The 66,029-nt window shown below is 47.0% G+C and overlaps 2 protein-coding genes across 4 annotated transcripts in view; both read right to left on the reverse strand.

Annotated features, from left to right (window-relative positions):
* Positions 1-2,217, reverse strand: part of LOC133078557 (uncharacterized) — an 11,986-nt gene extending 9,769 nt beyond the window's left edge. Inside the window, exon 1 of the mRNA XM_061173643.1 lies at positions 1,935-2,217. The gene's annotated coding sequence lies outside the window, so the exon portion shown is untranslated. The remainder of the gene's footprint in view (positions 1-1,934) is intronic.
* Positions 2,218-6,662: 4,445 nt separating this feature from the next.
* LOC133078476 (uncharacterized) lies at positions 6,663-52,907 on the reverse strand. 3 transcript variants are annotated; one of them, XM_061173534.1, is made up of 14 exons: positions 52,883-52,907; positions 48,004-48,093; positions 47,280-47,371; positions 34,204-34,317; positions 31,150-31,254; positions 29,069-29,141; positions 28,517-28,606; positions 27,671-27,762; positions 17,431-17,520; positions 16,697-16,788; positions 13,594-13,699; positions 11,098-11,187; positions 9,021-9,112; positions 6,663-6,921 (listed from the first exon to the last, which is right to left on the reverse strand). In XM_061173534.1, the coding sequence occupies exons 9-14, from the start codon at positions 17,498-17,500 to the stop codon at positions 6,739-6,741; spliced, it is 633 nt and encodes a 210-aa protein (XP_061029517.1). In that variant the 5' UTR covers positions 17,501-17,520; positions 27,671-27,762; positions 28,517-28,606; positions 29,069-29,141; positions 31,150-31,254; positions 34,204-34,317; positions 47,280-47,371; positions 48,004-48,093; positions 52,883-52,907; the 3' UTR covers positions 6,663-6,738. The 3 variants fall into 3 exon arrangements, with proteins under 3 accessions (XP_061029517.1, XP_061029519.1, XP_061029518.1); XM_061173536.1 differs by lacking the exon at positions 29,069-29,141; XM_061173535.1 differs by lacking the exons at positions 34,204-34,317; positions 47,280-47,371; positions 48,004-48,093; positions 52,883-52,907 and adding an exon at positions 33,041-33,193.
* Positions 52,908-66,029: the final 13,122 nt, after the last annotated feature.

Below are 66,029 nucleotides of genomic sequence, written 5' to 3' on the forward strand. Positions count from 1 at the left end.
GGTCCTAAGGCTACACTGCAGCTTGACCAAATGGTTCAGACCAGGACCTCTCTTCCCTGTCCTCGGGGGGCTTCTTCTGGTACAGGATACTCAAGTGACTGCCTCTCAGGACTGCTGTGAAGACGAGGGGGCCGGTCCACAGACACCTCACCACAGCCCCTGGGGAGGGGCCAGCACTGCAGCGAGGGTGCCTAGCAGCAGGCTCAGCTGTGGGGTCCTGGGGCCCCGCCTCCACCCCAGCTTTACCCTGGGCAGGACTTGGGCCAGTGTGTCTGGAGGGTGCACTGAGGGGGTTCCAGCCTGCCGGTCACTAGCTGAGAGATCTCAAGGATCAAGCTCGCCAGATTTAACAACAACAAGATTACAAGAAATACACAGCAAACTGAGGTTTGAATTTCAGATACACAAAACATTTTTTAGTATAAGTATGTTCAAACACTGCATGGGTTATGTCTACATAAAAATCATTTTTTATTTAGTTTTCTAAATTATGTTTACGTATAGGCAAGTCCCATGAAATATTTGGGACATGCTTATACCCAAAGGTAATTCATTATTTGTCTAAAGTTCAAATTTAAGAAACCATCCTGTATTTTACCTAACAAGCCCCGATTCAGGGGTTATTTAACCTCTTGTGCTGTCAGTTTTCCCCTCCATGAAAATGAAGACTATAAATGATTAAACATGAGGATTAAATATGATTAAATACGCACACATACTCAGAACATATTATCTGGTAACTTAGAGTCAACACCTCTCCCTCTAAGCCTTTTTAAGAAGCATGAGACCCATCACAGACCCTCACACATAATCGTGCAAATACAAGGTGCGTCAAAGAGCAGGAACACCTGGCCAGACAAACACACACACAATTGTTGGAAACACACATTTTCAGATGAACACTGGGGAAACCAGGGCATGACCACGCAAGCACACCTGCAGACAGGCTCCAGGGAAACTCAGAGACCCCCGCCTCCCCCGTGGGCAGGCGTGCTTGTCAGTACTGAATGCCCGAAGTCACAGGTAGTCCTGGACATGCACACACACACACACACACACCCCACACACACTCAGGGCACACACAACTGCAGACGCAGAAGCTGAAAATACACATCACCCTCTCCAACACAGTTTCCCTCTGGCTGGCACCCAGGGCCCATCCCCCCGAGGCTGCCCCTCAAAGATGCGCGCCCCAGACAGGCTCCCTGCCCCCACCCGCAGCACGCAGGCGCACAGAAGCGCTGGAGGCTCAAAAGCTGTTTTCCAAAGGCCCTTCTCATCTGCAAACCTCTTATGCGTCTCAGCGAACCCCCAAACACAACCGGAGGGGCTCCCCCCCGCTCCTCATCCCTCAAACTACCCTCTGGACTCCCTGCAGTATCATTTTCCGATTCTCTACTTGGCCGGTTCGCTACCTGACCCCCTGATACCCGACCGGCCTCTCTGGTGTGCAGAGCAAACCTGTTCCGCCCGCCTCCTCCATCCAACTACAAAGTCCCCCGTCCGCCCCTCCTGCCCCCTAAACCTCAGGACCAGGACCCGGGCGCCTCCTCCACCTGTCCTGGACGGAGTCCCCGCCACCCCTACTACTGACACCCCAGCCTCCTCTGTCCCCTCCACTCTTCCCTCCTCCCAGTGGCCAGAGAAATCCTTGGACCTGGAGTCGCCCCGCGGCTCACGAGGACCTGAGCGTCCCGACTGCCCTCAGGGGAGACGCGGGTTCCTCAAGGGGCCCCACCGCGCGCACCATCGGGTCTCAGGAGCTCCTAGGCAGCAGCTCCTGCGCCCCACTCCCCAGAATTCACCCGCGCATCCTCCCTGGGCGCGCCGCCCTCCCCGCGGAGACCCCGCAGCCCCGTTCCGCCGCCCCCCGCCCCGCGCTGCGCCCCCGCCGCATGGCGCACACCCTTCAGAGCTGCGGCCGCGGGACTGACCTCCGGACCCGGGTTCTGGCTGGGCCGCTGGGCAGGAGCGGGCGGGCTTGCTCAGTGCTTGTCCTTGGCGCCCGGGTAGCGCTGGCTCCGGAGATGCCCGGGGACGCGGTGGACAAACTCGCGCGAATGAACAGGGCTGAGCTGCTCGGCGACACGCACACCCCCCAACCCCCGCCCGCAAACACAAGTCAGGTGGTTAAAACTGTCTCTGACACCAGCACAGGCGTCAGAGTGTTCGCTGCGATTCCGTTGTTAGTGGGGAGGGTCGGGGGCCTCTTGGTCCTCGTTCGTTAGGGAAAGCAATTTAGGAGGTCGCCCTGGGCAGGTTTTCAGTGGTTGAGAATTACTTGTGCAGGTAATAAGAGTACGTAGTATTTCTAAACTTGTTCTTCCAATATGAGCAAACACACGGCACACACGGAGGAACACATGTATGTAGCATGTGCCCTGGACTCAAACACAAAATAGCTTTTACACTGTGCATCACAGTTGCAATAGTTCACGATTTTCCCTCCTTTTTCTAACCATTCTTACACCTTCACCCGTATTGATTTCAGTTTGGCATCTATTCGAAGCAAAGTCAGTCACCTTTCTTGTCAAGGATGTCATGGCAAATACTTTAGAATTCTGGGCCATCGGGTCTGTGTAGCAGCTACTCCGCTTTGCATGAAAGCAGCCCAGACGTTAGGTAAGGAATGGGTGTACTTGTGGCAACGAGCCCTTATTTACACAACAGGCTGTGGGCTGGATGACCAGAGTCTGCCCATCCCTGACATAGAAAATTTTCTGTACCACACCCTGGAGTAGATAAAGCCAAGAAGTTCCTGTAAAAAGTGTTGTTTGGAAAGAAATGCGAACATATATACTTTAAAAAAAAAAGAAATATTTTATGAAAATTTGAATCCTGTGAATTGAAAGAGTGTAATATAAAAATAAGAATAGATTCTTGATATATGTGCAAAATTTGAAATAACAACCTTTAAAAACACCTCTCATAAGCCTCGGGTTTCTCTCCTACAAATTGGGGATCATATTAGTTCCTATTTCATAGGACTCTGGTGAAGGTTATATAAGATCTTCTATGCTCAGCACCATACCTGACAGGTGGAAAGTGCCCAGGAAATGTTAGCATTTATCTAACATTATCAGTAACCGACTGGTTAATCTGCCCCAGGCAGAGGGGGATGTGCTGCGGGCAGGGCATTGGCCACCCTGAGGCTCAAACTGCCCAGAGGACCGTGCATGGAGACAAGAGTCTCCAAGAGCCATTGATAAGATGTTCCATCTAGCTGCGCTTCTTCAGTGTCTCACAGCACCAAGCCCACATCCTCACTTTCTGGGGGCTATGCTCTGAGATAATTCTGATAACCTAAGAGATCTAACCCAGTCCTGAGACAGACCCTTCTGTCTGTCAGACCATGGAAATATTCTGTATCTGCACTGTCCAGTGCGGTAGGCACTGGCCACATCTGGCCACTTAAACCTGCCCTGAGCGGCTGAGAAACCGTGTTTTGAATTTTTTTTAAGATTGATTCATTTACATTGAAGTAGCCTCAGGCAGTTAGTTAGTGATTACTGTGTTGGAGAGCAAGAAAATTTTACCTGAATTCCTTCTCAAATGCAATTCTCTGTAATGATGCTATTGACATTGACATTTGGGGCCGGAACATTCTCTGTGCAGGGGGTTTCCTGGTGCATTACACCATGTTTAGAGGACCCTTGGTCTCTATCGATTACAACCTAGTAGCAACACCAATTTTGGACAACCAGAAATATCCCCAAACTTGCAGGGAAATTCCAGGAGGGGGCGGTGGAGTATCACCCCAAATGAGAACGTCTGGTCTACCAGAAAACTTCTGAGGAGAAATGAAGGAAAACTCCACCCACATAGGTTCCCTCATTTTACCTGCACTGGGGGTTGTGCGTGCATTCCAGCTAAAGGTTTTTTCACACCGGGAGAGTTTACAGTCTTTTCCACCATGAATTTTCTGGTGGTGCGTCAGGGAGGAGACCTGCCCGAAGGACCCCACCTTTGGTGCATGCACACGGCTTCCCTGCAGTGTGGAATTTCCCGTGATTATTAAGAGTCGGGTCTTCGGTGAAAGCTTTCCCACACTCAGGACACCTGTAGGGTTTCTATCTGGGAAGCATGCTCTGATGACTCTGAACACTTGACTTACACAGGAAGTCTTTCCTCATCCCTCACACTGATAACATATCCTCCCAGAGACTTTTCTGACTCTTGAGAAGGGCCACCTGGCAGGTGGAGGCTCTCCCACATTCCTGGCTTCCCTCCCAGGTGCCTGGCTGGTGAATCCTCTTGTGTTCTGACAGGTGGGAGCAATGCATGTTGGGGATGTGATCACAATCCTGCCTTGTGGTAGGTTGCAAACATGGTCCCAGTTTTCCACCCTCCCCCATGTCCAAACCTGTTGCTCCCTAAGTGTGCAGTGCCCTCTTCTTCTGAATTTGCACTAGGCCATGGAATTGCTTTGGCCAAAGGGATGCTGGCAAAATGTGATTCAAGCAGAAGCTTGAAAAGTATTTGTGAAACTGGTATTTGTTTCTCTCTTGTGCCTCTACCACTGCCATGAAGATGAACATGCCCAGGCAAGCCTGCTGGAGGACGAAAGATACCTGGAGTAGGGCCAGGTCTCCCCAGTGCCCCAAAAGAAGCCAGCCTAGGTGAGCTGAGGACCAGCATCCACCAGGCATCTGGAGGAGCCCAGAAACCTCAGCAGAGCCACCTCCACGACCCCTTGTGGCTGTTGCTCCTGAAGTTTGCCAACTAAAGGATGCTGCCCACCATTCCGTACCACCTACAGTTCACCCTGAAAGGAATTCAGGGTGAAGATCTGGGTGAGGCACTCTAAGTGGCAGAAACGTCCCTCTGAATGCAGCTTTTTTGGCCCTTTCCTGTTTGTCCATTTCTGTTCCCCTCTAACCTTAAAAGAACCTAATTATAGGAATGAGATCACTAAGCAATTGAAACCAACTCCTGACTTATGCTCTCCTGAATGCACATCATGCCTTGTCTAACCTGTCGATTCTTTTCCTAGATAAAAAGAAGTATGACTAGCTCTCTACCCCCAATAGCGCCCCTAAGCAATCCTGCAGGCAGATCACGTGGGCAAGATAACATCTGAAGAGAGACTCAGCCAGTTCTGCATGCAATGGAGAATGATGCAGAACCCAACCTCCTGCCTCGATGATTCACTGAGATTCCTCCATGTTTTCCTTTTAAAACTGTCAAGGCTGAGCAGAATCTTTGGAGTTGGTCCCTGGACATGAGTTCACCATCTCCCCAGATTGTCGGCTTTCCTGATTGAAGCACCTTTCCTTTCTATTGACACTTGCCTCTTTAATTATTAGCTTATGAGCAGCAAGTGGCCAAACCTGGGTTTGGTTACACCTCAGACATTAGATATGTTCAGGATAAAATAATATGACCCAAGATTCTTTGATTCTCCCATACTTAGAAAAGCACTAAACACATTAACTGATATGTCCGTTTGTCCCAACCAACAGCAGCCGTGTAATGAGGTGTGTACTTGACTGCAAGGACTCCTTCTCCAAAATCACACAGAAACTGACCTCCTGCCTACCGTTTGGAGCAGTTCCTCAGAGCTCTCTGAGAGGCTGCTTCCTGGGCTATAGTCCTCAGTAAGTCCCCAAATAAACTGAAACTCACAGCTCTCACATTGTGCATTTTTACTTCAATTGACAATTTCTGTGGATTTTGTTGTTGTTGTAGTTAAGTGGCATTACTGTGTCTAAACATAAGTGCTACATGCATATCCCAAGTATTTATGCAATATCTGAAGAGGTAGGTGAATGGATGCTATGAATCTTGGAAGGTATGAATGTTGGAAGATGCTCTTCCACTCACAGTTGTGTGACCATCTGGGAAAGTCCCAGTGCCCACATGTGTGAGGTTATTACCATGATGGTTAAGGGCATAGACTCTGGAGCCAGCCTGCCTGGGTTTGAATCTTGGCTTGGCTACTTATGATCTGTGTGACCTGAAGCAAGTGACATGAACTCTCTGTGCCTCTGTTCTCTTATCTTGGAAAGATGGAAAATAACAGAACCAGCCATATGGTTGTGAGAATTAAGTGGATCAAAATGTGTAAAGACATTAGCTCAGTGCTTACCACATGGTCAGTGTTCAAGAAATGTTCATCATTCTAAATATTTGTGTAAAAATGGAGGAGATCCTAGTCAATGGGAGAGAGATACAGAATTGAAGAATACATTTATTCACTCATGTATTCATCACAGCCTGGTGCTGGGGCTAAATTAACATAACAGACCTGGTCAGTGGTGGACACAATATCCATTCTCCTTTGCTGTAATAATAGAAGCTATTAGATGAGCACAGGACTACACTTTCCAGCATCTCTTGCAGCTAGATATGGTCATGTGACTATGTTCTGACCAATGAGGTTTAAGGAAAAGCGATCTGGGCATCTTGTAGGAGTTGCCTTTTGAAGGACTAAAGTGTGTTTTCCCCTTCCCTCATCCTCCTCCCCTTCCCCTGAGCCACAATGTGGACGGGATGTGGGGGTGAGCCCTCTCCAGCCACGTGGCACAGAGCACCAAGGTCAAAGGACCTTGGCTGCCCAACTCCACGGGAATGCAACACCCCGGCCGGGGGAGTTTTACACACAGACCACAGCTATGAGAGAGACATCAAGTTTGGTTTATTTAAGCAGCTGTATTTGGGGATTTTACATCACAGTAGCTCAGCATGCATGATTCCAGGGTGCTGAGTCAAGAGTAGGAAGCAGAGGGAGCTCAGGTATTAGGAAGCAGTGACAAAGCTGAGACAGCACAGGGGACATTCACACACCTTGATTTCACGAAACTCTAACACAGGCAGAGGAACAAAGGTGCAATTTGGGTCAGGTTTCGAAGGTTCAGGAGGAAATTGGGAATCAGAGTCAGAGTCATCCGGTTCCAAGTAATAGGTGAAGCAAACACTTGGCTGGAAGGAAAGAGAACAGAGAAGAAAGAAGAGAACGTTAGTGTCACACTAGTGACATTTTGGGGTCAGATCATTCTTTGTAGTCAGGGGGGCATCCTGTACATTGCAGGATGTTAAGCATCATCTCTGGCCTCTACCCACCAGGTGCCAGCAGCACCATCCCTTTAGCTGTGACAAAGAAAAATTTTCCAGACACTGAAGGTGTCCCCTGGGGGATAAACTGCCTGTGGTTGAGAATAGCTGCCTCACTCCATACTTCTGTTCTTGTGGTTGGGGAAAGGTAGGGAACTTCTACCGCCCATGGGCATGTGGCCCAGGTTGAGAGATTTAGGGTTCTCATCTCCTAAGCTGATGATTGGTTCATTGGTGAGCACAGGACCCGAAATGAACCAATCAGAATGCTCTCTGTTTCTAGATTATTTGGTTCATCTACAGTGTCTCCCCACTGATATCTCATTAGTTAGTTGCATGGGGAAAACAAAAATCAGAAAGTATTCAGTGGAGAAAAGGAACAAGCATCTCAGCTGAGTGGATCAAAATTCGTATCACCAACAATGGCAGACAGACCTAGGGTGCATCTAGATGTGATGTCCTGAGAAGGACAGGGCATCACTTAGGTGATATTCCAGAGATCATAGCTTATCCTGAATGTCATTAGGGGGACAGCGTAAAAAACAAACAAGCAAAGAAAGGAAACCAAACAGAACCAAAAAAGCAATCAACATTGTACGAGGTGTGACTCTGATCTTCAGACTCATCAGTGTCATAAGAGGCAAAGAAAGACTGAGGGGATTTTCCAGCCTAAAGAGACTAAAGATACATTACTAAGCACTATACCTGTCCTTACACAGGACCTTGTGTAGGAGGAAAAAGAACAGCAAGCAGACAGTAGGTAGTAAATTAACAAACCTGGAATATGGACAGCAGATGTGACGAAAGTGTGTATCAGGGTTAAAAGCCCAGAGGTGAAAACATGCCAACAGTAGGATAAGAGAATATTCTATTTCTAAGGTGATACACAGGGAAGAATAGTTTTATATATATATATTACTATAGGAATATATATGAATATATATAATATGAGAAAACATGAAAATAGAAAACATGATAACAATCGGTGAATTTGGATGATCTTTGTACTGTTTTTTTTTTTTAAATCTTTGATTGTCATATTATTTTCTAATAAGAAGATTTTTTAAAGAGTCCTCCCTGGCACTGTTGCAGGCTCTAATAGGAAAGGCGTTCTTGCGAGCATCCTGACCCTGTGCCTCCCCTGACCTCTCTCCGTGGCCCCGCTGGTTCCCCATCAGGGCCACTCCAAGCTCCGCTCCTGCCTGTTAAGAATCCCAGAGACAGAGCACATGCCTTATTGGCCAAGGTTGAGTCAACGTGCCCAGCCGGGAACCAATCATGGGGAACCTTGGCATTGCCGGCTCTGATTGGTCAGAGGCATACCTGGAGCTGGTCTGAGGATGGGATCAAATCCATCCAAGATGCATAGAGACAGGCGGTCCCTCAAGAAAAATCAAGGGTGTTAGCAGGAGAAGGAGGAATGGTATCCAGGTGGACAAATCCACAGCTGCCTGCCTCAGCAGGGACCGTTCCCTAATTCATTCCTCCATTTAATCAGCCCACCTGTGTACAGTGCCTACCGCTGGTTACATCTGTTCTACGCACAGGGATATGTCATTGAACAACAGAGCAGGTTCCTGCCCCCGCCCCCCCCCACAGAACTACTCTAGTAGGGAAGACAGATGATGAACACACAGATAGAAGGTATGCTCTCAGGTAGCAATAATTACTCTGAAAAAAATTCAGCAAGGCAGGGGGTTAGATCCAGATGGGGAGGAAGTGTCCAAGGGAGGCTTCATGGAGGAGGTGACATTGGAGCAGAGGCAGGGATTAGGAAAGAGAAGGAGGCAGGAAAGAGGGCAGCATCCTCAAGGAAAACCATCCCCCAGAGGATGGGGCCACATCCTTGGGGGAACAGGGGCACCCAGCCACCCAAGCGTCTCTGCTGGGCAGAGAGGCTGGCAGATGTGCCTGAGCTCTCAGAATCCAGGGGCTTCTGGTTGAAGGGAAGAAACAGGAAGGCTTACCATGGGACAGATCGGCAGGACTCTGAATGACAGTCTTCCCTTCATTCCAGTGGACTTCTTTCGTGGCTCATCAGGGTTCTCAGAAAGCAGGGCTGAGAGAGGAGGAAAGACTCATGAGGCCATTTTGCCCTCTGAGGCTTGAGAAACTCAATAATAATATCTTCATCATAAAATCATTGACAAGAACTAACATGTGTTAAGTACTTGCTATGTGTCAGGCATTCTTTTAAGTATTTTACACATCACAGCTTAATTGATTGTTCATAATAACTCTCTGAGATGGCTACTATCATCCCACTTTAGAGATGAGGAAACCAAGGCACAGAGGTTAGGACACTTGCTGGAGGTTGCACACAGAGCCTGCAGACATGCATTAAATTGCATCCCAAAGGCCCACAGGGAACAGAGAGGGAATTTCAGTGAGTGAAGGGGCTGGGGAAAGACAACAGGGGGCTCTGGAGATGGTGGCACCCTGGGAAGCCCGTGTCCAGGAGGAAGGGACAGCTGATATGCAGCTGCCTGTGGGGATGCCTCTCCAGAAAATTGTCTAGTTTCCCCACAGAAGACAGATGTCTTGATTTAGAGTGAAATCTCCTGATATTTCAAACCTACTAACAAATCCAGATGTTTTCTTAGAAACTCCTACACTCCTGCTGGGAATGGAAATCTGCCTCTCTATGGAGGACCATTCAGTCAAACTCACCAAATTACAAATGCACATCCTCCTTTGATGCAGCCATTCCCCCTTTTAGACGTATTTTCCTGGATATACTCCCCTGTGTGCAATATGACCCAACTATAATCGTATTTCTACTTGCATTTATTGTTTTCCTCAAAGACTGGGAATAACCAGAACGGCCACCTGCAGGAACCAGGTTAAATAAACTACAGTACAGTACAGACAGACCATGGAATGCCAGGCAGCTGGAACACAAACTTGTCATCTTGTGGGGAAGAGTCCCCAAGATGGACAGGAGACACAGCGCTTAAGGGCAAAGACCCCGAGGCCAGATGCTTCAAATCCCAGCATGAGCTAATCATTCATCCTTGTCACCCCTCAGATTTCCCATCTGCAAAATGGGGTAACCACTGTCCTTACCTCACAGAGTTGTGAAGCACGAGTGATTGGGTGCTTGGAAAGCATTGGGACGGTGACTGGAAGATACTAAGTGCCAGGTCAGAATTAAATGAAACAAGACAAAATGGGAACTGGCAGTGGCATATACAGTACACACAGTACATCAGACATAAATACATAGTAACAGATACATACACATCCTTGTCTGTATGCGTGAGCATAGAACATTCTGGAAGATTGGACAAGAAGCTGGAAAGTAGCTACCTCTGGTAAGGGAGTAGGTAGCTAAAACAGTGGCCTGTATCTTGTTTTGTATGATGGTTACACACAGCTATAGATGTGATGAAATACAAGTAAAAACACACATGGATTGTGCCAATATCCATGGGCTAGTTTTGATGTTGTACTATCATCATATAAAATAAAAATACTTGGGGAAGTGGGATGCAGTGTCCATGGAACTTCTATGTACTATTATGGCAACTTCTTGTGAATATAAAATTATTGCAAAGTAAGATGTTTCAGAAAGGAAACATGACAACAGACCCAGCATCCCTCACTCAGGAGGCCAAGCCACCAGCAGGCTCCACAACCTACCCCACTCCTGCCCATCCCCTCAGCTAAATCCTTGGGTCAGGCCTCCATCATATCCCAAACAAATGACCTCGTAGCCCCTAGACCTGGCAACTGGATGCAGGGCCAGTCCAGGCAGGTGACCAGATCACAGAGAGGAGCCCAGATTGATTCCAGCTCCCAGGAGACCCAGGAGACACCCCTGCAGGCTCTGAGCAGGGGAGAGACAGGACCCACTGACTTGAGGGGATGTCAGGGATGTTCCATCCTGGGTGCCGCTCAGGGCCCTCCCTCCCCAGGAAGAGCCAGTGGGAGATATTTGGGGTTGGGATCAGTCTTCAGGGTCAAGCTTTCCTCATCAGGTCTCCCCGGGGGGCCCTCCCCACTCCCACCTGCCCACAGTTTTCCACCCCATGTGTGTCTCACCTCCTTTCTCGGGCGGCTTGGTCTGCACCTCCTCCGTTTCCTGGCCCTCGATGGTGCTGAGAGGTAGCATCGTGACACCACAGGTGCTCCCTATGGACAGGAGACCAGAGCAGTCAGTGCCTGGGCTGGGGACCCAGATGGCCCGGGTGTGAACCCCAGCACTGCTCTCAGATGTCAGGTGGACTCAGGCAGCTCCATCCCCTCCCCAAGTCTCCAGGCCCCCAACATCCAAGGGGAAGTGCTGGCAATGCCTCCCTCTAGTGTTCTTCCAAGGCCCAGTGCGTGATCTGGGGAGAGCATTTGGCATGGCACCTGGCAAGGGCAAGGGCAGGGATCATGGGTCTGGTGTTTATGCCCCCTTAAGAAAAAGAAGAAATATCTTGACACAAAAAAGCTGGGACCCTGAAGGTGAATAACAGTTAACTGGATATCAAAAGGGCCTGTGGTGTCTGGCATATGGCAGGCACTAAACAAGTGCACTCATGGCCAGCATTCCCAGTGCTGTATTTCAGGGCTGTCCTAAGGCTACATTGCAGCTTGACCAAATGGTTCAGACCAGGACCTCACTTCCCTGGCCTTGGGACCCATTCTGGTACAGGATGCTCAAGTGATTGCCTCTCAGGGCTGCTGTGAAGCTGAGGGGACCGGTCCACAGACACCTCACCACAGCCCCTGGGGAGGGGCCAGCACTGCAGCGAGGGTGCCTAGCAGTAGGCTCAGCTGTGGGGTCCTGGGACCCCGCCTCCACTCCAGCTTTACCCTGGGCAGGGCTTGGACCAGTGTGTCTGGAAGGGGTGGGCTGGGGGGGGCGGGTTCCAGGCCGCCAGTCACTAGTCAAGAGATTTCAAGGATTAAGTTTGCCAGATTTAACAAAGCGACATTACAACAAACACACAGCAAACTGAGATTTGAATTTCAGATACACAAATCATTTTTTAGTATAAGCATATCCGAACACTGCCTGGGGCATGTCTACATAAAAAGTCATTTTTTATTTAGTTTTCTAAATTATGTTTAAGTATAGGCAAGTCCCATGAAATATTTGGAACATACTTATACTAAAAGGTAATTCATTATTTGTTTTAAATTCAAATTGAAGTAAGCATCCTGTATTTTACCTGGCAAGCCCCGATTCAGGGGTTTTTTAACCTCTTGTGCTGTCAGCTTTCCCGTCCATGAAAATGAGGAAAATAAATGATTAAACATGAGGATTAAATATGATTAAATACACACACACACACACTCAGGACACACTATCTGGTAACTTAGAGTCAAACCTCTTCTTCGAAGCCTTTTTAAGATGCTTAAGAACCATCACAGACTGTCACCCATAATGGTGCAAATATAAGGTGCATCATATAGTGGGACCAGCCGGCCAGGTACACACACACAGAAACGCACATTTTCAGATGAACACTGAGGAAACCAGGGCATAACGACACACCGACATCTGCAGACACATCCAGGGAAATCTGAGACCCCCACTACTCAAGCAGGCAGACCTGCTTGTCAGTACTGAACGCCCCATTCACAGGCAATCCTGCACACACACACACACACACACACACACACACGCACACACTCGGGAGACACAAAACTGCAGATGCACCAGCTGAAATTACACATCACCCTCCCACACAATTTCCCTGTGGCTGACACCCAGGGCCCATCCCCCCGAGGCTGCCCCTCAAAGATGCGCGCCCCAAAGAGGCTTCCTGCCCCCACCCGCAGCACGCAGGCGCACAGAGGCGCTGGAGGCTCAAAAGCTGTTTTCCAAGCGCCCTTCTCATCTGCAAACCTTCTTATTCGTTCTTAGTGAACCCCCAAACCTTTCCGGAGGGACTCCCCGCTCCTCCTCACCCCTAAAAGGCATGCTCTATGGACTCCCCCCAAAGTCATGTTCCTATGTTTTTATTCGGCCAGTGAGATAACCGAACCCCTGACACCTAACTGGCCTCTCAGGTGTGCAGACCAACCCCCATACCTCCCTCCTCCTCCATCCAACTACAAAGTCCCCCGTCCGCCCCTCCTACTTCCTAAAATCTCGGGACCAGGACCCGGGCTCCTCCTCCACCTGTCCTGGACGGAGTCCCCGCCATCCTCTACTACTGACACCCCAGCCTCCTCTGTCCCCTCCACTCTTCCCTCCTCCCAGTGGCCAGAGAAATCCTCGGACCTGGAGTCGCCCCGCGGCTCACGAGGATCTGAGCGTCCCGACCGTCCTCAGGGGAGACGTGGGTTCCTCAAGGGGCCCCACCGCGCGCACCATCGGGTCTCAGGAGCTCCTAGGCAGCAGCTCCTGCGCCCCATTGCCGCGAACGCACCCGCACATCCTGGCCAGGCGGTCCCGCCCTGCCCCCAGGGACCCCGCAGCGCCATCAGACAGGGGGCCCCCTCCCCCCTCCCCCCTCCCCCTCCCCCCTCCCCCACCCCGCCCCGCGCTGCGCCCCCGCCCGGATGGCGCAAACCCTTCAGAGCTGCGGCCTCGGGACTGACCTCCGGACCCGGGTTCTGGCTGGGCCGCTGGGCAGGAGCGGGCGGGCTTGCTCAGTGCTTGTCCTTGGCGCCCGGGTAGCGCTGGCTCCGAAGATGTCCAGGGAATCTGTGGACAAACTCGCAGGAATGAACAGAGCTGAGTCGCTCAGCGTCACGCAAAGCATCCCCCCGCCCCATCCCCGGCCCCAAACACAAGTCAGGTGGTTAAAACAGTCTCTGACACCACCACAGGTATGTGAGTGTTGGCTGCAATTTTATTTTTAGGGGGGAGGGTCGGGGGCCTCATTCGTTAGAGGAACCAATTCAGGAGGTCGCCATGGGCAGGTTTTAACAGAATGAGAATCAGTTATGCAGGTAATAAGGGTAAGTACTGTTTCTAAACTTCTTATTTGAATATAAGGAAATATATGCCTCACGCACCTAGAAAGACATGTATGTAGCATGTACACTGGACCCAAACACAAAATATCTTTTATATACTGTATCACACTCACAGTAGTTCAAAAGTTTCCCTCCTTTTTCTAAACATTCTCACACTTGCACCCCTATTGATTTCAGTCTGGCATCTATTCAAAGCAAGATCAGTCACCTTTGTTGTCAAGGATGTCATGGCGAATAGTTTACCCTATCTGGACCATACAGGCTGTGTCACAGCTACTGGACTTTGCAGGAAAGCAGCCCAGACTCTACCTAAGGATGGACGTGGCTGTGCTAATGAGCCCTTATTTACACTGCAGGCTGTGGGCTGCATGGCCGGAGTCTGCCCACTCCTGACCTAGAGAATTTTCTGTGCCAGCTCCTGCAGTAGATGAAGCCAAGCTGCTCTCTGGCAAAAGGGCAGTTTGGGCAGAAATGTGAACAGATACACTTCGCTGTTTTTCTTTTAAAAAAGAAATACTTTATGAAGATATGGATCCTGAGAGTCGAAAGAGTGTCATATAAAAATAGCCATTGAGTCTTGATTATGTACAAAATTTGAAATATCAACCTTAAAAAAGCTCTCATGAGCCTTGGGTTTCTCTCCTATACATTGGGGATCATATTAGTTCCTATTTCTTGGACTCTGGTGAAGGTTACACGAGATCATCTATATGAAGTGTTCAGCTCCATACCTGACAGGTGGAAAGTGCCCAGGAAATGTTAGCATTTATCTACATTATCAGTAACCGACTGGTTAATCTGCCCCAGGCAGAGGGGTTGTCCTGCGGGCAGGGCACTGGCCACGCTGAGACTCAAACTGCCCAGAGGACCGTGCATGGAGCCAAGAGTCTCCAAGAGCCATTGATAAGATGCTCTGTCTGGCTGCGCTTCTTCAGTGTCTCACAGCACCAAGCCCACAACCTCACTTTCTGGGGGCTATGCTCTGAGATAATTCTGATAACCTAAGAGATCTAACCCAGTCCTGAGACAGACCCTTCTGTGACCATGGAAATATTCTGTATCTGCACTGTCCAGTGCGGTAGGCACTGGCCACATCTGGCCACTTAAACCTGCCCTGAGTGGCTGAGAAACCGTGTTTTGAATTTTTTTTTAAGATTGATTCATTTACATTGAAGTAGCCTCATGCAGTTAGTTAGTGATTACTGTGTTGCAGAGCAAGAAAATTATACCTGAATTCCTTCTCACATGCAAAACCTCATGTGCATCTAGATGTGATGTCCTGAGAAGGACAGGGCATCACTTAGGTGGTATTGAAGACATCATAGCTTACCCTGAATCTCATTAGGGGGAAAGGGTCAAAACAACAACAGAAACAACAAAGTAAAAAGCCATCAATATGGGGCAGGGTGTGACTCTGGTCTTCAAAATCGTCAGTGTTATAAGAGGCAAAGAAGGGCTGAGGGGATTTTCCAGCTTAAAGAGACTAAAGATACATTACTAAGAAACCTAGATGGGACCTTGTGTAAGAGGAAAAAGAACGTCAAAAAGACATTAGGTATTAAACTAACAAACCAGGAATATGGACATTAGATTAGATGAAAGTGCATGTAAGAGTTAAAAGCCCAAAGGTTACAACAGTCTCACACTTACCAAAGAGAATATTCTATTTCTAAGGCCATACACACTGAGGAATACATATGTATATTATATATATATGAGAAAACATGCAAATAGAAAAAGTGTTAACAATTGGTGAATTTGGATGATCTTTGTACTGCTTTGCAAAATCTGTGACTCTTACATTTTTTTTCTAATAACATTTCTAGAGAGTCCTCCCTGGGACTGTTGCAGGCACTAATAGGAAAGGTGTTCTTGCGAGCATCCTGACCCTGTGCCTCCCCTGACCTCTCCCCGGGGCCCCCCTTGTTCCCCATCAGGGCTGCTCCAAACTCCCCTCCCACCTGTTAAGAATCCCAGAGACAGAGCAGATGCCTCATTGGCTAAGGTTGAGTCACCTGCCCAGCCTGGAACCCATCATAGGGAACCTTGGCATTGCTGGCTCTGATTGGTCAGGGGCATACCTGGAGCTGGTCTGAGGATGGGATCAGATCCATCCGAAGGGCATGGAGACAGGTGGTCCCCCAAGAAAAATCAAGGGTGTTAGTAAGAGAAGGAGGAATGGTATCCAGGTGGACAAAGCCACAGCTGCCTGCCTTAGCAGGGACCGTTCCCTAATTCATTCCTCCATTTAATCAGCCCATGTGTATACAGTGCTTACCGCTGGTTACATCTGTTCTACACACAGGGGTATGTCATTGAAGAACAGAGGCGGTTCCTGCCCCCAAGAACTACTCTAGTAGGGAAGACAGATGATGAACACACAGATACAGGCACGCTCTCAGGTAGCAATAGTTACTCTGGAAAAACTTCAGCAAGGCAAGGGGGTTGGAGAGAAATGGAGAAAAAGTGAGCAAGGGAAGCTTCATGGAGGAGGTGACATTGGAGCAGAGGCAGGAATTAGGAAAGAAAAGAAGGCAGGAAAGAGGGCAGCATCTTCAAGGAAAACTCTCCCCCACAAGATGGGGCCACATCCGGGATGAGAGATGGACAAAGGGGCACCCAGCCACCCAAGGGTCTCTGCTGGGCAGAGATGGTGGTGGATGTACCTGACTTCTCAGAACCGAGGGGCCTCTGGCCAAAGGGAGGAAACAAGCAGACTTACCACAGGACAGAACGGCAGGACTCTGAATAACATTGTTCCCTTCATTCTGATGGGCTTCTTTGGTGGATCATCAGGGTTCTCTGAAAGCAGGACTGAGGGAGGAGGAAAGAGTCATGAGGCCATCTTGCCCTCTGAGGCTTGAGAAACTCAATAATAATAAAATCTTCATCATGAAACCACTGACAAGAGCTAATATATGTGGAGTACTTGCTTTGTGCCAGGCATGCATTTAAGTATTTTACACGTATTATCTTTCTTGGTTCTTCATAATAACTCTCTGAACTGGCTACTCTCATCATCCCACTTTAGAGATGAGGAAACCAAGGCACAGAGAGGTTAGAACACTTGCTGGAGGTTGCACAGCAGCACCTGCAGACATGCCTTAAATTGCATCCTGAAGACCCACAGGGAACACACTGGGAATGTCAGTGAGTGAAGGGGCTGGGGTAAGACAACAGGGGTGTCCAGGCCACAAAAAGGAGTCCAAATTCATTCAGCTCTCAGGAGATCTCTGAAGGGTCTGAGCAGGGCAATGACAGGACCTACTGACATGAGGTGATGTCTGGGGGTTCCATCCTGGGAGCCCCTCAGGGCACTCCCTTCCCAGGAAGAGCCAGTGGGAGATACTTGGGGTTGGGATCAGTCTTCAGGGTCAACCCTTCCCCATTAGCCTTACCCTGGAGACCCTCCCCACTCCCAACTGCCCACGGTTTTCCACCCCATGTGTGTCTTACCTCCTTTCTCCGGCGGCTTGGTCTGCACCTCCTCCGTTTCCTGGCCCTCGATGGTGCTGAGAGGTAGCATCGTGACACCACAGGTGCTCCCTATGGACAGGAGACCAGAGCAGTCAGTGCCTGGGCTGGGGACCCAGATGGCCCGGGAGTGAACCCCAGCACCGCTCTCAGATGTCAGGTGGACTCAGGCAGCTCCATCCCCTCCCCAAGTCTCCAGGCCCCCAACATCCAAGGGGAAGTGCTGGCAATGCCTCCCTCTAGTGTTCTTCCAAGGCCCAGTGTGTGATTTGGGGAGAGCGATTGCCATGGCACCTGGCAAGGGCAAGGGCAGGGGTCATGGGTCTGAGGTTTATGACCATTTAAACAATGAAGAAATATTACCTTTTTAAAAAAACTTTTTATTTTATATTGGAGTATAGCCGATTAACAATGTGATAGTTTCAGGTACACAGCAAAGCGACTCAGCCATACACATACATGTATCCATTCTCCCCCAAACTCCCCTCCCATCCAGGCTGCCATGTAACATTGAGCAGAGTTCCCTGTGCTACACAGTAGGTCCTTGTTGGTTATCCATTTTAAATATGGCAGTGTGTACATGTCAATTCCAAACCCACCAACTATCCCTTCCCCACTGGTAACCATAAGTTCGTTCTCTAAGTCTGTGAGTCTGTTTCTGTTTTGTAAATAAGTAAAAATGAAGAAATATTATGCCACAAAAAGCTGGGACCCTGAAGGTGAATGTCAGTTAACTGAGTATCAAAAGGGCCTCTGGTGTCTGGCATACAGCAGACACTCAATAGGTGCACCTCATGGCCATCATTCCTAGTGCGATATTTCAGCCCTGTCCTAAGGCTACAAGGCAGCTTGACCAAATGGTTCAGACCAGGACCTTGCTTCCCTGGCCTCAGGGGCCCCATTCTGGTACAGGATGCTTAAGTCTTAAGTCTTAAGACTGACTCTCAGGACTGCTGTGAAGACGAGGGGGCCGGTCCACAGACCCCTCACCACAGCCCCTGGGGAGAGGCCAGCACTGCAGTGAGGGTGCCTAGCAGCAGGCTCAGCTGTGGGGTCCTGGGGCCCCGCCTCTACCCTGGCCTTACTTTGGGCAGGACTTTGGCCAGTGTGCCTGGAGGGTGCAGTGGGGGGGTTCCAGCCTGCCGGTCACTAGCCGAGAGATCTCAAGGATCAAATTTGCCAGATTTAACAACAACAAGATTACAAGAAATACACAGCAAACTGAGATTTGAATTTCAGATACACAAAACATTTTTTAGTATAAGTAGCTCCCAAACACTGCATGGGACATGTCTACATAAAAATCATTTTTTATTTATTTTGCTAAATTATGTTTAAGTATAGGTAAGTCCCATGAAATATTCAGGACATACTTATACTAAAAGGTAATTCATTATTTATCTGAAATTCAAATTTAAGCAGGTGTCCTGTATTTTACCTGCAATCCCTGATTCAGGGGTTATTTAACCTCTTGCGCTGTCAGCTTTCCCCTCATGAAAATGAGGATTATAAATATTAAACCTGAGGATTAAATATCATTAAATACACAGCCACACTCAGGACACACTGTCTGGTAACTTAGAGTCAAACCTCTCCCTCTAAGCCTTTTTGAAGAATAAGACCCATCACAGACCCTCACACATAATCGTGCAAATACAAGGTGCGTCAAAGGGCGGGAACACCCGGCCACATAGACACACACACAATTGTTAGAGACACACATTTTCAGATGAATACTGGGGAAACCAGGGCATAATGACACAAACACATCTGCAGACACACTCCAGGGAAACTCAGAGACCCCCGCCTCCCCCGTGGGCAGGCGTGCTTGTCAGTACTGAATGCCCTCCTCACAGGCAGTCCTGGACATACACACACACACACACACACACACACACTCGGGGCACACACAACTGCAGACGCAGAAGCTGAAAATACACATCACCCTCTCCAACACAATTTCCCTCTGGCTGACACCCAGGGCCCACCCCCAGTTTCACCCAGGGCCCATCCCCCCGAGGCTGCCCCTCAAAGATGCGCGCCCCAAACAGGCTCCCTGCCCCCACCCGCAGCACGCAGGCGCACAGAAGCGCTGGAGGCTCAAAAGCTGTTTTCCAAAGGCCCTTCTCATCTGCAAACGTCTTATGCGTCTCAGCGAACCCCCAAACACAACCGGAGGGGCTCCCCCCGCTCCTCATCCCTCAAACTACCCTCTGGACTCCCTGCAGTATCATTTTCCGATTCTCTACTTGGCCAGTTCGCTACCTGATCCCCTGATACCCGACCGGCCTCTCTGGTGTGCAGAGCAAACCTGTTCCGCCCGCCTCCTCCATCCAACTACAAAGTCCCCCGTCCGCCCCTCCTGCCCCCTAAACCTCAGGACCAGGACCCGGGCGCCTCCTCCACCTGTCCTGGACGGAGTCCCCGCCACCCCTACTACTGACACCCCAGTCTCCTCTGTCCCCTCCACTCTTCCCTCCTCCCAGTGGCCAGAGAAATCCTTGGACCTGGAGTCGCCCCGCGGCTCACGAGGACCTGAGCGTCCCGACCGCCCTCAGGGGAGACGCGGGTTCCTCAAGGGGCCCCACCGCGCGCACCATCGGGTCTCAGGGGCTCCTAGGCAGCAGCTCCTGCGCCCCACTCCCCAGAATTCACCCGCGCATCCTCCCTGGGCGCGCCGCCCTCCCCGCGGAGACCCCGCAGCCCCGTTCCGCCGCCCCCCGCCCCGCGCTGCGCCCCCGCCGCATGGCGCACAGCCTTCAGAGCTGCGGCCGCGGGACTGACCTCCGGAGCCGGGTTCTGGCTGGGCCGCTGGGCAGGAGCGGGCGGGCTTGCTCAGTGCTTGTCCTTGGCCGCCCGCGCAGCGCTGGCTCCGGAGATGCCCGGGGACGCGGTGGACAAACTCGCGCGAATGAACAGGGCTGAGCTGCTCGGCGACACGCACACCCCCCAACCCCCGCCCGCAAACACAAGTCAGGTGGTAAAACTGTCTCTGACACCAGCACAGGCGTCAGAGTGTTCGCTGCGATTCCGTTGTTAGTGGGGAGGGTCGGGGGCCTCTTGGTCCTCGTTCGTTAGGGAAAGCAATTTAGGAGGTCGCCCTGGGCAGGTTTTCAGTGGTTGAGAATTACTTGTGCAGGTAATAAGAGTACGTAGTATTTCTAAACTTGTTCTTCCAATATGAGCAAACACACGGCACACACGGAGGAACACATGTATGTAGCATGTGCCCTGGACTCAAACACAAAATAGCTTTTACACTGTGCATCACAGTTGCAATAGTTCACGATTTTCCCTCCTTTTTCTAACCATTCTCACACCTTCACCCGTATTGATTTCAGTTTGGCATCTATTCGAAGCAAGGTCAGTCACCTTTCTTGTCAAGGATGTCATGGCAAATACTTTAGAATTCTGGGCCATCGGGTCTGTGTAGCAGCTACTCCGCTTTGCATGAAAGCAGCCCAGACGTTAGGTAAGGAATGGGTGTACTTGTGGCAACGAGCCCTTATTTACACAACAGGCTGTGGGCTGGATGACCAGAGTCTGCCCATCCCTGACATAGAGAATCTTCTGTACCAGACCCTGGAGTAGATAAAGCCAAGCTGCTCTCTGGCAAAAGGGCAGTTTGAGCAGAAAACTGAACGGGCATGTCTTTAAAAAAAAGAAATGTTTTATGAAAATAATATTGAAAAAATATTGTAATATTGAATCCTGTGACTTGAAAGAGCATAGTATACAAATAGGCACATAGTCTTGAATTTGGTAGAAAATTTTAAACGATAGTGTTTTGAAAAAGCTCATGAGAGCCTCGCTTTTATCTCCTATAAAATGGGGATCATATTAGTTGCTATTTCCTAGGACTCTGGTGAAGAGTAAATGAGATCATCTAATGTAAAGTGCTCAGCTCCATACCTGACAGGTGGAAAGTGCCCAGGAAATGTTAGCATTTATCTACATTATCAGTAACCAACTGGTTAATCTGCCCCAGGCAGAGGGGTTGTCCTGCGGGCAGGGCACTGGCCACCCTGAGACTCAAACTGCCCAGAGGACCGTGCATGGAGCCAAGAGTCTCCAAGAGCCATTGATAAGATGTTCCATCTGGCTATGCTTCTTCAGTGTCTCACAGCACCAAGCCCACAACCTCACTTTCTGGGGGCTACACTTTGTGCTAATTCTGATAGCCTACGAGATCTAAAGTAGTCCTGAGACAGACCCTTCTGTGCCCATGGAAATGTTCTGCATCTGCAGTATCCAGTATGGTAGCTCCTGGCCACATTTGGCCACTGAAACTTGCCTGGAGCAGCTGAGAAGCTCTGTTCTGAATTTTATTTATGTTTGACTCCTTTACGTTGAAGTAGCCATATGAAGTTCATGGTTACTTTGCTGGGGGCAAGAAAAATTAAACTGAATTCCTTCTCAAATGCAGTTTCCCATAGTATCGCTATTGACATTTGGGGCCAGAACATTCCTTGTGCAGGGGGTGTGCCTGTGCATTGGAGGAGGTGTAGAGGATCCTTGGCCCCTGCCCATTAGAGCCTAGTAGCACCACCAAGTTGGACCAACCATAATATCCCTACTTTGTGGAGAAGTTCCAGGAGGGGCGGTGGAGTATCACCCCAAATGAGAATGTCTGGTCTACCAGAAAACTTCTGAGGAGAAGTGAAGGAAATCTCCACCCACATAGGTTCCCTCATTTTACCTGCACTGGGGGTTGTGCGTGCATTCCAGCTAAAGGCCCTTTCACACTGGGAGAGTTTACAGTCTTTTCCAACATGAATTTTCTGGTGGTGCGTCAGGGAGGAGACCTGCCCGAAGGACCCCACCTTTGGTGCATGCACACGGCTTCCCTGCAGTGTGGAATTTCCCGTGATTATTAAGAGTCGGGTCTTCGGTGAAAGCTTTCCCACACTCAGGACACCTGTAGGGTTTCTATCTGGGAAGCATGCTCTGATGACTCTGAACACTTGACTTACACAGGAAGTCTTTCCTCATCCCTCACACTGATAACATATCCTCCCAGAGACTTTTCTGACTCTTGAGAAGGGCCACCTGGCAGGTGGAGGCTCTCCCACATTCCTGGCTTCCCTCCCAGGTGCCTGGCTGGTGAATCCTCTTGTGTTCTAACAGGTGGGAGTTGATGCATGTCGGGGATATGATCACAATCCTGCCTTGTGTTAGGTTGCAAACATGGCCCCAGTTTTCCACCCTCCCCCATGTCCATACCCTTAGTCCTAAGTGTGCAGTGCCCTCTTCTTCTGAATCTGTACTTGGCCACGGAACTTGCTTTGGCCAAAGGGATGCTGGTAAAATGTGATTTAAGCAAAAGCTTGAAAAGTGCTTATGAAACTGGCATTTGTTTCTCTCCTTACCCCTGCCATGCGTCTTTACCCCTGCCATGAGGATGAACATGACCAGGCAAGCCTGCTGGAGGATGAAAGATACTTGGAGTAGGGCCAGGTCTCCCCAGTGCCCCAAAAGAAGCCAGCCTAGGTGAGCTGAGGACCAGTGTCCACCAGGCATCTGGAGGAGCCCAGAAACCTCAGCAGAGCCACCTCCACGACCCCTTGTGGCTGTTGCTCTTGAAGTTTGCCAAGTAAAGGATGCTGCCTACCATTCCGTACCACCTACAGTTCACCCTGAAAGGAATTCAGGGTTAAGACCCGGGTGAGGCACTCTATGCTCTGGGGAAAGTGGCAGAAATGGCCCTCAGATAATTAGATATTTTCAGAAAAAAAAATACTATGAACCAAGATTCTTGCATCTTCCCATACTTAGAAAAGCACTGAAATCATTGACTGAGACATCTGTTCTTCATGACCAACAGTAGCCGTGTAATGAGGTGTGTACTTGACTGCATGGACCCCTTCTCCAAAATCACACAGAAACTGACCTCCTGCCTACCGTTTGGAGCAGTTCCTCAGAGCTCTCTGAGAGGCTCTCTCCTGGGCTATAGTCCTTAGTAAGTCCCCAAATACTGAAACTCACAGCTCTCACATTGTGCATTTTTACTTCAGTCGACAATTTCTGTGGATTTTGTTGTTGTTGTAGTTAAGTGGCATTATTGTGTCTAAAGATAAGTGTTACATGCATGTTCCAAGTATTTACACAATATCTGAAGAGGTAAGTGAATGGATGCTATGAATCTTGGAAGGTATGAATGTTGGAAGATGCTCTTCCACTCACAGTTGTGTGACCATCTGGGAAAGTCCCAGTGCCCACATGTGTGAGGTTATTACCATGATGGTTAAGGGCATAGACTCTGGAGCCAGCCTGCCTGGGTTTGAATCTTGGCTTGGCTACTTATGATCTGTGTGACCTGAAGCAAGTGACATGAACTCTCTGTGCCTCTGTTCTCTTATCTTGGAAAGATGGAAAATAACAGAACCAGCCATATGGTTGTGAGAATTAAGTGGATCAAAATGTGTAACGACATTAGCTCAGTGCTTACCACATGGTCAGTGCTCAAGAAATGTTCATCATTCTAAATATTTGTGTAAAAATGGAGGAGATCCTAGTCAATGGGAGAGAGATACAGAATTGAAGAATACATTTATTCACTCATGTATTCATTACAGCCTGATTCTGGGGCTGAATTAACATAACAGACCTGGTCAGTGGGGACACAATAGCCATTCCCCCTTGCTATAATAACAGAAGCTATTAGGTGAGCACAGGATTGCCCAGCTAAGGACTGCACTTCCCAGCATCTCTTGCAGCTAGATGTGGTCATGTGACTACGCTCTGGCCAATGAGGTTTGAGGAAGAGTGATCTGGGCATCTTGTAGGAGTTGCCCTTTGAAGGACTAAAGTGTGTCTTCCCCTTCCCTCCTCCCCTCCCCCTTCCCCTGAGCCAGAATGTGGACTGGGTGTGGGGGGTGAGCCTTCTCCAGCCAGGTTGCACAGAGCACCAAAGTCTAAGGACCCTGGCTGCCCAAATCCACCAGTTTGTAACACTTCCCCCCTGGAAGTTTACACACGATCACCAACAGAGAGAAATCAACTTTGGCGTATTTAAGCAGCTGTATTTTGGAGTTTTACACCAGAGTAGCCCAGGAAGTGTGTTTTGGGAGCACGGGGTCTAGGGCGGGAAGCAGAGGGACCTCAGGTATTAGGAAAGGTAGAGAATGCTGAGGCAGCACAGGGGACATTCCCACGCCTGGATCTCCTGATACTTTGCACGAGGCTTCGAAGGGGAGGTGCACTTTGAGCCAGGTTTCGAAGTTTCAGGAGAAGATTGGGATTCAAAGTCAGAGTCATTCGAGTCCATGTAAAAGGTGAAGCAAACACTTGGCTGGAAGGACAGAGAACAGAGACGAAGGAAGAGAATGTTAGTGCCTAGGTAGTGTCCAGTCACCTTTAGTTTGGGGGCTAAGCACGTGCACTCAGGGGCAGCCCACCTGGGGTTGAATTCCTACTTGGCCACGTACAGCTGGGGATCCTGGGGCAAGCATCCTGACCTTCCCTGGCCTCAGTTTACATTTCTGTATAATGGAATATAAATAACTGCTCTCTCATAGGGGAGTGTGAGGACTGAACAAGGTAATCCTAGAAAAGGATCTTTAAATTTAACAATGTTTGCCACTTACTGAGAGCTGGAAACCCGTTAGCTGTGACAACGTTTGCTTTGCTGCTTTCTTAAAACCATCTGCTTTCCTAAAAAAATTAAACACTTCCTTTCAATATAAAGCATCTCCCACGGTGCTGGCAGTATGTAGCTGCAGTAATTTCTGAGAGGACTATTATTTCTACCCAGTGGTTATTGAGTATTTACTCTGCTGCATGAATGACATGTCAGGTCCCATTTAATCCTCATGAGGTGGCCTCTGTTCTTATTTCTCCATCCTACAGATGAGGTAACGGAGGTGGGGAGGGACCAGTAAGTTTTCTCACTCTTTATGATCAGACATAGAGGTGGGGGATATGAGGCAGTCAGGATTAGAAGTGAGTATATAACCTCCTCAGGGGACAGAAATCTCCCATCATTTATGTGACAGATACTTATATCCCAGGCACTGTTGTACGCACAGCACAAATGTGAACTCACTTAATCCTCGTAGTAACCCTGTGAGGGGGGTGTTCCTACTGCCCTATTTCACAGATGAGGAAACCGAGGCTCAGAGAAGTTCAGGAACTGGTCCCGGGTCCCAGAGCTGGTAGTGGCTGAGGCCGGATTTGAACCCAGCACTGAGACTCTGGAGTCTGGGCTCTCAGCTTCACCAGGCTGGCATTCCCAGCTGGGAGGCTTCGGGTGCACAGGAAGGCTTTCCCTCCACTCAGTGTCCTCACCTGTGCAGAATCGTCCTTCCCCCTATTTCCAGGTTACCTACCCTCCATACTGGTGACGCTGTGGGTCCAGATCCTTCTTGCAGGGGTCGGGGGGGGGGGCGGGACGTCCTGGACATTGCAGGATATTGAGCAGTATCCCTGGTCTCTACCCACTAGATGCCATCAGCATCACCCCTTCAATTGTGACAAACAAAAATGTTTCCAGACACTGAAGGTGTCCCCTGGGGAGCACATTGCCTCTGGTTGAGAATCACTGCTGCATCCCATACTTCTGTTCTCGGGGTTGGCGAAAGGTAGGGACCTTCTACCCCTCACACTCCCATGGGCATGTGACCCAGGCTGGGGCAATTGGGGTCCTGCATCTCCTCAGCTGATGCTTGGTTCAGTGGTGAGCACAGGACCCGAAAGGACCAATCAGAATGGTCTCTGCTTCTAGGTTATTTGGTTCATCTACAAGTGTCTCTCCAATGATTTCTTATTAGTTAGTTACATGGAGAAATAAGAAAATCAGAAATTATTCAGTGGAGAAATGGGACAAGCATCTTGGCTGAATGGATCAAAATTCATATCACCAGTGATGGCAGACAGACCTAGGGTGCATCTAGATGTGATGTCATGAGAATGATGCGGCATCACTTAGGTGGTATTCCAGAGATCATAGCTACCCTGAATCTCATTCATGGGGAAATGGTAAAAAATAAACCCAATAAACCATGAATATGGAGCGGGGTGTGACTCTGGACTTCAAAATCTTCAGTGTCATAAGAGGCAAAGAAAGGCTGAGGAGATTTTCTAGCTTAAAGAGAAGTAAAGATACATTACTAAGCATAATACCTGGCCCTAGACCAGACCTTGTGTAGGAGGAAAAAGAACACCAAGCAGACAGCATGTAGCAAATTATCAAAACTGGAATATGCACAGGGATAAGATGAAAGTGTGTATCAGGGTTGAATGCGCGAAAATAGAAAAAGTGTTAACAATTGGTGAATTTGGATGATCTTTGTACTACTTTGCAAAATCTGTGACTCTTACATTCTTTTCTAATAACATTTCTAGAGAGTCCTCCCTGGGACTGCTGCAGGCACTAATAGGAAAGGTGTTCATGCGAGCATCCTGACCCTGTGCCTCCCCTGACCTCTCCCCGGGGCCCCCCTGATTCCCCATCAGGGCCGCTCCAAGCTCCGCTCCTGCCTGTTAAGAATCCCAGAGACAGAGCAGACGCCTCATTGGCCAAGGTTGAGTCACGTGCCCAGCCCGGAACCCATCACGGGGAACCTTGGCATTGCCGGCTCCGATTGGTCAGGGGCATACCTGGAGCTGGTCTGAGGATGGGATCAGATCCATCCGAAGGGCATGGAGACAGGTGGTCCCCCAAGAAAAACCAAGGGTGTTAGTAGGAGAAGGAGGAATGGTATCCAGATGGACAAAGCCACAGCTGCCTACACAGGAGGGACCCTTATGTAATTCATTCCCTCACTTAATCAGCCCATGTGTATACAGTGCCTAAGGCTGGTTACATCTGTTCTAGGCAGGGGGATATGCCATTGAAAACAGAGGAGGTTCCTGCCCCCAAGAACCGCTCTAGTAGGGAACACAGATGATGAACACACAGATACAGGTACGCTCTCAGGTAGCAATAATAACGCTGAAGACATTGAGCAAAGCAAGGGGTTAGAGAGAAATGAGGCAAAAGTGAGCAAGGGAGGCTTCATGGAGGAGGTGACATTGGCGCAGAGGCAGGAATTAGGAAAGAAAAGAAGGCAGGAAAGAGGGCAGCATCTCCAAGAAAACCATCCCCCAGAGCTGGGGCTACACTCTCAAGGGTACAAGGGGCACCCAGCCATCCAAGGGTCTCTGCTGGGCAGAGAGGGTGGCAGATGTGCCTGAGCTCAGACCCAAGGGCCTCTGGTCAAAGGGAGGAAACAAGCAGGCTTACCATGGGACAGATCGGCACCCGTCTGGCTGACACTCTTGCATTCTTTCTGGGGGGCTTCCTTGGCACCTCACCAGGGTTCTCAGAAGGCAGGGCTGAGGGAGGAGGAACCACTCATGAGGCCATCTTGCCCTCTGTGGCTTGAGAAACTCAGTAATAATAAGATCTTCATCATGAAACCATTGACAAGAGCTAATATGTGTGGCGTACTCGCTATGTGTGAAGCATGCTTTTAAGTATTTTACACGGATTATCTTACTTGGTTCTTCATAATAAATCTCTGAGATGGGTACTATATTAATCCAACATTAGAGAGGAAACGAAGGCACAGAGAGGTTAGGACACTTGCTGGAGGTTGCACAGCAGTGCCTGCAGACATGCATTAAATTGCATCCTGAAGGCCCACAGGGAACAGAGAGGGCATGTCAGCAAGTGAAGGGGCTGGAGTAAGACAACAGGGGGCTCTGGAGATAGTGGCCCTGGGGAGCCCGTGTCCAGGAGGAAGGGACAGCTGATATGCAGCTGCCTGTGGGGATGCCTCTCCAGAAAATAGTCAGGTATTTTCTGTCTCCTGTATGATTGTTACAGGCCACTACACAGGTGATAAAATACATGGAAAAATACACATGGATTGTGCCAATATCCATGGGCTAGTTTTGATGTTGTACTATCATCATGTAAGATAGAACTACTGGGGGCAGTTCAGGGCCCTCCCTCCCCAGCAGGAGCCAGTGGGAGATATTTGGGGTTGAGATCAGTCTTCAGGGTCAACACTTCCTCATCAGCCGTGCCCTGGAGACCCTCCCCACTGCCACCTGCGCACAGGTTTCCACCCCATGTGTGTCTCACCTCCTTTCTCCGGCGGCTTGGTCTGCACCTCCTCCGTTTCCTGGCCCTCGATGGTGCTGAGAGGTAGCATCGTGACACCACAGGTGCTCCCTATGGACAGGAGACCAGAGCAGTCAGTGCCTGGGCTGGGGACCCAGATGGCCCGGGTGTGAACCCCAGCACCGCTCTCAGATGTCAGGTGGACTCAGACAGCTCCATCCCCTCCCCAAGTCTCCAGGCCCCCAACATCCAAGGGGAAGTGTTGGCAATGCCTCCCTCCTAGAGTGGCTTCCAAGGCCCAGTGTGTGATGTGAGGAGAGTGATTGCCATGGCACCTGGCAAGGGCAAGGGCAGGGATCATGGGTGTGGGGTTTATGCCCCTTTAAGAATAGAAAAATTATGACACAAAGCGCTGGGACCCTGGAGGTGAATGTCAGTTAGCTGAGTATCAAAAGGCCTCTGGAGTCTGGCATACAGTAGGCACTAAATAAGTGCATTCATGGTCAGCATTCTCAGTGCCATATTTCAGCCCTGTCCTAAGGCTACAAGATAGCTTGACTAAGTAGTACATACCAGGACCTCTCTTCCCTGTCCTCGGGGGGCTTCTTCTGGTACAGGATGCTCAAGTGATTGCCTCTCAGGACTGCTGTGAAGACGAGGGGGCCGGTCCACAGACACCTCACCACAGCCCCTGGGGAGGGGCCAGCACTGCAGCGAGGGTGCCTAGCAGCAGGCTCAGGTGTGGGGTCCTGGGGCCCCGCCTCCACCCCAGCTTTACCCTGGGCAGGACTTGGGCCAGTGTGTCTAGAGGGTGCACTGAGGGGTTCCAGCCTACCCATCACTAGCCGAGAGATCTCAAGGATCAAGCTCGCCAGATTTAACAACAACAAGATTACAAGAAATACACAGCAAACTGAGATTTGATATTTCAGATACACAAATCATTTTTTAGTATAAGTAGCTCCCAAACACTGCATGGGACGTGTCTACATAAAAAATCACCCTTTATTTATTTTGCCAAGTTATGTTTAAGTATAGGCAAGAAATATCTGGGACATAGTTACACTGAAAGGTAATTCTTTGTCTGAAATTCAAATTTAAGTATGCATCCTGTATTTTACCTAACAAGCCCCGATTCAGTGGGTATTTAACCTCTTGTGCTGTCAGGTTTCCCCTCCGTAAAAACAAGGACAATGAATGATTAAACATGAGGGTTGAATATGATTAAACACATGTCAGGTATTGAGAACACAGCTTGACACAGAGTCAGGCAGTTTATGTGTTGGATCCAACTCTCTTGTTATTGGTGGGGGGGAGGGCGGTTAGGAGGCCTCTTCCTCTGCCTCCTCTGCCACCCCCACCTTCCCTGCCTCACTGTCCCTGCTGCCAGGACCTTCCAACCTGGCCTCTGACCTCTGATCTCCCGCAGCGCCCCTCCCCCACCCGTCCAGGCCCTGGTTCTGGGCCAGGTCTTCCAGGGAAGACAGAACCTTATGGAAGAAGATCCCCAGGTCACAGAGCTTCATGCCTCAGAGCAGCTGAGGCACAAGGGCCTGGCTGCCAGTTCAAGTGTGGCTGGGGAGTTAGGGCTGGCCCGGCAGGACCATCAGACACACGATGACCCCCCAGGAACTTGGTGATCCCCCATCAGGGACTCACACGCACACTCCAACACCCCATGATGTTCTTTGAAAACCTCTGAGACACCCTTTGAGCCCACAGACCTATTTTTAAAAATTGAGACCCACCAGTAGATACACACACACACAAACACACACACACTTGGGACACACACAACGGCAGATGCACAAACTGAAAATACAAGTCACCCTCTCCAACACAATTCCCCTCTGGCTGACACCCTGGGCCCACGCTACTCTCACGCAGATGCCCCTCTAAGCCACCAGGACGCTCCCAGCCCCCACCTGCAGCCAGACATGAGCCCCCAGAATCACTGGAGGCTCAAAAACCCTTTTGCAATCACCTTATTCATCAGCGAATCATCATATGTGTCCTCAGCGGACTCCTAAACGCCTCCAAAATGCTCCCTGCCCCAAGTTGTCCCCAAAACTCCCCTCTGGATTCCCCCCAGATAATTTTCCTATGTTCTCTTCGGCCAATTCTGTACCTGGCCCCCTGACCCCCCCGACCTTTCCAGTGTCCTTACAGCACCCCCATACCCCCCGCCTCCTCCATCCAACTGCAAAGTCTCCCGTCTGCCCCTCCTGCCTCCTAAAACCTCAGGACCAGGACCCGGGCTCCTCCTCCACCTGTCCTGGACAGAGTCCCCGCCACCCCTACTACTGACACCCCAGCCTCCTCTGTCCCCTCCAGTCTCCTCTCCAGCTAGTGGCCAGAGAAATCATAGGACCCTGACTTCCCCCGAGGCTCAAAGCGGGTGAGGACTCGGGTTGCCCTCAGGGGAGACGCGGGTTCCTGAAGGGGCCCCACCGTGGGCACCATCGGGCCTCAGGGGCTCCTAGAAAGCAGCGCCTGCGCCCCATTGCCCTGAACGCATCCTGGCCTGGTGCCCCGCCCTCCCCGCGGAGACCCCGCAGCGCCATCCGGCCGCCACCCCCCGCCTGCACCCCGCCCCTCGCTGCGCCCCCTCCCTGATGGCGCCGACCCTTCAGAGCTGTGGCCGTGGGACTGACCTCCGGACCCGGGTCTATCTGCGCCCCTTGGCAGGAGCGGGCGGGCTTGCTCAGTGCTTGTCCTTGGCGCCCGAGCAGGGCTGGCTCCGGAGATGCCCGGGGAATCTGTGGACAAACTCACGTGAATGAACGGGGCCGAGTTGCTCAGCAACACACACAAACCCCCAGCCCCCGCCCCCAAGCACAAGTCAGGTGGTTAAAACAGTCTCCGACACCAGCACAGGCGTCAGAGTGTTGGCTGCAATTGTATTTTTACGGGGGAGGGTCAGGGGGCCTCTCCCTCCACGAAGGCCCCCCAGCCTGCCAGCATCACTATCCTTGTTACTGAGGGGTTCCTCCTGGGCCTCAGCATCCGTCCCCTCCCCCAGCGCTCCTCCCCCACTGCCCAGGCCAGGCCTTCCTAGGAAAGGCACAGAGGCTCATGCTTCAGAGGCACTGGGGCCTGGGGACCCCTTGGGGGTGGTTGGGGGACGGGGTGGGTCCTGCAGGATCATCAGGTACACAATGAATCCCTCCCACGAGGTGACCTCCTGCCCAGGACTCACACTCCTGCTCACAGTGGGATACTTTCAGAATCTCAGAGACACCACTTTGGCCTCAGTGTCCTACTTGTGCAATCTAAGACCCACTTGTAGATCCTCAAATACACACAAATGGGCAGTAACACATCCTGAGGTTCAGTAACACTCAGGCATGTGCACACACACACACACACACAAATGTGCAGATACACACAGCTTCAAATACTGGGCACACCAGGCACACACACACGCAGGACACCCACGTCGGCACACTTAAAACTCAAAGGGCACCCTATGGGACACTCATACCACCTCTGCCTGACACCCCAGGGTCCACCCTCAGTCTCACCTGGGGACCCATCCCCCCAGAGGCCTCCCCCTCTCAGATGCCCCCTATCACTCTGCTCTCACCTGGGGACCCATCCCCCCAGAGGTCTCCCCCTCTCAGATGCCCCCTATCACTCTGCTTTGGACGCCCCCCAGCTCCTACTCATAATGGCTCACATTAAACCTCAGAATCACTCCTTCAGCCTTGTAAGCTTGAAAACATTGAGACCTACTAGCAGATCAGACAGACAAATATGCGGAAATCCATCCAAAAGCTCAGCAACACCCAGTCGTGCACACACACAGACACACACACACTGCAGACACACACCCACACTGCAGTCACAGACATTCCTAGAAAATCAGAGACACCCCCTCAGCTTGCAGGCCTTTTAGAAACAATACGACCCACTCACAGATCCACACACACAAACGTGCGGATTCAGATTCACAGAGCTCGAAACAGCAGACACCCCAGGCAGACATAGACATACAGACACACAGACACACAGACACACACACACACAAACACACACTAACTTGTAGAAACACATATTTTCAAACAAATACTTTGGAAAGCAGGGCATAAAGACACAAACACATCTGCAGACACATCTCAAAACTCAAAATCACCCTCCAGATACATGATCCCCTCTGGCTGACACCCAGGACCGACCCTAGGTCTCACCCAGGGCCCATACTCCAGAGGCTGCCCCTCCAAGATGCACGCCCCCGGCAAGCTCCCAGCCACCACCCTCAGGCAGGCACGGGCGCACAAAATCGCTGGAGGCTCGAAAACCCTTTTCCAAGCGCCCTTCTCACAAGCTTCCTCTGGCTCCCCCAAAAGCCTCCGGAGGGGCTTCACGACCCTCCCCACTCCCCAAATGCCCTCTGGACTCCCCCCACCCAAGTCATTTTCCTACGTTCTATTCGGTCAATTCGGTAACTAGCCCCCGACCCCCAACTGATCTCTCCAGTGTCCCACCCCCATACCTCCCGCCGCCTCCATCAAACTACGAAGTCCCCAGATCTGACCCTCCTACCTCCTAAAATCTCGGGACCGGGACCCCGTTCCTCCTCCACCTGACCTGGAAGGAGACCCAGCCATCCCCTAACCCGGACAGCCCAGTCTTCCTCGGTCCCCTCCAGTCTTCTCTCCTCTCAGTGGCCCGAGAAATCCTCGGACCAGGAGTCGCCCCGAGGCTCAGAAGGGTCTGAGGACTCTGGCCGCCCTCAGGGGAGACGCGGGTTCCTCAAGGGGCTCCACAGCGCGCACACCAACCGGTCTCAGGGGCTCCTAGGCAGCAGCTCCTGCGCCCCATTGCCCAGGACGCACCCGCGCATCCTGGCTGGGCGCCCCCGCCCTCCCCGCGGAGACCCCACAGCGCCATCCCGCCGCCCCCCGCCCCCCGCCCCCTACTGCGCACTCGCACTGATGGCGCAGACCCTTCAGAGCTGCAGCGGCGGGACTGCCCTCCCCTCCCGGGTTGTGACTTGGCGCGGGCTTCCCGGGGGGCAGGGGCGGGGCGGGCTAGCTCAGTGCTGGTCCCTGGCATCCTGCAGGGGGTCCAGAAAATGTGCCCGGGGACGCGCAAGACAAAAGCGCGAAAGGAGCCGCTCACGACCACCGCCCCTCTCCTGTCCACATAGATACTCGGGTCCAGTGACTGAAACAGTGCCTGAAACAAAAAGTATAATGTTGTTAGGGTTTGAGGACTGGAAATCCCGGTCCTGCACCTCCTCTCTGACCCCAGCTTCCCTCCATCACTGTCTCTGTTGCTGGGCTTTCCAATTGGGCCTCAGATAGCCGTCCTCCCCCCAGCGCCCCTCCCCCACGAGTCTAGCCCTCTGTCCTGGACCAGGTCTTCCAGGAGAAGGGAGGTGCGGCTTGACAGGGAAGAGCCGCAAGGTATGCTTCTGAACAGCAGAGACACAAGGGCCTGGATGCTGGGGTCGGGGGAAGCGGTTACTGGGGACTGGGGGCTGGTCCTGCAGAACCATCAGAAGCACAGTGACCCCCAGGCAAGCGGTGACCCCTCTCCCAGACGCCCACACACTCACTGCTACTCACAATGGCGTACCTTCAAACCCGCGAGATATCGCCTCAGCCTCCCAGGCCTGCTGGTAACAATTGAGACCCACTTGCGGATGGGCACACAGGTGCAGAAACACCCCACCGGGGCTGTCTGGTAAGGATGGTCCTTACCCTTATGCCTCACCGGCCAGGCCTTAATCAAACGGAATACCAGCGCAATAGGTGAGAAATGCTGTCCTTCGTTCAGGTAGCAATATCCCAGCTGAGATTCAGGGTTCTAATGTCCTGGAAGAAAGGGGAAATGGATGTAGGGGAACTTTGGTTTCTGCAAGGGTGGTGAAAACTTCCAACAGGATAAAATATATGGAAAAGAGTATGTCTCCTTCCCCTCCAGCTCTCCCCACCGTGTTCCCTCCTTAGACTAATCCCCACTGGCATTAACGGACTTCTTATCTATGCTTTCAGAGATAAATATTTATTCATTTATTTGTATGCTTAATTATATGTTGATTTATAGGTTTAATTATACATGTATATGCATGTGTGTATATAAACAAATATATTTCATCTGCCACTAGCCACCTGTTTCTTTTTTTACATAAATGATATCCTACTATACACACTCTTGCTTTTGTTTTCTTTTTTTAGCTAACGAATATATTTTGGAAATCTTGCCATATCAGTCCATACAGAACTGCCTCATTCTTTTTGATGGTGGTAGACTATTCCCCTGAATGACTTTACCATGATTTGTTTAACCAAGTCTCCTAAGACTGGATAGTTGGGTGGCTTCTGGTTTTCTCTTACTACTAACACTACTGGAATGACCTTCCTTGAAAATGTGTCATTGCACACAATTGGAAGCTTCTCAGGACAGGTTTTAGAACTGAAAGAATTGCATCAGAGCATATGTGCATTTCAAATTTGGGGACAGCTATTGCCAAAGTGCTCTACGCAAAGAGTGCCAGATGAGAACCCAACTAACAATGCATTTGGAGAGGCCAAGTCAGTATACAAACACATTTTTTATTATTATTTTTTTGAACACATTTTTTAATCTTTACCAACTGCTGGGTGAAAACATGGTTAGAAGCAGTTTCATTTCTTTACTATGAATTATCTTTTCATATATCTCACCAATTTTTGATTGGGTCATTGGTCTTTTTCTTATCTATTTTTAAGTGTTCTTTACATATTAAGGATATTGATCTTTCCTCTGTAATGTGTACTGAATGTACTTTTGATCCGTTTCTTATTCAAATTTTGACTTTATTTATGGTGTCAGTAAAAGATTTTGGAATAAATGAATGAATAACTTAATTGACTATCAAGTTTCAAGCTTGACCTGCAGATCAGAACGCACTGGGCAGTGCCAGATTCCTGGACAAGAGGGAATGGGTGAATATTAAGGTAATTTGAAAAACCAGACAGACACGAAGGTCAATTAAATATTTGTAGATTTAATGCACACTCCCTGCACTTGCTAAGGCTTATTTGGCTATAATTCAACTTAACACGTCCAAAATTAAATGAACCCTTATCATCCTACTTCTGTCCCTCCCAAGTCATCCTCAACTTGGAACCCAGCACCTCCAGTGGCTCAAGCCAGAATTCATGAAGTCATTCAAGACGCCCCCACAGGGACTTCCCTGGTGGTCCAGTGGTTAAGCCTCTGCGCTCCCAATGCAGGGGGCATGGCTTCGACCCTGCTGCTGCATAGTGTGGCCAAAAGGAAAATAAAAGGACGCCCACCACTCCTTGGTCTCCACATCCAATCCCTAGCACACCCTTTGGTTCAATCTTATTTATGTATCCTGAAGCTATTCAGAAGCAGCAGTCAGTTACCTTTTTCTGTCAAAGGTCTCATAGCAAATATTTTCGCCTTTCTGAACCAATAAGTCTCTGTCGCAGCTAAAAGACTTTGCATGAAAGCAGCCCAGACTGTAAATAAGGAATGGACATGGCTGTGCCAGCGAGCCCTTCTTTATACAACAGACTGTGGGCTGGATGGCCAGAGTCTGCCCACCCTTGACCAAGAAAATTTTCTGTGCCAGCTCCTGTAGTAGATAAAGCCAAGCTGCTCCTGGAAAAGGGGCAGTTTGGGCAGGAATGAAAACAGCTATACTTTATTTTCTAAAGATATAGTTTGTGAAAATTTGAATTCCATGAAATTGAAAAAGTATAATATAAAAAATAGCCATAGAGTCTTGGTTTATGTTCAAAAACTGAAATAATAATCTTTTTTAAAAAGCTCTCATGAGCCTTGTTCTTATCTCCTACAAATTGGGGATCATATTAGCTCCTATTTCATAGGACTCTGGTGAAGGGTAAATGAGATCATCTATGTCAAGTGCTCAGCACCACACCTGACAGGTGGAAAGTGCCCAGGAAATGTTAGCATTTATCCAACATTATCAGTAACCAACTGGTTAATCTGCCCCAGGCAGAGGGGTTGTCCTGCGGGCAGGGCACTGGCCACCCTGAGACTCAAACTGCCCAGAGGACCGTGCATGGAGCCAAGAGTCTCCAAGAGCCATTGATAAGATGTTCCATCTGGCTATGCTTCTTCAGTGTCTCACAGCACCAAGCCCACATCCTCACTCTCTGGGGGCTACGGTGTGTAATAATTCTGATAATGTAAGAGATCTAAAGCAGTCCTGAGACAGACCCTTCTGTGACCATGGAAATATTCTGTATCTGCAGTGTCCAGTACGGTAGCCTCTGGCCACATTTGGCCACTGACATGTGCCTGGCGGGGCTGAGAAACTGTTTTGAACTTTATGTTTAATTTGTTTACATTGAAATGTCTTTTTGACAGATACAGATTTCTGATAACTTTCGAATCATACCACTGAACTGGGTAAGAATTAAAGAATTCAAATGGAAAACCTGATGACTTCATCAATTGTTAACACAAGATTAAGATCAACAAGGATTAGTTCCACAGGACTCAGTGATGGGATGAATATGTTTTTAATTTTTATGGCTTTTTGTCTGAAATATCACTGGCTTTTAATCTTTGTTTTCTAGACATAAGGAAGCATTTCACTTTCAACTAATTATGACAGCAATTTGGTAAAGTACACGTTTGTAAGCAGAATTGAAATATTTATATTTTCTCTCTACCTGATCCTTCCAGAATTTGGAAACTCTTAGTATTCTTATTTTTATGACAACATAGTTATTTGCATAAGTTAAATAAGAATCTATTCTCCTTATAACAGGACATAAATGGAAACACTTGTTTTATTACCATTGCTTTGACTGGCGTGTCATATTTAAGAATATGCACAGAATCAGATATGACTAGACAGCTTTAAAGAACCAAGGTGAACTTTATGGAGCCATAAAGCCCCTTGGAAAAATAACCTGGCACCTTGCTTCAGAGTTCCCAGCAACACTACCAGGTAAATAAGGAAGGATACCTCCTGGTAGGTGGAGGAATCTCAAGACACGTTGGAGACCTTGAGAAGAGAGGAAACCACCCAAATCTGTAGATACCGCAGGTGGAATAGGACTCGTCTATGGAAAGGACTGCTGACCTCAACCTCATCTCACAACGATGCTCAAACACAGGAGAAATTATATTCAGACCAGGACAAAAAGAAGATGGCATCAGAAGGAGACAGCTATCCCAAGATGCCAGACCTGACCCGTATGATTATTTATACTGTTTTTTGATTGTGAGGACTTTTGCATGTGAATGAAATGTTTTGCTACCATTAGCACAATCCTATGCAGAGTTTAAAGATTATTCCAGTTGTTGGGTTTATGGTCAGTTACCTACGTCCAGTACTACTGGGTTATCTTGGTGGATTTCTCCTCTGCAAGACTCTAATTGGATAGCCCTTAAGAAATTTATTCTAGAAGAAAGAAGTTATACTTCTGTTGGTGCCATTATTATTTTTCTTATTGAAGTATAGTTGATATATAATATATTAGTTTTGGGTGAATAACATAGTGATTCGATATTTGTATAGATTATTCTCCATTTAATGTTATTACAAAATAATGGCTATATTTCCCTGTGCTGTACAATACATCCTTGTTGCTTATTTATTTTATACATAGTAATTTGTATCTCTTAACCCCCTACCCTTATCTTGCCCCTCCTCCCCTCCCCAGTGGTAAACACTAGTTTATTTTCTACATCTGTGAGTCTGTTCCTGTTTTGTTATGTTCATTTGTTTGTTTTATTGTTTAGATGCACATATAAGTAATAGTATGGAGTATTTGTCTTTCTCTGTCTGACTAATTTCACTAAGGCTAATATCTTCCAGGTCTATCCACGTTGTTGCAAATGGCAGAATTTCATTCTTTTTTATGACTGAGTAGTATTCCATTGTGTGTGTGTGTGTGTGTGTGTGTGTGTGTGTAAGATGTTATATGTGTCTAACATCTTTATCCATTCATGTGGGGTTGGACACTTAGGTCACTTCCATATCTTGGCAATTGTAAATAATGCTGCAATGAACACTGGGGTACATGTATCTTTTCAAATTAGTGTTTTCTTTTTTTTTGTATATATATATATATATATATGTATATATATATATATACCCATGAGTGGGATTGCAGGATCATATGGTAGCTCTATTTTTAGTTCTTTAAGGAACCTCCATACTGTTTTCCACAGTGGCTGCACCAGTTTACATTCCCACTAAGAGCACAGGAGGGTTCCCTTTTCTCCACACTTATTATTATTTATAATAATAAGCATTTATTATTTATAGAGTTTTTGATGATGGTCATTCTGCCTGGTGTGAGGTGATACCTCATTGTAGTTTTGATTTACATTTCTCTAATAATTAGCGATACTGAGCATCTTTTCATGTGCCTGTTGGCCATCTGTATGTCTTCTTTAGGGAAATGTCTATTTAGGTCTTTTGCCCTTTTTTTGATTGGGTTGTTTGTTTGTTTTTGATATTGAGTTGTATGAGCTCTTTGTATATTTTAGAAATTAAGCCCTTGTCCATCACATCATTTGCAAATATTTTCTCCCATTCAGGAGGTTGTGTCCTTATTTTGTTGATGGTTTCCTTTGCTGTGCAAAAGCTTTTAAGTTTAATATGGTCCCATTTGTTTATTTTTGCTTTTATTTCTTCTGCTTTGGGAGACTGATCCAAAAAAATTATTGCTCTGATTTACGTCAAAGAGTGTTCTGCCTTGTCCTCTTTCAGAAGTTTATGGTTTTGGGTCTTACACTTGGGTTCTTAATCCATTTTGAGTTTATTTTTGTATATGGTGTGAGAAAATGTTCTAATTTTACTCTTTCACATGTAGTGTGTAAATTTCCCACCACCACTTATTGAAGAGACTTTCTGTTCCCCATTGCATATTCTTGCCCTTTTATGGTCATAGATTAATTGACCATACATGTGCGGGTTTATTTGTGGGCTCTTTATTCTGTTCCATTGATCTATGTGTATGTTTTTGTGCCAGTATTATGCTGTTTTGATTACTGTAGCTTTGTAGTATAGTCTAATGTCAGTGAGCATTATTACTCCAGCTCTATTCTTTTCCCTTAAGCTTGCTTTGGCAATTCAGATCTTTTGTGGTTCCATATGAATTTTAGTATTTGTTTTAGTTCTGTGAAAAAACGCCCTTGGTATTTTGATAGGGATTGCATTAAATCTCTAGTTTGCTTTGTTTAGTATGGACATTTAACAATATTAATACTTCCAATGATGAACATGGGGTATCTTTCCATTTCTTTTTATCATCTTCAATTCCTTTATTGATGTTTTATAGTTTTCAGAGTATAGGTTTTTAACCTCCTTGGTTAATTTTATTCCAAGGTATTTTATTCTTTTTAATGCCATTTTAAACAGGATTGATTGCTTTCTTGTTTCTCTTTGTGATAGTTCATTACTATTGTATAAAAATCAATAGATTTTTGTATATTAATCTTGTAACCTTCAACTTCACTGAATTCATTTATTGGTTCTAATAGCTTTTTTAATTTAATTTTTTACTGAAGTATAGTTGATTTACAATGTTGTGTTAATTTTTGCTGTACAGTAAAGTGACTCAGTTATACACACACACACACACATATATATATATATATATATATATATATATATATATATATATATATATGTTCTTTTTAAAATTCTTTTCCATTATGGTTTACCCCAGGATATTGAATATAGTTCCCTGTGCTATACAGTAGGACCTTGTTGTAATTCTTATAGCTTTGGTGGAGACTTTAGTGTTTTCTGTATATAGTATCACATCATCTGCAAACGGTGACAGCTTTACTTCTTCCCTTCTAATTTGGATGCCTTTTATTTCCTTCTCTTGTCTGACTGCTGTGGTTAGGACTTCCAATACTATGTAAAATAGCAGTCATGAGGGTGGGCATCCTTGTCTTCTTCCTGATTTTACAGGAAATGCTTTCAGCTTTCACCGTCTAGTATGATGTTCCCTGTGGGTTTGTCATAAATGTCCTTTTATCAGTTGAGGTATGTTCCCTCTATACCCACTTTCATCAGAGTTTTCATCATGAACGGAGGTTGAACTTTGCCAAATGCTTTTTCGGTGTCTATTAGATGATCATGTGACTTTTAGACTTCCTTTTGTTAATGTGGTGTATCACACTGATTGATTTGCAGATATTGAACTATCCTTGAATCCCTGGAATAAAACCCACTTGATCCTGGTGTATGATACTTTTTATATATTATCATATTCAATTTGCTAATATTTTGTTGAGGATTTTTACACCTTTATTCATTGGTCTGTAATTTTCTTTTTTGTAGTGTCTTTGCTTTATTTGGGCCACTACTCATATTACAAGATGGGACCCCCTCACTTAGCCAATCAAACTACTTGCTCTGACCATAGCCATAAAAATGAATCATATTTCATACAGATGGCCAACAGGCACACGAAAAGATGCTAAACATCGCTAATTAGTAAAGAAATGCAAATAAAAACTACAATGAGGTACCACCTCTCACTGGTCAGAATGACCATCATTAAAAAGTCTACAAATAACAAATGCTGGAGAGGGTGTGGAGAAAAGGGAACCCTCCTACACTGTTGGTGGGAATGTAAATTGGTGCAGCCACTATGGAGAACAGTATGCAGGTTCCTCAAAAAACTAAAAATAGAGTTGCCATATGATCCTGCAATCCCACTCCTGGGCATATAGCTGGACAAAACTATAATTCAAAAAGATACATGCACCCCAATGTTCATAGCAGCACTATTCACAATAGCCAAGACATGAAAACAATCTAAATGTCCATCGACAGATGAATGGATAAAGAAGATGTGGTACTTATATGCAATGGAATACTACTCAGCCATGAAAACGAACGACATAATGCCATTTGCAGCAACATGGATGGACCTAGAGATTATCAAAGTAAGTGAAGTAAGTCAGAAAGCGAAAGACAAATACCATATGATATCACTTATATGTGGAGTCTAAAATATGACACAAATGAACTTATCTATGAAACAGACTCACAGACATAGCAGACTTGTGGTTGCCAAAGGTGGGGGGTTGGGGGAGGGATGGATTGGGAGTTTTGGATTAGCAGATGCAAGTTATTATATATAGGACGAATAAACAACAAGGTCCTACTGTATAGCACAGGGAACTATATTCAGTATCCTCTGATAGGGCTTCCCTGGTGGTGCAGTGGTTAAGAATCCTCCTGCCAGTGCAGGGGACACAGGTTCGAGCCCTGGTCGGGGAAGATCCCACATGCCACGGAGCAACTAAGCCCACATGCCTCAACTACTGAAGCCCGCACGCCTAGAGCCCGTGCTCCGCAACAAGAGAAGCCACTGCAATGAGAAGGTCGTGCACCGCAGTGAAGAGTAGCGCCCTCTTGCCACAAGTAAAGAAAGCCCGCATGCAGCAACGAGGACCCAACGCAGCCAAAAATAAATAAATAAATAAATAAATAATAAATAAATGAATAAATAAATAAAAATATCCTCTGATAAACCATAATGGAAAAGAATATGAAAAAGTATGTATATATATGTGTAACTGAATCACTTTGCTGTACAGCAGAAATTAACACAACTTTGTAAATCAACTATACTTTAATAAAGTTTTTAAATGAATCATCTTTAAAAGTTACTCAAGCTCAATCAGAGCAATGAGGGAAATTTCAGTCAAAGAATATAACTTTCTGGTTTTTAGGAGGGACTGTCCCTCAGTTACAGGATGAATTTATATTGCAAATATCAGGTTATGGTCATTGAAATTTAAGGGTTTCCCTTATGTGGAGGAAAATTAAACCATACTAAGGATAATCAGCCTAATGACTACAGGGAATTGGGCTGGGTGCTTTGTGAACAATGCTAATATATCATTTCTCTTAAAGTTAGTGATTGGTATGTAATAGACAGGGACAAACGACCTGGGATATACTGGGCTGCACCTAATGAAATTTCTTCTCTTAAACATTTACTTATGACGCTACTAGCTATATTGCTTGTATTCTGCCTATTTACAATATTGTTATTTCTTGCATTAAGAATTGTGTGACTGGGACTTCCCTGGTGGTCCAGTGGGTAAGACTCCACGCTCCCAATGCAGGGGGCCCGGGTTTGATCCCTCGTCGGGGAACTAGATCCCGCATGCATGCCGCAACTAAGAAGCCTGCATGCTGCAACAAAGATCCCATGTGCCACGGCTAAGACCTGACGCAGCCAAAATAAATAAATAAATATTTAAAAAAATAAAAAAGAACTGTGTGACTGAGCCTCCAATAAATATAATGATGCCTAGGCGACTTGAAACAACTGATCAAATATATAGTTCTACGTGAGATCAATGATCGTAATAGTGTAATTCTAGATATGGGAAGAAGCAACAAGAGGGAACCATTTCCTGGACCATAAGGGATTAGTAAGATAGGTGGTCCAGAGACATGTAAGGCTACCATTAACAGGGCATAGTCCAGCAATAACACATTGAATGGCCTATCAGTTAAATACTCGCCTGAGCTAGCAACAAACCTTACTAGCACCGAGGGAGAAATTGGCTATAAAATGCCTCCCAAACCTTGGTTGAATTTATGACCAAGAGGAGGGCACTGCCAACAAAAGAAGGTTCCCCACCACCCACTTCTACAAAAATGAAGTCATTAGCCACTGCACTTGATACTAACAATACATCTGGAAAGTAGTTAAGAGTGAAGATCAGGCTGAGGTACTCTATGCTCTGGGAAAACCGGCAGAAAGGTTTCCAGATAGTTAGATATTTTCAGGAGAAAATTTTAAAAACCACTATTCTTGTATCTTCTCATACTTAGACAAGCGCTAAAATCATAAGTGACGTATGTGTTCCTTGTGACTAACAGTACCCTTCTACCAAGCTGTGTGCTTCATTGCACATACACGTTCTCCAAAATCACATAGAACCTGACTTCCTACCTACCTTTTGGATCAGTTCCTCAGAGCTCTCTGAGAGGCTGTCTCCTGGACTATAGTCTTCAGTAAGTCCCCAAACAAAATGGAAACTCACAGCCCTCACATTGTACATTTTCACTTCAGTCTACAATTTCTGTGGATTTTGTTGTTGTTGTAGTTAAGTGGCATTATTGCGTCTAAAGATAAGTGTTACATGCATATTCCAAGTATTTATGCAATATCTGAAGAGGTAAGTGAATGGATGCTATGAATCTTGGAAGGTATGAATGTTGGAAGATGCTCTTCCACTCACAGTTGTGTGACTATCTGGGAAAGTCCCACTGTCCACATGTGTGAGGTTATTACCATGACGGTTAAGGGCATAAACTCTGGAGCCAGCCTGCCTGGGTTTGAATCCTGGCTTGGCTACTTATGATCTGTGTGACCTGAAGCAAGTGACATGAACTCTCTGTGCCTCTGTTCTCTTGTCTTGGAAAGAGAGATAACAGAACCTGTCACGTGGTTGTGAGGATTAAGGGAATCAAAAAGTGTAAAGAAATTAGCTCAGCGCTTGCCACATGGTCAGTGCTCAAGAAACATTCCTTTTTTTTTTTTTTGGCCATGCCATGCGGCATGGGGGATCTTAGTTCCCTGACCAGGGGTCAAACCCGTTGCACCTATATTGGGAGCTTGGAGTTTTAATCAGGGAAGTCCCGAAATATTCCTTATTCTAAATATTTGTGTAAAAATGGAGGAGATCCTAGTCAATGGGAGAGAGATACAGAACTGAAGAATACACTTACTCACTCATGTATTCATTACAGCCTCGTGCTGAGGATAAACTAACTTAACAGACCCAGTCAGTAGGGACACAATAGCCATTCTCCTTTGCTATAATAATAGAAGCAATTAGGTGAGCACAGGACTGCCCAGCTAAGGGCTACACTTCCCAGCATCTCTTGCAGCTAGATGTGGTCATGTGACTATGCTCTGGCCAATGAGGTTTGAGGAAAAGTGATCTGGGCATCTTGTAGGAGTTGCCCTTTGAAGGACTAAAGTGTGTCTTCCCCTTCCCTCATCCTCCTCCCCTTCCCCTGGGCCAGAATGTGGATGGGATGTGGGGGTGAGCACTCTCCAGCCACGTGGCACAGAGCACCAAGGTCAAAGGACCCTGGCTGCCCAAATCCAAAGAGTGTTTACACCTTCGCCCCGAGAGGTTAGCACACAGACCACCAACATGGAGGACAAATCAATTTCGGCATATTTAAGCAGCTATATTTTGGAATTTTACATCACAGTAGCCCAGCATGCATGTTTTGGGAGCGCGGGGTCTAGAGCGGGAAGCAGAGGGTCCTCGGGTATTAGGAAAGGCAGAGGATGCTGAGGCAGCACAGGGGACATTCCCATGCCTGGATCTCCTCGTACTCTGCACCAGGCTTGGAAGGGGAGGTGCAATTCGAGCCAGGTTTCGAAGGTTCAGGAGGAAACTGGGAATCAGAGTCAGAGTCATCCGTTTCCAAGTAATAGGCGAAGCAAACAGTTGGCTTAAAGGAACGAGAACACAGAAGAAAGAGGAGAACGTTAGTGCCCTGGGTAGCATCCACTCTCCCAAGTGTGAGGGCTGAATTCCAACTTGGCTACAAACAGCTGGGGATCCTGGGGCAAGCGACCTGACCTTCCCTGGCCTCAGTTTACACTTCTGTATAATGAAGTATAATTAAGTGCTTTCTCAAAGGGGGGGGTGTGAGGATTGAACAGGATAATCCAAGAAAAGGATCTTTAGCAATGTTTGCTGCTTAGTGAGAGGGTTTTTCTTCTACTCAGTGCCCTCATCTTTGCAAAACAGTTCTTCCCCAAAATGTCCTTAGTGTGGGTTTCTCAACATCCACACTGAGGACATTCTGGGGCGGGATCTTCCTTTGCAGTGGATGCTGTGCATGCTGTGCATTGCAGGATGTTGAGAGGCATCCCTGGCCTCTGCCTGCTGTACACCAGCAGCATCACCCCTTCAGTTGTGACAACTAAAGATGTTTCCAGACATTGAAGGTGTCTGCAGGGGGACAAATTGCCTCTGGTTGAGAATCACTTCCTCATCCATACTTCTGTTCTCTGAGTTTGGGGAAAGGTAAGGACCTTCTACCCCATACACTCCCATGGTCATGTGACCCAGGCTGGGGCAATTAGGGTCCTGCATCCCCTCAGCTGATGATTGGTTCAGTGGTGGGCAAAGTACCCAAAATGGGCCAAACAGAATACTCTCCACTTCTAAGATTTTTGCTTCATGAAAAATGTGTCCCAACTGATCTCTTATTAGCTAGCTGCATGGAGAAAACAAAATCAGAAAGTAGTCAGTAGAGAAATCGGACAAGCATTTCTTCCGAGTACATCAGCAATGATGGCAGACAGACCTCGTGTGCATCTAGATGTGATGTCTAGAAAAGGACAGGGCATCACTTAGGTGGTATTCCAGAGATCATAGCTACCCTGAATCTCATTCACGGGGAAATGGTTAAAAAATAAATAAATAAACAAACAAACAAATAAATAAAACAATATGGGGTGGGGTGACTCTGGTCTTCAAAGTTGTCATAGGCAAAGAAAGGTTGAGGAGATTTTCCAGATTAAAGAGGACTAAAGATACATTACTAAGCACAATACCTGGACCAAAATGGACCTTGTGCTGTGGGGAAAAGAACGAAAAAAAAAAAAAGGTAGTATGCAGCTAATTCACAAAACAGGAATATGGACATAGATTCCATGAAAGTGTGCATAAGGGTAAAAGCCTGAATGTTACAACAGTCCCACACTTATGTAACAGTATATTCTATATCTAAGGTGATAGACTGTGGAATGTATATATAAATATATATATTAGAGAGAACATGAAAATAAAAAATATTAACAATTGGTGAATTTGGATGATCTTTGTACTACTTTGCAAAATCTGTGACTCTTACATTCTTTTCTAATAACATTTCTAGAGAGTCCTCCCTGGGACTGCTGCAGGCACTAATAGGAAACGTGTCCTTGCGAGCATCCTGACCCTGTGCCTCCCCTGACCTCTCCCTGCGGCACCCCTGGTTCCCCATCAGGGCTGCTCCAAAAACTCCCCTCCCACCTGTTAAGAATCCCAGAGACAGAGCAGACGCCTCATTGGCCAAGGTTGAGTCACGTGCCCAGCCCGGAACCCATCACGGGGAACCTTGGCATTGCCGGCTCTGATTGGTCAGGGGCATACCTGGAGCTGGTCTGAGGATGGGATCAGATCCATCCGAAGGGCATGGAGACAGGTGGTCCCCCAAGAAAAACCAAGGGTGTTAGTAGGAGAAGGAGGAATGGTATCCAGATGGACAAAGCCACAGCTGCCTACACAGGAGGGACCCTTACGTAATTCATTCCCTCACTTAATCAGCCCATGTGTATACAGTGCCTAAGGCTGGTTACATCTGTTCTAGGCAGGGGGATATGCCATTGAACAACAGAGGAGGTTCCTGCCCCCAAGAACCGCTCTAGTAGGGAACACAGATGATGAACACACAGATACAGGTACGCTCTCAGGTAGCAATAATAACGCTGAAGAAATTGAGCAAAGCAAGGGGTTAGAGAGAAATGAGGCAAAAGTGAGCAAGGGAGGCTTCATGGAGGAGGTGACATTGGAGCAGAGGCAGGAATTAGGAAAGAAAAGAAGGCAGGAAAGAGGGCAGCATCTCCAAGAAAACCATCCTCCAGAGCTGGGGCTACACTCTCAAGGGTACAAGGGGCACCGAGCCACCCAAGGGTCTCTGCTGGGCAGAGGGGGTGGTGGATGTGCCTTTCCTCTCAGAACCCAGGGGACTCTGGTGAAGCGAGGAAACAAGCAGACTTACCAAGGGACAGATCGGCAGGAGTTTGGCTGACATCCTTCCCTCCTTTTTGGAGGGATTGTTCAGCAGATCATCAGGATCCTCAGAAGGCAGGGCTGAGGGAGGAGGAAAGAGGCATGAGGCCATCTTGCCCTCTGAGGCTTGAGAAACAATAATAATAAAATCTTCATCATGAACCCTTGACAAGCGCTAATATGTGCGGAGTACTTGCTATGTGCCAGGCACGATTTTACGCATTTTACAAGTATTAGCTTGTTTGGTTGTTCATTATAACTCCCTGAAATGACTACTATTATCATCTCATTTTACAGATGAGGAAACTGAGGCACAGAAAGGTTAGGGAGGTTGCACAGCAGTGCCTGCAGACATGCATTAAATTGCATCCTGAAGTCTCACAGGGAACAGACAGGGAATGTCAGTGAGTGAAGGGGCTGGGGTTAGACAACAGGGGTGTCCAGGCCACAAAAAGAAGCTCCAATTCATTCAGCTCCCAGGAGACACCGCTGTAGGCTCTGAACAGGGGAGAGACAGGACGCACTGACATGAGGGGATGTCAGGGAGGTTCCATCCTGGGTGCCCCTCAGGGCCCTCCCTCCCCAGCAGGAGCCAGTGGGAGATATTTGGGGTTGGGATCAGTCTTCAGGGTCAACACTTCCCCATCAGCCATGCCCTGGAGACCCTCCCCACTGCCACCTGCACACAGTTTTCCACTCCGTGTGTGTCTCACCTCCTTTCTCCGGCGGCTTGGTCTGCACCTCCTCCGTTTCCTGGCCCTCGATGGTGCTGAGAGGTAGCATCGTGACACCACAGGTGCTCCCTATGGACAGGGGACCAGAGCAGTCAGTGTCTGGGCTGGGGACCCAGATGGCCCGGGTGTGAACCCCAGCACCGCTCTCAGATGTCAGGTGGACTCAGACAGCTCCATCCCCTCCCCAAGTCTCCAGGTCCCCAACATCCAAGGGGAAGTGTTGGCAATGCCTCCCTCCTAGAGTGGCTTCCAAGGCCCATTGCGTAATTTGGGGAGAGCATTTGGCATGGCACCTGCCAAGGACTAGACCATGGCTAATGATGCCTGGGTCTCATGTCCCTTTAAGAAAAGAATAGAAATATTATGACACAAAGTGCTGGGGCCTGAAGGTGCAGCTCAGTTAACTTTATATCAAAAGGGCCTGTGGTGTCTGACATACAGCAGGCACTCAATATGTGCACTCATGGCCAGCATTCCCAGTGCTGTATTTCAGCTGTGTCCTAAGGCTACGTTGCAGCTTGACCAAATGGTTCAGACCAGGACCTCTCTTCCCTGTCCTCGGGGGGCTTCTTCTGGTACAGGATACTCAAGTGACTGCCTCTCAGGACTGCTGTGAAGACGAGGGGGCCGGTCCACAGACCCCTCACCACAGCCCCTGGGGAGGGGCCAGCACTGCAGCAAGGGTGCCTAGCAGCAGGCTCAGGTGTGGGGTCCTGGGGCCCCGCCTCCACCGCAGCTTTACCCTGGGCAGGACTTGGGCCAGTGTGTCTGGAGGGTGCACTGAGGGGTTCCAGCCTGCCCGTCACTAGCCGAGAGATCTCAAGGATCAAGCTCGCCAGATTTAACAACAACAAGATTACAAGAAATACACAGCAAACTGAGATTTGAATTTCAGATACACAAATCATTTTTTAGTATAAGTAGCTCCCAAACACTGCATGGGACGTGTCTACATAAAAAATCACCCTTTATTTATTTTGCCAAGTTATGTTTAAGTATAGGCAAGAAATATCTGGGACATAGTTACTCTGAAAGGTAATTCTTTGTCTGAAATTCAAATTTAAGTATGCATCCTGTATTTTACCTAACAAGCCCCGATTCAGCGGGTATTTAACCTCTTGTGCTGTCAGGTTTCCCCTCCGTAAAAACAAGGACAATGAATGATTAAACATGAGGGTTGAATATGATTAAACACATGTCAGGTATTGAGAACACAGCCTGACACAGAGTCAGGCAGTTTATGTGTTGGATCCAACTCTATTGTTATTGGTGGGGGGGAGGGCGGTTAGGAGGCCTCTTCCTCTGCCTCCTCTGCCACCCCCACCTTCCCTGCCTCACTGTCCCTGCTGCCAGGACCTTCCAACCTGGCCTCTGACCTCTGATCTCCCGCAGCGCCCCTCCCCCACCCATCCAGGCCCTGGTTCTGGGCCAGGTCTTCCAGGGAAGACAGAACCTTATGGAAGAAGATCCCCAGGTCACAGAGCTTCATGCTTCAGAGCAGCTGAGGCACAAGGGCTTGGCTGCCAGTTCAAGTGTGGCTGGGGAGTTAGGGCTGGCCCGGCAGGACCATCAGACACACGATGACCCCCCAGGAACTTGGTGATCCCCCATCAGGGACTCACACGCACACTCCAACACCCCATGATGTTCTTTGAAAACCTCTGAGACACCCTTTGAGCCCACAGATGTATTTTTAAAAATTGAGACCCACCAGTAGATACACACACACACACACACACACACACACACACACACACACACACACTTGGGACACACACAACGGCAGATGCACAACCTGAAAATACAAGTCACCCTCTCCAACACAGTTCCCCTCTGGCCGGCACCAAGGGCCGATCCCCAGTCTCACCCATGGCCCACCCCCCAGAGGCTGCCCCTCTAAGATGCCCGCCCCTGGCAAGCTCCCAGCCCTAACCCGCAGCCAAGCAAGTGCAGGCGCAGAACCCCTGGAGGCTGCACAGCCCTTTGCCAAGTGTCCTTCTCTTAAGTAAATCTTCATAAGCTTCCTCAGGCGCCCCCCAAATGGCCCTCTGGATGTTCTTTTAGGCCAATTCCGTACCTGGCCCCCCGATCCCGAAAACACCTCTCCCAAAGTATCCCCTCCTCCCAGACCCCGGCCTCCTCCATCCAACTACAAAGTCCCCCGTCCGCCCCTCCTGCCCCCTAACACCTCAGAACCAGGACCCAGGCTCCTCCTCCACCTGTCCTGGACGGAGTCCCCGCCACCCCTACTACTGACACCCCAGCCTCCTCTGTCCCCTCCACTCTTCCCTCCTCCCAGTGGCCAGAGAAATCCTCGGACCTGGAGCCGCCCCGCGGCTCACGAGGACCTGAGCGTCCCGACCGCCCTCAGGGGAGACGCGGGTTCCTCAAGGGGCCTCACCGCGCGCACCATCGGGTCTCAGGGGCTCCTAGGCAGCAGCTCCTGCGCCCCATTGCCGCGAACGCACCCGCACATCCCCGAGGAGACTCTGCAGCGCGATCCCGCGCCGCCCTGGCCCCAAATTGTCCCCGCCCTGATGACAGGGACCCTTCAGAGCTGTGGCCTTGGGACTGACCTCCCGACCTAGGTTCTGCCTGGGCCGCTGGGCAGGAGCGGGCGTGCTTGCTCAGTGCTTGTCCTTGGCGCCCGAGCAGGGCTGGCTCCAGAGATGCCCGAGGAGGCGGTGGACAAACTTGCGCGAATGAATGGGAATGAGTTGCTCAGCGACACGCACAAAACCCCCACCCCCGCCCCCGAACACAAGTCAGGTGGTTAAAACAGTCTCTGACACCAGCACAGGCGTCAGAGTGTTGGCTGCAATTGTATTTTTACGGGGGAGGGTCAGGGGGCCTCTCCCTCCACGAAGGCCCCCCAGCCTGCCAGCATCACTATCCTTGTTACTGAGGGGTTCCTCCTGGGCCTCAGCATCCGTCCCCTCCCCCAGCGCTCCTCCCCCACTGCCCAGGCCAGGCCTTCCTAGGAAAGGCACAGAGGCTCATGCTTCAGAGGCACTGGGGCCTGGGGACCCCTTGGGGGTGGTTGGGGGACGGGGTGGGTCCTGCAGGATCATCAGGTACACAATGAATCCCTCCCACGAGGTGACCTCCTGCCCAGGACTCACACTCCTACTTACAGTGGGATACTTTCAGAATCTCAGAGACACCACTTTGGCCTCAGTGTCCTACTTGTGCAATCTAAGACCCACTTGTAGATCCTCAAATACACACAAATGGGCAGTAACACATCCTGAGGTTCAGTAACACTCAGGCATGTGCACACACACACACACACACAAATGTGCAGATACACACAGCTTCAAATACTGGGCACACCAGGCACACACACACGCAGGACACCCACGTCGGCACACTTAAAACTGAAAGGGCACCCTATGGGACACTCATACCACCTCTGCCTGACACCCCAGGGTCCACCCTCAGTCTCACCTGGGGACCCATCCCCCCAGAGGCCTCCCCCTCTCAGATGCCCCCTATTACTCCGCTTTGGACGCCCCCCAGCTCCTACTCAGAATGGCTCACATTAAACCTCAGAATCACTCCTTCAGCCTTGTAAGCTTGAAAACATTGAGACCTCCTAGCAGATCAGACAGACAAATATGCAGAAATCCATCCACAGAAATACAGGCATGCAGACACACAGACACAGACACACACACACCTGGAAAATCGGAGTCACCCCCTCAGCCTTGCAAGCCTTTTAAAAACAATAAAACCCACTTGCTCCCCACTTACAAATGTGCAGATTCAGATCCACACAACTTCAAACCACAGGTAACCCACGCAGACACACCCACACAGACACACACACAGTTTTCAGATAAACACGTTGGACACTGGGGCATAAAGACACAAACACACCTGCGGCCACATCTCAAAACTCAAAATCACCCTCCAGACACATGATTCCCTCTGGCTGACACCCAGGACAGACCCAGGTCCCGTTGCCCAGAAGCTGCCCCCTTTCACATGTGCGGACCAGTCATGCTCCCAGCGCCCCCCGACAGCCGGGCACTTATGCGCATAACCACTGTTGGCTCAAAAGCCGTTTTCCAAAAGCCCTTCTCATTCCCAAAACTTCATACGCGTCCTCCGAGAACCCTCTTTCCGCAGCTCCAACGCCCCCCAAACTGCTTCAGGTTTTCCCTCCAAATCATTCATCCATGCCCCCAGCCGGCCAAGTTCGTAACTGGCTCCCTTAACTCCCAACTGACCCCTCCAGGGTCCTGGAGGCCCCTGAATAACCGCCTGCCACCGCCATCAGATTAGCATGCCCCTCACATAGTGAAGACATGAGCTCCCCAAATTCAGACACACAATCAGGCTCTGCTGCAATCACACACCCACACAGAGACACACACACACCTAAGTACCCATCAGCTCCACCTGTCGGACAAAAATGCACACCCTTGGGCACAACCCCGCAGAGTCAGACGCAGCCTCACACAGACGCCTCCCAAAGTCAGAATTCGTGCTGTGTGGAATCCCATTAAAATCTCCCGCCCTGGGACGGACAGACAAGGCCACACACTCCCCGGACCCCCGCAGAGCCACACTCCCCCCCTGACACAGTCACCTGCTGGCGAGCCAGTCACTCACTCACACCCACGCCCAGACCCTTCACCCTCGGAGACACAACAGGTCAGGAAGGGGTGGCCGAGGACCCGCCCGCTGTCACCCCCGTTAGCGCGCAGCCGAGCCACCCCCGCTTCCTCCACTGGCAGATACAGAGCCCTCGCCCCAACACACACACACACACACACACACACACACACACACACACACACACACTCTGTCCCTCTCCCAAGCCACCTCCCATCCTCTCCTGCCGAAAACTCACCGCTCGGCGCACTGTCTGCCTTCCCTCCGAGCCGAATGCGGGTGGGCGGAATTCAAACCTGGACCAAAGCGCTCCGAGAGCCGCCCACCGAACTACCTGTCCCAGAAAGCACCGCGCCTCGCCGCGCGAGCCGCTCCGTGTCGACTAAGGAGCTCGAGCCCGGGTGGCTCTCGAGGACCTCTGGGAAATGTAGTCCCGAGACCGAAGGGGGCGGTCCAGGGACACCAGAGTGGCGGAGGTGGGAGCAAGAGGTGGCGTGCCTCATTCCTTTCACCCCAGCCCTGGGTTCCTGCAGATGGAGGGAGCATGGGGGGGAGGGGGGCTTCACGCTCTGCACCTCATCCCCTTACCAAGAGGCAAAGTATTAAATAGCATAGAGGTCCCTGGAGACCCTGCCTCAAAACTTCCAGCACCCCTTGGCAGCCTTGTGCAGCCAAGAGCTATGTGCATCCAATGAAAAGCAAAAAACAAAAAAACTGCATTCAACAAGATCACAAGTTTATGCTCATTTTATATGAGTAATTAAAAAATAGATTTAAAATAGTACTTTTAAAATAGATTGTCATTTCTGATGGAGAAATTTGAACACGGGATATTTGGAGATATTAAGAAATTATTTTAAGTGTAATAGTGGTATTGGGACTAGTTTTTTTAAAGAGTCGTTATCTTTGGTGGATATGTACTGGGATTCAAGGATGGTTTAACATATGCAAATCAATAAATGATACGACACTAATAGACAAGATAAAAACCACATTATCATCTCAATAGATGCAGAAAAACCATTGGACAAAGTTCGACATCCTTTCATGATGGATAAATAAAAATTCCCAACAAATTGGCTATAGAAGGAATGTACCTCAACTTAATACAGGCCATATATGATAAGCCCACAGCTAACATCATATCAATGGTGAAAGGTTGGAAGCTTTTCCTCTAAGATCAGGAACAAGACATGGATGCTCACTCTCATCAATCCTATTCTACAAAGTACTAGAAGCACTAGCCAGAGCAATTAGACTAGAAAAAGAAATAAAAGGCATTCAAATCAGAAAGGAAGAAGTAAAATTGTCTCTGTTTGTAGATGATATTCAAACAAAAATCCTAAAGACTCCACCCCTACCAAAAGACTCCACCAAAAAACAGAACTAATACACAAATTCAATAAAGTTGCAGGATACAAAATCAACACTCAAAAATCAATAGCATTTTCATATACTAACAGCAATCTGAAAAACAAATTATGAAACAATTCTTTTTCTAATACCATCAAAAAGAATAAAATACTAATAAATTTAACCAAAGAGGCGAAAATCTGTACACTGAAAAATATAAAACATTGATGAAAGGAATCAAAGACACAAATAAATGGGAAGATATACGATGTTCATGGATTGGAAGAATTAATATTGTTTACATTTCTATTCTACCCAAAGCAATCTTCAGATTCAATGCAATCCCTATCAAAATTCCATGGCATTTTAACAGAAATAGAAAAAAAAAATCCTAAAATTCAGATGGAACTACAAAAGACCTGACTAGCCCGTACAATACTGAGCAAGAAAAACAATGCTAGAAGCATCACATTTCTTGATTTAAAAAATACATTACAAATCTACAGCAATAAAACCAGTATGGTACTGGAATAAAAACGGACATAGAGCAATGGAACAGGATAGAGAGCCAGAAATAAATGCATGCATATTCAGTCAACTGGTCTTCAACCAAGGTGCCAAGAACACACAATGGGGCATAGATACTCTCTTCAATTAATTGTGCTGGAATACTCAGTTTTGGATATAATTGCATATCCAAATGCAAAAGAATGAAATTGAACCTTTATCTCACACCATATACAAAAACCAATTCAAAATGGATTAAACACTTAAACATAAGACCTGAAACCATGAAATTACTAGAGGAAAACATATCAGGAAAGCTCCTTGACATTGGTCTTGGCAATTGTTTTATTGGATATGACAGCAAAAGCACAGGCAACAAAAGCAAAAGTAGACAAATGAGATTGCATCAAACTAAAAAGCTGTATAGCAAAGGAAACAATCAGGAGAGTGAAGAGAACCTGTGGAATGGGAGAAAATATTTGCAAACTATACATCTGATAAGGGGTTAATATCAAAAATGTATAAGGGACTCATACAACTCAATGGCAAAAAATAAACAACCGAATTAAAAAATGAGCAGAGGATCTGAATATACATTCTCCAAAGAAGACATACAAATAGCCAACAGATATATCAAACAGTGCTCAACATCATTAAATATCAGGTAAATGCAAATCAAAACAAAAATGAGACAGCACTGCATACCTGTTAGGATGGCTATTGTCAAAAAGACAAAAGATAACTAGTGTTGGTGAGGATGTGACAAAAAGGAACTCTTATTCTGTTGGTGGGAATGCAAATTGATACAGCTACTATGGAAAATAATATGGGGATAAATACTGCATGATCTCACTTATATGTGGAATCTAAGAAAGTCAAGCTCTTAGAAACAGAGAACAGAATAGTGGTTGCAGTGTCTGGGAGGTGTGGAAAATGAAGGGATGTTGGCCAAACGGTATAAAGTTTTAGTTATGCAGGATGAGTAAGTTCTGGAGTGCTAATGTACAGCTTGGTGACTTTAGTTAATAACACTGTATTATATACTTGAAATTTGCTAAGAGAGTAGATCTCTTACCAAGAAAAAGGGGGGATAACGATGTGTGGTGAAGGATATATTATTTATCTTGATTGTGATAATCATTTCACAATGTATATGGCTATCAAAACATCATATTGTAAACCTTAAATATATACAATGTTTATTTGTCAATTGTCTCTATTAAGCTGGAAAAAATAAAAACAAACAAACAAAAGAAACTAATTCAGTGGGTATCTGGGGATGTAGCTGTGGTAATAATAGCAAAAATAACTGTCATTTATGGAAGAGTAACCAGGGTAATGCATTTCTTATTTGAATCATGAAAACAACTCATTTTACAAATGAGAAAACTGAGGTCAGGATGTATAAAATATGTGCCCAAGGCAACATTTGGCCAGTGGGCAAAGCTGGGATCTGATCCCAGGAAATCTAGATCCAGAGCCTAAGTAGCTGACTGCTCATTTAACTGACATTTATTGAGTACCTACTATGCTAGGCACCAATCTAGGCGCTGAGGAAACAGCAAATCAAATAGACATAAATCTCTGACCTTGTGGCATTTCCTTCCTAATGGAAAAGAGAGACAATGAAAAATAAGTAAGGTAAGTGGTGAATCAGATAGTGGAAAATAGTGCTATTTAGAAAAATCAAACAGGGGGTGTGTTTGAGAAGTGCTGAAATTTCAGGGTGGCCAAGGAAGGTATCCCCCAAAGATGACATTTGAGCAAAACTCTGAAGGATCCCAAGAAACAAGATTTATTGATATCTGGAGGAGACGTGTTCCAGGCAGAGGGAACAGCCAATGCAAAGAGATGAGATGACGACATGAATAATGTGTCTAAGAATAGTAAGGAGGACAGTGGCTGGAACCCAGGGCAGAAAACATTTGACCCTAGGAAGTCTTTTGGGGGTTCGGTCTGAGAGGGCTCCTCCACCACTTCTCCAGATCTGGCAGGCTCAGTGGAGGTGGGCAACCCTTCAGGTCCAGGCTAGAGTCACTCAGACCCAGAGAGGTCTGTGCCACTCACCCAGGAGGACTCTGCCCAGAGTAGGGGTGGGGAGCGATTCCTGTTTCCTCTCTCAGGGGTCGATTGGATGGTAGCTGCAGGCCACTGGGACTCCTTGACCCTGGTTGTTTGAGAGGGTGAGCAGAAAGGAAAACCTGGGCTCACTGTGTCACCAGCCCTAACCCCCACCATGCCCAGAAAACCCCCTTTCTGGGTGTGGGGGATGGGATTGGAGATGTGTCCCCAGGTAGGTTTAATGCTCTGCTGTGTATGTCTGAAATTCTTCATAATTTCTGAACATGAGATTCCATGTTTTAATTTGGTAGTGGGTCCCCCAAATTATGCAGCTGGTCCAGGATAGATATTATTATTATTTCTGTTTTGCTGGAAATGAAAGTACAGAGCTGGTAAGGAACAGCTAGAAAATAGGAAGCTGGGATATGAACCCAGACTCAGCTTGGCTCAAGTGTGGGTGCCCTTCACCCCTGGTCTAGGTGATATTTGCCCTTAGGAGACCCATCCAGAAGGAGAGCTCCACCCCTTCTCACTCCAGAAAACAAAGCAGGCAACATCCTGTCCCTTACCTCTTTCCAAATTAAGGAAAGGGGGTGGTTAAGTAGAATAATAGCTCCCCAAAGAGGTCCATATCCTAATCCCCAGAATTTGTGAATATGTTACCTTCCATGGCAAAAAGGACTTTTACTTCTTTCCAATTTGGATTCCTTTATTTCTTTTTCTTGCCTGACTGTTCTATCTAGGACTTCCAGTAGGATGTTGAATAGAGTGGTGAAAGTGGGAATCCTTGTCTTGTTCCTGATTTTAAAGCAAAAGCTTTCAGCTTTTCACTGTTGAGTATGGTGTTAATTGTTGACTTGTCATATTTGGCCTTTATTATGTTGAGATTGAACTATCCTTGCAACCTAGGAATAAATCCCACCTGATCACGGTGAATGATCCTTTTTTTTTTGGCTGTGCCACGTGGTTTGCAGGATTTCAGCTCCCAGACCAGGGACTGAACCTGGGCCCCAGCAGTGAAAATGCCAAGTCTCAACCACTGGATGGTCAGGGAATTCCCTGTATGATCCTTTTAATGTGCTATTGAATTCAGTGTGCTAGCGTTTTGTTGAGAATTTTTGTATCTATATTCATCAGGGATATTGGCCTGTAGTTTTCTTATAGTGTCCTTGTCTGACTTTGGTATTAGGTTAATGCTGACCTTATAAAATGAGTTTGGAAGTGTTCTTTCCAGTTATAATTTTTGGGAGAGTTTGAAGATTGATGTTAATTCCTTGCTAAATGTTTCATAGAATTCACCAGTGAAGCCATCTGATTCTGGGCTTTCCTTTGTTGGAAGGTTTTTTATTATTGATTTGATCTCCTTATTCATTATTGGCCATTTCAGGTTTTCTGTTTCATCGTAATTCAGTCTTGGAAGGTTGTATGTTCCCCTGAACGTATTTGTTTTTTCTAGGTTGTCCAATTTGCTAGCATATAATTGTTCCATGGTGGGTTTTATGATACATATGTTTTTTGCATTTCTGTGGTATCAGTTGTAATGTCACCTATTTTATTTATAATTTTATTTATTTGAGTTTTCTCTTTATTCTTAGTCTAGCTAAAGGTTTGTCAGCTTTTAAAAATCTTAAAAAAAAAAAAGAAGCTCTTAGTTTCATTGACCTTTTCTATTGTTGTGTATTGTGTTTGGAAAAGATACTTGATATGGTTTCCATCTTCCTAAATTTGTTAAGCCTGTTTTGTGGCCTAACATATGATCTATCCTGGAGAATGTTTTGTGTGTGCTTGAGAAGAAGGTGTATTTTGCTACTGCTGGATGGCATGTTCTATATGTCTCTAGGCCTATTTGGATAGTGTTGCTCCAATCTGCTGTTTATTTTCTATCTGGATGATCTATCCATTATTGAAAATGGGGTATTGAAGTCCCCTACTATTATCGTATTGCTACCCATTTCTCCCTTCAGCTCTGTTAATATTTGCTTTGTGTATTTAGGGACTCTGATGTTGGGTACATATATAATTATTATATCCTCTGTATGATTTGACCCCTTTATCATTATATAATGACTTTCTTGTGACAGCTTTTGACTTAAAGTCTACTTTGTTTGATATAGGAATAGCCACCGCTGTTCTCTTTTGGTTACCATTTCATTTACATGAAATATCATTTTCCAATCCTTCACTCTCAGCATATATGTGTCCTTAAAGCTAAAATGAGTCTCTTGTAGGCAATATGTATTTGGATCATGTTTTGTTTTGTTTTCTACCCATTCAGTCACTCTATGTCTTTTGAATGAGGAATTTAATCCATTTACATTTAAAGTAATTATTGATAAATTAGGATGTATTATTGCCATTTTGGTAAATGTTCTTTGACTTTTTCAGTAGTTTCTTTGTTTTTCTCTTGCTGTCTTCCTTTGTGATTTGATGATTTTATGGAATGGTCTGCTTTGATTTCCTTTTTCTTTATATCTTGTGTATCTACTATTTTTATTTGTGTTTATCCTGAGGCTCACATAGAAATCCTATAGCTTTGACGATCTATTTTAAACGGATAACTTCAATTGAACACAAAAACTTTATACTTACACTTCCTCCACCACCCCCACACACTTTGTTATTGATATCACCATTTACATCTTTTTATATTGTGTATCCATTAATAATTTATTGTAGTTATAGTTATTTTTAATGCTTTTGTCTTTAAACTTTTATACAAGAATTGAAAGTTATTTGTGCACCATCATAACAGTATTAGAGTATTCTGTATTTAACTATATACTCACCTTTGCCAGTGAGTTTTATTTTCATATGCTTTCATGCTGCTAATTAGTGTCTTTTCATTTCAGCGTGAAGAACTCTTTTTGGCATTTTTTGTAAGGTAGGTCTAGTGGTGACGAACTCTAAGCTCTTGTTTGTCTGGGAAAGCCTTTATCTTCCTTCATTTCTGAAGGACAACTTTGCCAGGTATAGTATTCTTGGTTGGCAGTTTTCCTCTTTCAGCACTTTTGAATATATCATCCCATTATCTCCTGGCCTGCAAAGTTTCTGCAAAGAAAGCTGCTGACAGTCTTACCAGGGCTATCTTGTTTGTGGTCAATCTTGCTGCTTTCAAAATTCTCTTTGTCTTTGACTTTTGAGAATTTGATTATTTTGTGTCTTAATGTAGAACTTTAAAAAATCAATCTATTTGGGATTCTTTGACTCCATGAATCTGGATGTTCATTTGTTTCCCCAGAACTGGGAAAATTTCAGCCATTATTTCTTTAAATAGGCTTTCTTCTCTCTCTCTCTCTCTCTCTCTCTCTTCTCCTTCTGAGACTCCCATAATGTGTATATTTCTTTGCTTTATGAAGTCCTATAAGTCCTTTAGGATTTCTTCATTCTTTTTCATTCTTTCTGCTTCTCTGACAGGATAATTTTTAAAAACTGAAGTATAGTTGATTTACAATATTATATTAGCTTCAGGTATACAACATAGTTATTCAATGTTTTTATAGATTATACTCCACTTAAAGATATTAGAAAATAATGGCTGGGACTTCCCTGGTGGCGCAGTGGTTAAGAATCCGCCTGCCTATGCAGGGGACACTGGTTCCAAAGCTGGTCCCAGAAGATCCCACATGCTGTGGAGCAACTAAACCCATGAGCCACAATTAATGAGCTCGTGTGCCACAACTCCTGAAGCCCACACGCCTAGGGCCCGTGCTCCACAACTAGAGAAGCCACCACAATGAGAAGTCCGTGCACTGCAATGAAGAGTAGCCCTGGCTCGCCACAATTAGAGAAAGTCCAAGCTCAGTAACGAAGACCCAACACAGCCAAAAATAAATAAATAAATAAATTTATATATAAAAAAAGAAAATAATGGCTATATTTCCCCATGCTGTACAATATATCCTTATTGCTTATTTTATACATAGTAGTTTTTATCTCTTAATCCCATACCCACATCTCGCCCCCTCCCCCCTCCCCCTCCCCACTGGTAACCACTAGTTTGTTCTCTATATCTGTGAATCTGTTTCTTTTTTGTTATATACGTTCATTTGTTTTATTTTTAAAATTCCACACATAAGTGATAACATAGAGTATCTGTCTTTTTCTGTCTGACTTATTTCACTAAACATAATACTCTCTAGGTTCATCCACGTTGTTGCAAATGGCAGAATTTCATTCTTTTTTTATGGTTGAGTGGTATTCCACTGTATATATATATACATATATCACATCTTCTTTGTCCATTCATCCATTGATGGGTACTCAGGTCACTTCCATATCTTCGTTATTGTAAATAATGCTGCTATGAACATTGGGGTGCATGTATCTTTTTGAATTAGAGTCTTCGTGTTTTTCCAGATGTATACCCAGGAGTGGAATTGCTGGATCATATGGTTGTTCTATTTTTGATTTTTTGAGGAGTCTCCATACTGTTTTCCATAGTGGCTGCACCAATTTACAATCCCACCAACAGTTTACTAGGGTTTCCTTTTCTTCACATCCTCACCAACATTTGTGATGATAGCCATTTTGACAATTGTGAGGTGATATCTCATTGTGGCTTTGATTTGCATTTCTTTGATGATTAGTGATGTTGAGGATTTTTTCTTGTGCCTGTTGGCCATCTGTATGTATGTCTTCTTTGGAAAAATGTCTATTCAGGTATTTTGCCCATTTTAAAGTTGGGTTCTTTGTTTTTTGTTTTTGTTTTTGTTTGATGTTGAGTTGTATGAGCTGTTTATATACATTGGATATTAACCTCTTATCAGTCATATTGTTTGCAAATATTTTCTCCCATTCAGTAGGTTGTCTTTTCATTTTGTCAATGGTTTTCTTTGCTGTGCAAAGTATTTGAAGTTTAATTAGGTCCCATTTGTTTATTTTTGCCTTTGTTTCCTTTGCCTTAGGAGACAGATCCAAAAAAATATTGCCATGATTTATGTCAAAGAGTGTTTTTCTTATGTTTTCTTCTAGGAGTTTTATGGTTTCCAGTTTTACATTTAGGTCTTTAATCCACTTTGAGTTGATTTTTGTATATGGTGTTAGAGAATGTTCTAATTTCATTCTTTTACATGTAGCTGTCCCGTTTTCCCAGCAGCATTTATTGATGCTCCATTGTATATTCTTGCCTCCTTTGTCATGGTTTAATTGACCATAGTGTGTGGGTTTATTTCTGGATTCTCTGTTCTGTTCCATTGATCTCTGTGTCTGTTTCTGTGCCAGTACCATGCTGTTTTGATTACTGTAGCTTTGTTTACTGAAAATTTTGAATCACTTTCCCCTAAGTATGCTAATTCTTTCTTCTCCTTGATTAAGTCTGCTTTTGAACCCCACTAATTAATTTTTCAGTTCAGTTATTGTATTCTTCAGTTCCAGTGTTTCTACTTGGTTCTTTTGCTTGTTTGTTTCTCTTTGTTGATATTCTCATTTTGTTCACGTATAATTTCCTTGGTTTCATTTGGTTGTCTACCCACGTTCTCTGGTAACTCACTGAGCTTTTTAAAGATGATTATTTTTAATTCTTTGTAAGACAGTTCACAGATTTCCATTTCTACCATGTTGGTTACCGGAGATTTATTTTCTTACTTTGATTGTGCTGTTTTCTTGATTATTCATGTTCCTTGTAGGTTTGCTTTGTTCTGTACATTTGAACAAGCAGCTACCTCTCCCAGTCTTTATGGGCTGGATTTGACTTAGAGAGATCTTCACCAGCCAGCAATTCTCAACTTGAGGCAAGAGAGAAGCCAACCCTTCAGGGAGCCCTAGTTGAGTCTCCAGATATATGACTATAATGCATGAGTGACTGTAGACAAAACAGCAGAAGATCCTAGCTGGGTCCAATCCAGTCTGCAGAACTGTGAGCAAATGTATGATTGTTGGTTGTTATTTTAAGTCACTAAGTTTTGGAATTGTTACATGACAAGAGATAATCAAAATAAGCAGTAACTGACCATATTTCTACTTGTTAATTAGGGCCAACCTCAGTTATCATCATAATCTTCTTTTTGCCTATTTGTCTAGTTGTCAGAGAGGGAACCCCAGAAGGCTAGGGGACAGTCTAGCTCCAGTTATATGGAACTATTGTGTCTCCAGCTGTACAAGTTCCCTTGGGTAGTAAGAGTTCTAAATCAACAGACTCCCTGAAACAAGAATTTGGAGAGTGCGTAATGAGATTCAATGGAAGGAAGTACACCTCTGCTTTCAATTCTTTGTTCCTGGACTTTTGTCTTCCAACTACGGACAGTAGGTTTGGGGCATATATCACATTTGGCAAAACAGCTTTCCAAAGTCAGATGGTGGTTTCTCTCATCGAAGACCATGGCTTACTTTTCATTAGGATATACCTAGGATTTTTTTAGGGATTATACAGGTGTGTGGTATATAAATCATGGGAAGAGAATTCCTTGGTTAACAGCAAGGTATTGAGGTTCCATTAATATCTCTGATTCTTCACTCCTCTCTGTCATGTGGCTTTAATTCCTTTCCTAAAGGTGGAGTATATTCCCCACCCCAAGTGACTTGCTTTGGCCAACAGAATGAGGTGAAAGTGACAGTATACTAGTTCCAAGTCTAGGCTTCAAGAGGCCTTGGGTATTTTCACCTGTTCTCTTGCATTTTGCCACCACCATAAGGAGGTGGTCCACTAGTCTCAGGAGGATGGGAGTTGTTTGAGTCTCCCAACCCCAGCTATAACTAGCCGACGTCAGTTGACAGCCAGCCAATCCCCAGGCACGTGAACAAGCCCAGCCAAGGTAAGCAGAGCCATCTCACCGATCCTGAGCTGATCCTAGATGTGTGAGAAATAAACATTTATTGTGTGTCATCGAGGTTTTGTGGTTGCTTGTTATGAGCATCATTCTGATGGATGACTGCTACATATGGTACCTAAGTGGTGTATGAAACACACAGTAAGCCCACAGATGTTGAGAAGAGGCTGGTGGGGAGGGAAAGGAAAATCTAAATCCAGAACACATCACTGTTCCATTGAGGATAAAACATTGCCCTCTCTGCGATGAAAGGGGCTTGGTGTGGTCAACCTACCCCCAGATGTCTGGCTGTTTGGAGGGTGGACATAGTACCAGTCCTGGATTCATCCTCACTCATGCCTTCCCAGGAGAGGAGTGAGTTAAACCAAGTGAAGAATTAGGAAGGTACAACTAGGAGATGCAGAGCCCAGTTCTCAGGAGCTGGCTTGCCTGCAGACAGCACGTTACAACTTAATTGCTGTTCACCTTGCAATGCTCCCAACCCCAAGGATGAGTGTTTGTTTAGATGCAACATCCACTGGTCCTTGGAAGGTTTGTTTATCAACAAATGGATTATCTCCGTAAGGCACAGGTGTTATGTTTAACAGAGTCCTTCCTCGAGGGTCCCTGGACTCTAGTGACATTGTCTATAAACAGACTCAAGGACGTTGTGACTCCAGTATGGTGGCCCTAGTCAGCCTCTTTTGGACCTAGACTTTGGCTTATTTTGTTATATAAATCCTTTGCGGGGGCATCACATCCATGAATCTGTGTCAGGACTCCCATCCCCCCCAAGATCTGATTACACCAGCCAGGCTTCCTCTGAGAAGCGGCCCCCTTTTCAATACTCAGGTTCTTCCCATTGCCAAGAACATCAGAGAGCATTTCAACGGCTGCCCCTCCCTCGGGCAGCCCTCTCGACTTCCTCTGTGTGGGATGGAAGTGGTGAATGAGGTTTTCAAGGGTTTGGAGCTTCAGGGTGGTCTCACTGTTTCCGAGTCTCCTAGACCCACCATTCCCATTGCCAGGATCGTGTTTCCCTAGGGCTGCCCCACCTTTTCACATTGGGAATAGGGCAAGGCTATGGGTTTAACTGACCAAAGTCAGAGCCCTGCAGGTTAAAGGTGTTTGTAGAAACCCACCTGTACCTCTGATCTCGACACTCTTCATAGTCTTTTCTTTTTTTTTAATTGGAGTAAAATTGCTTTACAATATTGTTAGTTTCTGCTGTAGAACAAAGTGAATCAGCTATATGTATACATATATCCCCTCTGTCTTGAGCCTCCCACCACCCTCACCCCCCCAATCCCACCTCTCTAGGTCACCACAGAGCACAGAGCTGAGCTCCCTGACGACATCCTTCATAGTCTTTGGATTTGTCTGTGACAGCTGCTATCAAGCCCTTCACCCCAGAAAGCAGATGACTCCAGATGATCGACCATGAGCAGTACTTAAATATTTTACTGCCACATGCCTTGGTCTTTGAGTTTCCCATTCCAAGGACCAATACTGAATGTTTCCAAGTATCCCAATTTCCCTCAGGGTTTATTATCTCCAACCCATTCTCTGTATCCATTTCTGTATCAGTTAGGACACTTTTGGGTTATAAATAACTAACTATGGCCAAGTAAAGCAAGTAAGGAATAGCCTGGAAGGATAATGGGTACTCAGAGAATCAAAGGAAGAACTAAACAATCAGGCCTCAGGAAGGACAGTTAACCAGAACAGCTCTTGGCTATCTCTGTAGAAGGAACTCATGTATGGTCAGTGCTGCCATTGGGATGACTTCTGTGTGCCCTTCTACTCACGGAGTCTGATTGGCACAGGGCTCAGCCTTTGGACAGGGAAGGGGCAGGGCACTGTGGCATTCCCACAAGACTCGGTGGTTCCCAGAAAGGGGAAAGGATTTGGGGCTGCTGAAAACAGCAAAACACTACACCAATAACAAAGCCAGCTCAAGCGCAAGGAGGATTATTGTAATGAGGCAGGAGTTCTTAGGGAACCCAAAGGTAGGCAGTTCAGCCAGGATCCCCAAGGCACTGGGGTGGGTGAAGCACCAGGAACCAAGCTTCCCTCTGGCACGTGGCCTTGTTCACCAGCACACCCAGCCCCAGCCTGTGTGACCACCCAGGTGGCCCTCAGTCCGAGTCTGACTGGACACGGGGAACCCATGGGCACCAATCAGCTGAGGCCAGGGAAGGGTCAAACCTCAGGGAATAAACAAGGCAGGGGCATAGTTACCCCTGCAAGTGAAGTGCGGGTGGAGAAAAGAATTCCCTAAGTGCCCGTCAAGCAACCCCAACGACCCTCACTTCCTTCCCTTCCTAGACTTCCTTTCGTAGTCTTAAAAGAGAATTGACCCTCACACCCTGACCGACGCTGGTGCCCCTTATCGTAGAAGGATCACTGACACTGTGACCACCCTTGAGTCAGTCAGGCACCACCAGGGGTAACCATCTAACCTCACGGAAGAGTGAGGGACGGACACTTTGAGACTCGAAACCGTAACAGCAACATGTTTTCTATGTTACGGGATCATTCTTGTTTGTGTTTGAGAGAATATTATATTTAAATGAGATTAAAATTTTAAATGCAGACTCAAGTAACTGAAACATACTTGTTGCGGTTATTATCAAGTTCAAAACACTATTGGAATATACGTTTTAATTTTATTCGTGCAGTTAAAAATGTGGGATCGTGTAGTACTAAAAGATCCCTTAG

Source organism: Eubalaena glacialis, chromosome 18 (genome assembly GCF_028564815.1).
Source record: "Eubalaena glacialis isolate mEubGla1 chromosome 18, mEubGla1.1.hap2.+ XY, whole genome shotgun sequence".
Classification (NCBI taxonomy): domain Eukaryota; kingdom Metazoa; phylum Chordata; class Mammalia; order Artiodactyla; family Balaenidae; genus Eubalaena; species Eubalaena glacialis.

Excerpts from the sequence above, each read along its gene's own strand:
- LOC133078476 (XM_061173536.1), bottom strand. The coding sequence starts at position 17,500 with ATGCTACCTCTCAGCACCATCGAGGGCCAGGAAACGGAGGAGGTGCAG. Across the intron at positions 11,188-13,593 it reads GCCAGAACCCGGGTCCGGAG|GGAGCACCTGTGGTGTCACG; the intron begins GTCAGTCCCGAG and ends TCCTGTCCATAG. Across the intron at positions 6,922-9,020 it reads TCCTGCCGATCTGTCCCATG|CCAAGTGTTTGCTTCACCTA; the intron begins GTAAGCCTTCCT and ends CTTTCCTTCCAG.